Genomic DNA, 72089 nt, shown 5'->3' with positions numbered 1-72089 from the left:
GGTAACGTAAATCAGGGAAATTTGGTGAACTTATTCAGGGAAATCAGGGAAAAGTCAGGGAACTTTTTTTCACAGTTCCTGTCGCCACCCTGTGGTTCCTGAAATAAACGATTCAATTACAATTTAGGTATATGTTAAGCGGTTTAAAAATAAAAGCAACTTCCCAAAGCAATCTTAATTTCAGATCATTCAGATTCATAATTTTAATCATTTTAGGGCGTATTTTTATACCTACGTAATTTGATTTTCCCATGAATGTTTTTTGGTGTCCACAAGTTTTATGAGATTCTAACAATTTTTATTTTGACAGATGCTTTCATGATATAAGGCCTAATGATGGCACCTAAGTCGGCAAAGATGTCACAAAGAAGAATCAAGTTTGTAATATAAAAATGTTGACCTTGAAAAAATTAGCATTCGGTTTTAAATGAATTTCTGCAATTTCACTGTAAAAACAACTAATCGATATTTATAGCTTATGTATACGAAATAAAATAATTTAGCAATTTTTAATGGTGTGAATGTTTCATTTTTTCTCATGAAAACAGTATAACATAATATAAAGTTATATAATTTTTGGAGTAGTAAAACCAATTTTTAACTTTAATACTAGTACTCATAAACCTGCAGATTTTATTATACCGAGTAAAAAATTGTTTCTGTTTAGTAGCTCTGGAATTTTAAACCGTCACATATTTATAGTTTTCATCTATGTAAACTTTAAAAGGTTAATAGGATAAAGTATTATCTAATCTATAGTAATCAGTTTAGAATAAAAACCATTCTGTGCAGTCTAAATGCTGTATACTGCACATATGGTGTGAAATAAAATTAGTTTGTTACTAATATTTCTCAAATAAAGTAGATCCAAATGCAACTTATAACATTAAAAAAAGAAGAAAACCATGAAAATATTCTGTTTTACCAAAAAAAAAAAAAAAAAATGCACATAATTGCATGCATAAAGTTAAAATAAACTTAAAGGTTTAATGGATTGCATATTGCAAAACATTTCCCACGTTATGATGCACATTTTAGCATTACAATAATGAAAAAAGTACTTTTAGTGAAGATACGATGTAGTATTTTCAGTTATATATAAAAAACTTTCTCATTTTTACTACCTTCATGGATCAAAAAGTTTTGTATTATGAAAAAGCTATAACAGTTCTTAAAATCAAGTTTCAGACCATATTTTGCAATTTCCTTCTATTTGTAAATTTTTAAGTCTGCAATAGAGCTAAAAGTTTTTTGTAGAAATGAAAATGCACCACTTTTTCTTCTTTAACAGGTGTTTATAAAATATTGAGATGGGGCATTGATTTATTTTGTGTACAAGGAAATTAATATCAATAAAACATATATTTAGCAGTAGTTAACTATTTTTATGTAAAAGTGTTTTATATTTCTTTATTTGTCGCTTTTCATAGCCTGAAACATTATTTTTGTTGTTGAAAAACTTTAGAAAACGAACAGATTATGTATGTAGGCTGATTTCTACAACGTACATACAGAATCAAATGCTTTACTTTTCTATATTGTTCTTCAGCTGTAAAAGCAGTGATTTCGACTATGAAAAGAGACAACCATAGGGTGAAAAACCCTTTTGCATAAAAATTGTTAACTTTATTTTATGGTTTACTGCTGTTAATTTTACTGTACAAATCATTTATAAAACCGTATACTACTGCTGCTTTTATGGCGCAATTCAGTTGATTCCGCAGCATAATACTGCTAACTTTACAGTTTGATACTGTTAATTTTGCAGGGCAATTCCGTTACAAAACAGTATATTACTGTTAATTTTACATATTATCTCTGTTAAATTTACAGGTCAAGTCATTCCTAAAACAGTATACTACTGCTAATTTTACAGTTTGATACTGTAAGTTTTACAGGGCAGTTCTATTAAAAAGCCGTATATTACTGCTAATTTTACAGTTTGATACTGTAAGTTTTACAGGGCAGTTCTATTGAAAAGCAGTATATTACTGCTAATTTTACAGTTAATCATTGTTAATTTCACAGGGCAACTCCATTAAAAGACAGTATATTACTGCTAATTTTACAGTTTATCGCTGTAAATTTCACAGTAAAAGTCTGTTATAAAACAGTATAGTACTGCAAATTTTACAGTTTAGAATTGTAATTTTTGCAGTTTTTCTTTGGAATGTGAGCTGCCAGTATTTTACTGTAAAAACAACAGCTTTTTTTTTGCAGTGTACGATACCTAAAAACAGAAAAAGGAGTAAAAATCTTGAAATACGCCCAGCAAGCAGGCAACTACTTTTGTCTCAAAATGAATGAAATATAAGAAAATAAAGATTATAAAATGCACGCATCAAACTGAATTCGCATCTTTGGCAGAGGATTTTTTTTTATATTTGTTTAATAGCGTAGGGACATTTTACGAACTGCTCAAAGACTGGCAAAAACCAGGTTTAAACTCTACTTGCAGTTGAACCGGTGCTTCCCAATATACTAACTAAAACAACTGTCTTGGTTTTATATGAGATTTTACAACTTTTTGCGGTGTAAGCAAGACTTGTATTTTTGTAGATTTTGTGTTTTTGGTGTTATAATTTTTACTATTAAATTGAGATGATTAAATTATTTACAAATTCTACTTTTCCGCACTCTCTTATATTCTCAACATTAATGAGTGAAAATAAAATAAAATTCTCAGAATAATTTAAGAAACATTCTACGAAAAGCTAAACTAGATCTAGCATAATAAATACAAACTAATTAAAAAGCTGGAAGTGATGAACATGGAGAAAACTTTCAAAGGAACTTTTGACAAATGAAAACATTAACTGGAATATTTCTATGACAGGTATTTGACAGATGATAGCAAAAATGTTAACAACTTGGCAGCTTTAGATGTATAAAAAATGCCTTCAACTTCAAAGAAATGGTGCCCCGAAATCAAGACTTAAAGAATCATCTAATCAGTTTTTAATGTATCTTTTGGTTATATTATGTTGGAAAGTACTATTGTATTGTGACTAAAAATGAAGCACACGTTCTCCAAACTAGTGATTTTGTTATAAATGCCTTATAAATTTTTCTTTCTGCAAAGTTCAGTGAGAGTACTCGCTACTAATCTTTATATATATATATATATATATATATATATATATACTAAGAAATTGTTCCTGTAATTAACGTGAAATTTGAGTTAGATTTCCATTCTAAAATAATTGAAAACAGTTATATGGTTCATTGACGACAACCTTCCTCTATATAATAGCCAATTCAGTGGTCGAGTAACGCTACTGACGTCATAAATAATGAAACTCACGCATATCATGATAATTTGATAAACTTTTTTGGTAACGCTTGACATGCAGGGAAACGCTTTATTTTGAAAAGGCTGAACTGGATCCGGTAATTTAACTGTTTTACTGTTAAGATTGTAATTCTTAGAACGATAGAAATAAGAATAAAGAAACGATAAAGTGGTCAACAATTAAAGCTTTCTACTGAGGTTTAGTGTTAAAAGGAGTTGGGGTTGAAATTTCAACTATCAAAATATCACCAAATAGGCAATGGCTTCGTTCAAATGTAGAAACAATTTTCACCCGTCGGCATACTTAGGCGGGAGATTTTCTAGTCCTCATATAAATAATAACCAAAATCACTGATGGAGTAACACTCTGATGTCGCCAACAATGAAACTCGCGATAAAATGGATGTACTTATGTCCGTCAATCCCTCCCTAGTGCGAAACTATAGGTTATGAAAGATTAGCATTATTTCATTGTTGGAGCACCTAAAACTCGGTATTCATTTTAAAAAGGTAGTATCCCTGAAAGCTAATAGATGCCTCCATTTCTGCCTGGAAACCGGATGTCAGCATTTCATTGCTGGTCAGATTGTATGAATAAATTCCTATTTCGCATTAAGCCATAGCAACGTACTTTTGGAGAAAAAAAAACAGTTTATTAAAGAGAGGGAGTCCCATTCTTCGGATGAAGTAAACGAACAATTTTACGCTCTCTTAAAAAGTAGTGAAAATTTGACTTACGTTAGTCTGGCTTTAAGGAACAGATGTTTATTGGAATACGTCAAATTAGAAGGCCAATGTCTCTGATAAAAAGGCAATTTCTCCCGTCATACCATGACGGGTTTTTTTAGAGTTTAGAATAAATCCCATGAAGTATGATTTTTACAAATGTAATTAAATTTAATTGCAAACCTTTTTCGTTGGATGTTCTACAATGCCAGAATCGTATTACGAAATGTAGGATGTCAAACCAAGTAGCTCAAAAAATTTCCTTCATACGTCGGGATTAAGTGGTAATTAGGTAAGATCTAGTTTTTTGAAAACGCTACATATCTGAATCACCATATCGTTGGAGAAAAATCATTCATAAATAGTCGGAAAACTTACCAATTGCATGTCAGCACACTGTATCAATAATACCATGGAACCATCAGCAATGTAGGGAATATTTATCAAAAATGTCATCGCATTTCCGTATTTTAGTCAATGATGAGAGATCAAGACAAAAACTTATACTATAAATATTAATCCTTAAAATACGGTACCTTATTACTTGTTTGGGCAGCAACCCACCATTCACATCCTATGACTTTTTACTTCCTTTTACAAAAAAAGGAAGTATTGTATTCGCGAAAAAAATGTTCACTCAAAAATCGACATTTCCATTTTGCTCACCCCCGAATGAATGGTGAGTTTTTTTTTTTTTTTTGACTCGACCACACGTGGATAAGTGCCTAAAAACGTATAGACACGCGAAATATGCATTTTGACGATTCCCGAGTTAGTTACAACGAGTTTTCTCATGACGTCTGTATGTACGTATGTATGTGCGTATATGCGGATGTGCGTATGTATGTCGTATAACTCAAGAACGGGATGTCCTACAAAGTTGAAATTTAATACGTAGACTCCTAGTCGGGTCTAGTTGTGCACCTCCCCTTTTGGTTGCATTCGGGTGTTTTTAAGGGGGTCTTTTGCCCCTTTTTGGGGGGAAATCACTGTTAATTTCGATGTAAACTCAAGTGGTGTTACAATTTGGTGGACACATGGCGATATATCGCCAGTCTTTTGTTCACCAAGTTTTGTCGCCAACTTGGCGACAAATTTGGCAGTTTTCTTTTAAATCTGGTTTCAATTTGGCCACTGTTGATGATATTTAGAGAGTAAACTATTGAATCACATTAAAATTACCAATAATGGGAAAATGACATTAAATTGGAGTAAAAGGAAGTCATGTGAGGCACACATCAGCTCGTTTAAAGATACTTGAAAGTGTTAATTTGTTTAAGAGAATCTAAAAGCAGAAAAGGTTTTGTAATATTTCAAGGTTTAATAAATTATTTTGCATGCTTAGCGACGATATAATATAAACCATGCATTATTATAAACCCAGTAAGTTTTGATTACAGTTTAATAGCATTCATGTGCACTAGTTTTGTTCAAAAAAATCTTCAGCAACGCTAAAATATTCGTCCAAGTTAAAAGTTTTACTTCATTTCTTTTATCATAGTAAATGTAAGTAATAACACAATATTATAGATATTATAATGCATTTCTGAAGGTACAACTTCTGATTAGCATTGACAAACGTAAATAATTTATTTCAAAAATATTATTTTTCTCCAACCTAATTTCGGCTCATCAGTTTCGCATTCAAAATGCACAAACACTCTTTTAAACATGAGTAACTAGGAAAATTTAAAGTGACTCAAAAACAAAAAATATTTTTGAATATACATCTTTTGAACTTGTAACAAACATATAGATACATTAATTGCAAAATAATCGAAAAATGCTTTTTCCTTAAATATAATTGAAATGAAAAAATAGCTTAACTAAAGTTCGAATCGTTAAGAAAACGCTGCAAATTGCTATTTCAAGGTTACAATGGCCATTCATCAGCTTTAAAAGTGCTTAGTGTACAACAAAAATTGTTCATTCACGAAACACGCTCTTTTATTTCTGTGAAAAAGATCCAAGATAAGAAGGACTTCGTATTGTACCCTAAAATAAACTTACCAACTTAAACTTTTTACTTTTAATTAGTGCTTCGCCTGAGGTAAGTCAGCGAGCCATACAGTAGAATACCTTTATAACGCCGACCTATATAACGCAATCCTCTATAAACCGCACAACATTTTGGAAGTAAGCAATAAGTTTTGTAGTTGAAAAAAAACCTCTGTTCACCTTGTAAACATAAAAATTGTTGAGCAAGTTGAATTTTAATTCAGTTTTTCATCTCCCCGTCTAAATTCAATGCACTGTAAAAAAAATCCGGAAACGTTTCTGAGTATATCGTGCAGCTGTGGTTCATAAAAGTTTCAAAAACGTTTCTGAGTATTTCGGAATCCTCTTTCTGTAATGTCCAGAAACGTGTCTGAGTGTTTCGGAATCCTCTTTCTGTAATTTTCAGAAACGTTTCTGAGTATTTCGGAATCATCTTTCTGTAATGTCCAGAAACGTGTCTGAGTATTTCGGAATCCTCTTTCTGTAATTTTCAGAAACGTTTCTGAGTATTTCGGAATCCTCTTTCCGTAATTTCCAGAAATGTTTCTGAGTATTCTGTGCAGCTGTGGTTCATGAAAGTTTCGAAAACGTTTCCGAGTATTTTGGAATTCTCCAAACAATTTTCAAAAACGTTTCCGAGAGTTTCGGAATCCTTTTTCCGTGATTTTTTCTAAAATATAATTCTTTATTATAGTATTGCATACCATATCAGTTTCAATTCTTTCATATCTAAGAGCAATAATACAAGCAATTTTAGAATCATTCGTGGATTTTTTTTTTTTTTTTTTTTGAATTTATAATGACAAATAGCATGGTTAACAGCATAACATATGCACAGTTATAAATTTTTGAAAAATTGTGAAATAATCTAGTAGTTTCATTCCTAATCACAAAATCGTCGGGGAATTGGAGTGGGGGTACCTTCTGAAAAGTGGGGATTGTTTGTTAAACAATCTCAAACTTCAGTTTTTCTCTCAATATTTTCAAGACAAAACTATCAACATGTTGTATTTTTAATGCAGAACTTAAAAACATATCTTGTATCAAACTTGATAGCTTTTATCTACGGATAAAATTTGACAGGACTTACCTACCCTTCAAGTTCCGGAATTCGTTCACCTCAAGTCAATTTCTCTGACGAACAAAGTGTACCGAAAAGTACCAACAGAGAAATTGATGAATTTAAATATGACACCAAGTCCCCCTGCTGGAACCATTCGGGTTGATTCTTCTGTTCTTGCCCTTTTCCAGCTCATCACAAATATAAATACTTATTCAAAATAGGTTACTGATTTTATTTTTACAGTGTGCGCAAAATGCATTATATATTTTATTTATTAAAACATTGAACTCTATTACATGATTATTCCATTTCATATATACGAGAATCCCCCCCCCCCACCATAAGAGTTATGGTGCACCCATAAAATGCTATGAAGCGCCCACCCCCCCTTGAAAAAGCAACATTATATACATTATAAATCAAAGTATCATATACATTATAAATCAAAGTATCATATAAATTATAAGTCAAATACTTTAATATGGTGTAAAAATACAAAATTATTTTATTAATTTTTTTTTTTTTTTTTTTTTTTGCTTTGGTAAAATTGAGGCTCGTAAAACGAAAAAAATGAAAACACTTTTAAATACATATATGTATCTATTTGTTAAAGAAATTAATACACATTTAACTAATTTAAAGCGTTTCGCTAATGCAAATATTTAAAGAGATATCGTCATTTAGATAATACTGAAGCACTATGTTCCTAATTACAAGAGATAGTTTTTTTTTTACTTCGTACAATCTAGCTACACTGTTTACAAGAGAATGAAAACATGCAACCTTAAAGACGAACTATCAAACCTGACAATTTGCATATTATAACATTTAATTCATAATGCTTGATACATAAATGTTCAGCCAAATATTAACTGAAATTGACACATAAAAACAAAGTACACAATAACACTTATTTAAAGTTTTTTATAATCTTCAATTCATAAATTTTACAGAATAAAACTAGACACACTTGCACTTTAAATATGTGTTCTATGTAATGTAAAATATTTTCAAATTGCAATAGTTCACAACGAAAAAATGATACTGAAGAAAATAGTTTTTTTTAACGAGATTTATATGAACTAAATCTCTTTAAAGTAATAGAGTTGCAAAGCGACTTACCTATTCGTCGGTGGTGGTCTTTTACAGGCTTTGGTCACCAAAAAGGTGATTTTTATGACAGAATAAAATTCTGCCAACGAAAATTACCCATTTGGTAGAAAGAAAAAAAGTATCCAAGAAAAAAGTAAATTACCTACACAAGTTATGCGACGCAATGAATTTACATGGCGCCCTATCGGCAGTTATTTGGTTTTTAATTTCAGTTTGTATTCCTTCCGCGAGCATGCGTCGAGAATTTGCACTTCGTACTTAAAAATAAGTGACATAGCTTCAAATTCAATCTCATGACGATACATAAGCAAGAAAATATAAGACTTTAAAATTATCTTCAGTGAATTCATGCGAGGAACAAAACTTCTACTAATCCCCTTGATGAGTGTTACTTCGCATACATGAGTCAGCACTTGTTTTCATTGCGTGCTTTCGAAAGTTTCAGTTTGGTTTTGCTGCTGGACTATAAAATTGCCGTGTGAGCTGCGCATGCGTCGACTCTTACTTTCTTGCTAAACGGGAAAGGTTTTTGATTATAGCAGAAAACTGCGGAGGGCGTACGAATCTGTGTATTACGGAAAACTTTTTTGTATGTTCAGAGAGTTTTCCGAGATTTTTTACAGTGTGCTTTAAAATAAAACATTTTATTCACAGTGAAAAAAAAATACTGTATTGCTCTTGAAAATGCAGCTGTTACGCAAACCATGAAGCTAGCAGAAGTGCTGGATAATTCACTTTTTTTTATTGTGATTGGTATTTATTTCTGAATGTCAATATACAGATTATATTGTATAATTAGTGCTTTAATAATCATTGCAGTAAAACTTATTCTAAAGTGCAAATATACAGATATATTCTGAACTAGCCGCCTTCGGCGACCAGCTGGTCCACCTTTTTACGCCATTCGCCTTTTTGCGCCAGGGTTGCCGCCTACGGCGGCTGCTTAGACAATTTAGCGACGGTATTAATCAATGTTTTTCTTTATATACTAACATTATCATTTGCCTTTTTACGCCAATGTTGCCGCCTTCGGCAGCTGCTTAAATAAATTTCGTGGCGATATCAATCAATCTATATCTATCTATATCATTGGTAGTTTGAATAAAATATTTTCTAGACCTATCTTCAGTTCCGTCGTTTGGAATACTTTTAAAGGAGGGGAGGGGAGACACAAACGGTGTACTCTTCATGCAAATTCTGTCGAAAAATAACAAAAAGCACTCTCACTTTTATGTGAAAGCATTGTTTTTTCAAAGTCATGATGTGTGTGTGGGGGGGGGGGATTGACACCCCGGGTTGAAGTTTTTTAAATGACGGGCATGTCTCTTTCTTGCTGTCCATATACTATATCGACCTCTATATTTGTCTATCTGTCTGTCTGTCTATACGATCTATGCCTACCTACCTCTGACAGTAATTAACAATCTTTTTTATTTATGTAAGTATTAATTCGAAAAAAAACATTTTTTCCACTCAATCTCTATCTCTGTATCAACCTAACCTAACCGCCAATCCGTAACAAAAACACAGATCATGCAAAAAATCGCTTGCTTTATTTATTTAATCAAAATAGTCCGCAAAAAAAAAAAAAAAAAAAAAGGTGAAGAGAAGGCAAACGATTTCAGTTGGATCACGTGATGAGGTAAGTTAGGAACTCAGCCGGCAAGCGAACAGCTCGTGTTGTGTCCTGCATTAAAAAAATTGTAAAAAAAAACTATTGCGTATTTTTCAAAACTTTTTTCTTCTGAAGGGGGCGGAATGTTTTTACTATTACCAACTAAAATTTTAGAATTGAGGGTTCAATACTTGCCGCAGCATCACTCTGGTCCCGAGGTGTGCGTCGTAGTGATCTTTTACTGCATTAAACAATAATTATTTGTCAACCAGTTAAATAAGCTGATACGTTACTTATAATCACTTTATTACCTAGGAACACAAAATAGTTTTGTCATAAACTTCTACTTAAAAGCGTGTAGTTGCTGCATAGTTATACAGGTCTTTAAATACATGTAGTAACAATAATTTACTATAATGCGCCTAAAACAATTTAGATATTGTTTTATTATTTTCCTCGTTATGAATAAATGATACGAATACACTTATAATCCGACGGTAAAAGCCGAATAAAAAACAATAAATCTGTTTAAAATGAAGCCTGAATGGTACGCACATAAACTTAAAATTTTGAAACTTAACTTCATACGTAGAGGGTCGAATGCATAAAGTGTTGAGGTACTATCAGGTACTATTTCGGAAACGAAGCATTTTTTTTTTTTTAATCACCGTGTTAGAAGGTTAACGGTCATCACTGGTTGAAAAGTATTTTGAGCCTATGAAGGAAACTATAGTTGTGAAGTCATTCTCCGCTTACATGCGACGCACTATTAAAGTGAAATGGAACTATAATGTTTTTTAGAATATTTTTAGAAAGTGGTGGAAGTTCGTTGAGGCAGAAATTGTATTCTTTTCTGTTTTCAGGGCAAGTGAAATGATGATTGTTGCTTTTGGTGTAAATTTCATTTTGAATGTGTAGGTTTCTCCATTACCAAAATGCAAAAGAATGGCGGGTGAAGTAGGGTGACCTAGAAAAGACTTAACTTGAATTTCGGAACCTTGAGGACATTTTGAGATTGTGTTGAGAAGTTTTACATTAAACATCTCTGATGTTCATGAACGTGAGTGTTATTTATGTGTACCACATTATTCTCAGAGGTGAGATCAGTGTCATGCTGAAACTGATGAGAAATAGAAAGAGAAGAATAATATTGTGTTTTAAAGTTAAAAATACTTTAAGCTGCGTTTGTGCAATCTTTCCGCTAAAATTTGCGTTAAGGAAGAATAAGGTTTAAGTGAACCACACGTACATTACAAATTGTGAATATTTAGGTAAAAGCACTCACTATGATGATATTTTCAAATATGGGATACCAAGCTGATTATTCACTGCGGGCTCATTCGTGTACCGTATTTATAAATTTAAATAATAATTATGAGGAGAGGAGATATTTATTTCGAGATAGCACTCGCAGCACGATCTTTGGAAAAATATCAGCTTCTGTAGATTTTTACGGGCTTTACAATGATGTAAAAAGTGAGATGATTGAAATATTTCTTCAAGCCATCCTTGAAAATCTATGAAAAAATTGTTTTCCATACTGCGATGAAAAATATTATTATGTTTATCTGTAATAGATTCAGATTAAACTTCAGTTAACATTTAAAAGTTCAGTAATTCACATAATAATAAACTTAGAGGGATAAAAAGAGGCATTTATGATTGAAACAGCATTTTTTTTTTAACTTGCAAGTTCAAAAAAAAAATGGCAAATCTATTTTTCTTATTTTCGTCTTAATATTTTTGTTATTTTTATTTATTTATTTACTAGCCGCCTGCGGCGACCAGCTGGTCCGCCTTTTTACGCCATTCGCCTTTTTGCGCCAGAGTTGCCGCCTTCGGCGGCTGCTTAGACAATTTAGCGACGGTATTAATCAATGTTTTTCTCTTTTTTCTCAATATTATCATTCGCCTTTTTACACCGATGTTGCCGCCTTCGGCGGCTGCTTAAACAAATTTCGTGGCGGTATCAATCAATCTATATCTATGTATATCATTAGTAGTTTGAATAAAATATTTTCTAGATCTATCTCCAGTTCCGTCGTTTGGAATATTTTTAAAGGAGGGGGTACGACGTACTCTTCATGCAAATTTTGTCGAAAAATAACAAAAAGCACTTCCACTTTTATGTGAAAGCATTGTTTTTTCAAAGTCATGGTGTGTGTGGGGAGGGGGGCACTGACACCCCGTTGAAATTCCTTAAATGCCGGGCATGCCTCTTTCTTGCTGTCCATCTGCTATATCGAACTCTATATTTGTCTATCTATCAATCTATACGATCTGCGCATATCTACCTCCTGACAGTACAATCTTTTTTTATTTATAAAGTATTAATTCGAAAACAAAAACATTTTTTATCCACTCAACCTCTATCTATCTCTGTATCTACCTAACCTAACCGCCAATTCGTAACAGAAACGATGATCATGCAAAAAATCGCGGACTTTATTTATTTAATCAAAATAGTCCTCAAAAATAAAAGCTCTATGTTCCCCGTAGTGTTCAAAAAGTAGCGCTTGCAAAAAAAAAAAAAAAAAAAAAGGTGAAGAGAAGGCAAACGATTTCAGTTGGATCACGTGATGAGGTAAACTCGGAACTCAGCCGGCAAGCGAACAGCGCGCGTTGTGTTCTGCCATTAAAAAAATTGTAAAAAAAAAAACTATTGCGTATTTTTCAAAACTTTTTTCTTCTGAAGGGGGCGGAATGTTTTTACTATTACCAACTAAAATTTTAAAATTGAGGGTTCAATACTTGTCGCAGGATGGGTTTCGAAAAAAACTAAACCCAGAAAAAAATGTAAAATAAAGGTTTTTTCAAAAATCTATAAAAAATACAAAAATTACTCTATCTTCAAAATTTTTCATTCATCATATTTAAAATTAAATTTCCTACACAATAGTACAAAAAATATCCGTCTGGCGCAATTGGTTCGGGATCTGTGAGGTCAAAAGTACTAAAAAGTGCTAAAAATAACATAAAACATTAAATAACTTTTTTTCTAATTAAAATATCAAAAATCGAAGCCCGAGGTGCACATTTTCTGCAAAAACTGCACCTGTGTACCAAATTTCATCTTTCTAGGCCTTACCGTTTTCCCAGGATGCACGCCACAAACACACACACACACACACAAACATCTTGTTTTATTATATGTATAGATTTTTCAATTTTTACAATTCCGTTGAAAAGTATTATAAAATTTTTCAATACAAAATTGTTTTTTATGACAAAAATATCTGAGATTATACCATTTTCAATAATATCTAGAAAAAATAAAAACTACAGAGGGACGAGGAAAGATCACTTCTACGGAATAGCATCGACTCTTAGAGCAGAACTGTAATTAATTAATTACCTCCACAGATTTAATTGAATTACAAATAAGGATTTAATTAGTGATGAAAGACACCGTACGATAGCAATTTTTCAACATTCACTCAGCTAGCCTGAAATATTTCTCACTACTGTAATGTCCATTGGGAGGGAGGTATAGGTAATATTATTAATGAATGATGACCGGATATGTTGAACAACTAATTGCTAGAACATTTTCTAGCAATTGCTTGAATGCTAACTTTGTACAGATATTAGAAATTGCTAAGCACCAAGATTCGTTATAATAATGACTGAAAATATGTAAAGCACAATGCAAAAAAAAATTAACATTTTCTTTGATGCTTAAATGCTAATTTTGTGCATATATTAGAAATTGCTAAGCTCCAAGATTCTTTATAATAATAACTGTAAATATGTAAATCACAATACAAAAAAAATGATACAGCACTCATTATCAGTCACATTAAAAATAATCAGTTTTAGATATGACGTTAAAAAAGTTATTCCAAAGCAAAAAAAAAACGAAGTCTATAACATTTTAAGTTTATATAATAAGTTTTTTTTTAAATTTGTTTTGCTTTTCATGGTTTTAATTTACAATAATAAATGAACTCAAAAACAGGTTACTTATTTTAAGCAGCACACTTTGAGGAAGAAATGAGAAAAATTAAGCGTACGCAGTGCATTCTTATTCTGACATAATAATAAATATGTAGCTGTTGGAAACTCATAAAAAAACTAAAACACTTATCAACTCCCACACGGTTCAAAAACAATTACAAGATTTTTTTTTTTCTAGTGCAGCACATCGCTCAAACACTTCAGTAAAAGTGAAAGTACCAAATATGACTTTCCGATGCAACATGACAAATTGACCTGTCACAATAGCGAGGAAGACAAGAAAAAAAAAAATCATTAAGCACATCATCTGGATAGTCCCGTGAACTAACAATATATAGGATTACTTTTTTCCCAATGCTCCCACTCTTCAGATATTTGTCTATTGTGTACAATACTAGACGTCAAGAGGACGTCTTTTTCTGACCTACATCTGGAAAAGCAGTTGGAATCGTTGACATTTCACACGGCTATTGAAAGCTCTACTTTCACCGCAATCGGTTGTTTAACCCCGAGTAATTTGCAAACATTATTTACTACCAATACTATCAATGGTGGTGAAACGAACACTTCCTGATCGCAGATATGTAGTTTTGTTCTTCTCTTTTTATTCGGTTTTGACCGGAATGGTCACCTTTAACATCATATCAACAGGCTGAACTTTTGTTGGACTAACTGAGTACGATCTTCATGCGACAGGGATTGTGATGATAGTTTGCCACTGATGGATCATTTACACAAATTTCTAAATGTTCACGTTTATGAGATAAGCTAAAGTTGTTTTTAAAAACGTTCAAAATGCACTAATATCATTTCTGTCAGGCACTAGGTTCATTTCTTACACATCAGAAAAGAAAACTACATTAAATCAAATAAGTAAGCGACGATGTTTTGCCTGATGTCCACTCTAAAAAGGTGAATTGTTTCACTGAAAATATTTCTATGCGTCATTTTTTCCCGATTACGTGTATATTAGTTCATGCACTTTCAAACAATGAGAACAAGAATTGCTAACGAACTACACCTTACCCCTCAAAACGACATTTTATGAAATCACTCAAACAGAAGCATTTCGTAAAATCTTGCTTTCTTCCAAAAAAAAAAGGAAGTGCGAGAAATTTTTAATCTTCAAAATTTATTTTCATGCTTAAATGCTCAACATCACCCTATATGAAAAAATTCCACAAAGTTTGCAAAGAAAATGCACGAATAGCATTTCTGTCAAGCTGTAGTTTCATTTCTTACGCTTCAGAAAAATCAGCAACATGAAATCCTATCGATAATATCCTATCAAACCGTCATTTTTCTCCAATTACGCGTGACTACCGCATATTAGTGTCTACACTTTCAAACAATAGAAATAGGAATTGTGCTAACGAAGTACACATTTCTTACCCTTCAAAGAGATATTTTATGTGATAGATCAGATACAAGTTGAGCTGGATTTTATTCGCTCTTTCCAATGATGCATTGAATGAGAATTTTTTTCATGTGACACATTTATAAGTGAGGAATGATTAATGATTTCTGTTTCATTTGTGTGTGTAAAGAAGCATATCAACACCTGAAGCGGTCCTTGGACCATTAACGAAAAGGCATCGGTGAGCGCGTTAGATTTCTTAAGAAACTTGTTATTGTGGTTTTAAGGAAGTTCGATGAATTTGCACGATTTGAAAAAGTATGCTACAAGATGTAAGTCATTGTTGCGAAACCTCATTCAATACGATTACAGGGATGTCCAGTTCTGTGACGATTAAAACACGATACATGATCTTTGCTTCCTACATTTTTGTCCGTGTCTTCATTTTCAAACAAAAACATAAGAAAGTCAAGCAGCAAAAAGATATTTCTTCGAATGGGTTGTGAATTGTATGAGAGCAGTTTTACGGGTAACTGACTGACATTTTTCAAACAAAGCAATACGTATTTTATAATATTCTATACGCAAAATATACATCGTAAAAACAATCTCGTGGAATATTTTATTTCCTATTCTGAACTAAAAGGTATAAATTCCCAAAATGCATTTTGGACGATTTAAAAAAAACTGTTAAAAGCATGGTAACTGACTGACATACTTCTTTTTAAAATGTCCATCAGTTGCCATGTTTTAAATAACTTTTTAAAAATCATCCAAAATGTGTTTCGGGAATTCAACTACCATTCAGTTCTGCTGAAAAAGTACAATATTCCAGGGCAAAAGATCGTTTGCACAACATATATTTTGCGGTGAATTTTACAAAATACGTCTTGTTTTGCTTTAAAAATATCAATCAGTTACACGTGGAATTGCCAATGAAAAAATCTCAAAGAAAACGTAAAACTTAATATCAGAAAATATATCATGCACTATTGATTGTATATACACTGCATACATGAACAATTCTACGCTGATTAAAACATAATGTATAAGTTACTGCCTATACTTTTGTTCGTTTCTTCATTTAAAAATTAAAGGGTAAAGAAATATGCTACATTAGATATTTCTACAACCCGGATGCATTTTAGTGAAAACTGAATGAACTGCAAATCCTGATCTCAAACAGAATCATATAACCGTAACTCAAATCGACTACTTTCTCAATAGTAGTGGTTGAAATTAGTAGCCAAAATTTTTAAATGTAGTTCTCGTTTGAATTTACAATCATCTGAGGCACACTAACGTTTCGGATTGTTATAATCTTGAGTGGATATTATTGTTTTTAAACACATATGGGAAAGGTAGGCACATATGTTCATTTTATGTTTTATTATGATAACTTAAAGCAAAAAATTCTCCGCTGATGGTAATACCACCCTTGGCAAAAATTTAAGAGCAATCGCCCATTTTGTGTTTCTGTTGTGATAATTTCTTTGCTTTAGCAGCTGTTGTATGTAATTTCATTAGTGCTTTCTTCACTTGAAAACACATTCTAAACGAACAGATTAATGATTGAAATCTAACTATTGCAAGCCATTGTGTGAACATTCGGGTAAAATTTGGACAATGTTTAAATTTTTTATTGAGTTAAAAATTCTTCAATTTTGCAACTTTGTTCTAAGAGGCACTTGTGAACAGTTCCTATATCCTTTCCATAATATTAATAATATTGTAGGATAATATATGTTTTAGAAAAAGTTGTAAACGATTATAACTGTTATTTTTCTACAGGTAAATCATAAAATTCGACCTTTTTAAAATTATTTATATCTTATTTATCACATTTATTTATTTATTAATCGTTATTAAATAGTTGGTCGATAAATTAATGTTATATAGCAGCAACAGGAAATAAAAAGACATAAAATATTTTAATTTAAACAAAAATTTGAGTTTAAAATCACTTTAAATACATTATCATATACCCTGTGTGAAGCTTCAAAGCTTTAAATAATAAGAATAATCTTTACATAATAAAATATTATTTGTGCTATGTAGCCTTATAAGATTTTTCTCATTTATCCAGTGATAAAAACATGCTACAAAACTTTAAAATTTGACAGTGAGCAGAATTAAATTTTTGGAAAAAATATTTTTTTATTTAGACATTACTGTAAATTTAAACTGACACAGTATAATTTAGAAACTCTTTATTGTAATTGGTATGTACGCATGAGTGATTCTCCAAAAACATGCAATTTTCCAATCGCATTTTTAAAAAAAATAAAAATGCTGAAAATAATCTGAAAAAATAATACTTACTCTTTGTTTGGAACTTATTAAGAGAAAAATTGAGGGAACTCACTTTAACTATGTTACATCCTCAAAAGAGGGGGTCAAATTTTCATACAGCAAGAGACTGACAAACAGCACTAGGAGAGCTACAAAATGAATTTCTTCATGGGTTATCTAAAATATAACTATAGTATTAAAGAAATAACTGAAACCTAAATAAAAAAGTATGGTTTTTAAATGACCAAACAAAAATTTATGTAAAGCCTCCTTTAACGGTCACTCCCAATTTCTTCGCGTACAAGTCCCATACAGGTTTTCCATATTATTCACTCTGAATTGCTTACACTCCGAATAACGGACATTGATTTGAACGAAAAGAAAATCAATTGCTACATTAATAAGTTAGCCATGCACAGCATGATAAAATTTACAAAAAGAAAAGTTACCTCCTCATTACCTGCGAATTGTTTTATGGTTCAGGAAATACAAACATAAAACAAAAAGAGAATCAGCAATATTAATAACATATATTTTACTTTTAATTTAAAACAATTACGAAATTTAAAGCTGCTTCACTTACCTACTCGAGCAACATTTAGATAAACAGATGTCTAACGAACAAATCTCTTTTGGAACGCTTCGACTGAACAACAACAAAAAAATATTAAATAGCTGGAATTATTCCACTGATATATTTTTTACTTATCATTTGCCAAATTTAACTTTCTTTTTTTCAATCAATCTTATTTCCCAACTAATGTATTGTAAATTAATCCTTCTATTCTACGGGATACATTACCAGTTCTTGAAAAATAATGCTAGGAGAGTGATTTTTTTATGGCAGGAGTATGACACATTTTTAGGACAGGAGTATGACACTTTTTTAGGACAGGAGTATGACAATTTCCATACAATTTGCCTGTTACCTAGGCCCAGGATTATATTTAATGTAAATAATGTTATTTTTCTATTCTAACCTCTTAATTCAACCACACACTATGATTAGAGTTAAAATTTTTCGTTTATTTAAAACAGAAATATTGTCCAGGAGAATGACAGCGAAAATGTTTCATACCCTATTCTTGAACTTCGAAATGTTAATGAAAACAGAAGACAAATCATATTAACAAAATACTCGAGGAATCCAACAAAATGGTAATGATAAACAGCTTTATAGTACAGCAGATTAAAAATTCCTTTTTTTATCTATAATAATTGAACTCATTCCTAGGATAGGAGAATGACATGAAAACCTGGGGACAAAGTTTAAAACGATGTACCTTGATGATTTAAATAATTAAATTTACTTAAAGAATGCTATTTTTAACCTTGGAGTACGCTTAATTTTATACTACAAATTGAATTTGTGGAAATTTGATATAAAATTTTTAAATAACTTCAAGTCCATTTGAAAAACGGATGGGGACACGCCAAAAGTGTGACTTTATGGTTATTCAAAAAAAAGATGTAGATAAAACTAAATGAGTTATTGTTTTAATAAGAGTATAATAACATCAAATAAGTTATTTCTAACTATTAAAAAAATGAAAGCACTTTCTGGGTTAAACAATTTTTGTGTTAGGCTACTGGGACATAATATTGTTAGGATTTTGGAGAATCACCCGTATGTGTTTTACATTAGAAAGTTATACTTTGAAATATATTCGTATGTGCCCAATGCCTGTAGGATTAAAGACTTTTTTTTTAATTTCTGTAATGTAAAGAGATGATTTTAAAATATATATATTCTCAAAAATTGCACGACACAAAGAAGAGACTATTCAATCATCAAGACAATTTTGCTCTGAAATATTGGTATGTATTATTTTTTGAAAATAAATAAATGAAACAAATTGTTCACATGTGCCCCGCTTTCCCCTATACAATTTTGTACAAAATCTGATAGTTCAATTCCGTCTAATATATGAGTTATTCTCGATTTAATTATAAATAAACTCACTAAAGACATGACTTTAGCATACAAATAAGAACTCAGTAAAACACACTTAGTTCTGAATTTACTCTGCCATTTTTATTTTATTCTTTTACTTACTTTTTTTTAATTCTTGAGTTAAAGGTTTTTTTGCCCTGAAGATGAGATATTTTATTCAAAACAAATATACAACAAAACTGAAGCAAAAGTTTTTCTTCGCCGATTAAAGAGTAATGTATATTATTATCCTTCCTATATTTTTTCGTGTCTTACTTTTGAAATTAAACGGAAAAAAATAATTTTAAAAAAATGCTGCAGATCAACAGTTCTCAAAATCGGATGTATATTATAGCTCTTATACCGAAATCTTTCTTTGTAGTAAATTACAGCCAGCTATGCAGACCTTCAAACTGATGTTTCTTACTGATGTTTATTAGTAGACACATAATCTTAGTTTTTCAATACAAATATATAATAGCGTTTAGTTTCTTTATTTTTCACGTTTTTCAATACGCGGGAAGTTCATAGAATGTAGAAATCATTACTGAATAACGAAAAGCGATCATCTTGTCCCCAAAGACAGCAAGTAAATAAATAAAACTAAGTTAATTCATGTAAAGCTTACATCAGGGATTTTCAATATTTTCGTATCTATGACCTTGTTTTCAATCAGGAACTTAATCACTCTCTGTCCCTTGTTGCACTCTTCAGAAAACAACAACACAAATAATAAGGAAGGTTTTTTTTTTTTGCTCAACTCTTTAGCTAAATGCCTGAACATATATCTATTCACAAAGCCTCAATTATCCAAACGTTTTATCGTAAGCAGTTTTAGTGTTAAGTTTAAATATACGAGTAATTTTACGATGAACAAAAATGGGCATTTATTTTAGCTCAACAAACCTTTTTTTTTTTTTTCGTAATTGAGTTTTTCATTTCTTTTCACTAAGCGATACAGCAACTAAGGTTACAAATAATTTTTTAAACAAAACAAAAAGTGAACAAATTATGTTTCTGTCAATAAAAGGCAGCCAAAAGTTAAATTTAGAAAGTTATTTTTATAGTGTCTATGCTTTTCATTGACGGGTAGTTCACTCGTGCAATATTTAGGGAGTCTATCAGACACATCAAGTCCATACCGGGAAATCAATCATAAAGAATTATTCCACCAGAATCATCCAGCAGAACTCTTTCCAACTGGGGTGGTGTTCGCGAGTGCGATAGGAGAACAACATGCTCCGAACATGTTGCTTATTGGGTTTGGAATGGGAGAACAAATTGGTCCGACCTATTTTAATTTTTTTTCACGTATTTTTAAATGATAATTTTTCTCTCTTGATGTTTAATATTTTCTGTTCGTCATGACGAGAAATTCTCTTTCTTTTTAATGACACAGGGGAGGGTGGCCCAAAGCGGGTAAGTCGCCCAAAGCGGGTAGGCCTGCGTATGAACCCGCATGGTGTGTAAGCGGCGATGCATACGTATGTCGTGTTTACCCGAACACTCCCGAGTTTTAATCAGTCCCAGCGAAGCAGCAGTGAAGCGGCATGGCGCAACCAGGCTTCAAAGAAAAAAATGATACATTTCTTATTAAAAAAATGTTGTAACTTGTGATAAATCGAAGACCAGCTTATTATTTTTATTGTCAATAATATTACGTTCTTCTGACACCATCTACCTATAAACTACGATGGTCATTCCGGTTTTTTTTAAATTATTAATTTAAGGTTATAATTATTGAAATAAAAAACGTGCTTTTGGGCTAAGCTGGTCGGGCAAAGCGGGTATAGTATTTAATCTTGTATTTATTTATAATTTCTTGACACATGTGCTGACTTAGGTTTTCTATTTCAACAGTATAAGTATAACTTTAAAAAGTTATTTTTTATGATGGCAATTAATTAATCTATCAATTTAATCAGTTACTTCTTTATGTTTCATAAACAAATGTACTGACTTTAAATTGAATAAGTATAACTATTTTATATATATATATTTTTTTATAATGGCAGGTATCTAGTCAACTAATTTAATCATTTATAACTTAACGTATTTGATTGGCAAGTGTACCAAATCGCAATTAGTTTAGCTTACCCGCTTTGAGCCCCCTGGTAGGGCAAAGCGGGATTTTCAAGTGTTTGTAATGTTTGATAATAAATAAATATTGGGTTTCAAATAATGTAAAAATCACTTTTTATTTTGAAGTTCAAGAGCCCTGTTTGGAAATAAAATCGAAATTATTGCGATAAAAATCCAAAAACTGCAATTTTCGAGCTTTCTTCTTTAACCTACCCGCTTTGGGCCACCCTCCCCTATTTTTCATATTTCAAAAAGAGATAACCAGAGGTTTTTTTTTTTTTTTAATAACACGTTGACTGCCAACTACGAGATAACTCGTAGGGTGCGTTTTTTTTAGGACGCCAACTACGAGTTCTCTCGTACTTGCCATTTTTGTGCAACTCCGATTAACTCGGAATATATCAGTGCTAATATCGATAAATGCCTTCTGGAAAAAGAACGAAAAATCAGTGCTCTTTTGCACGAACAGAAAATTGATTCAAAAACGAACAAAAAAAAAAAAAAACAATTGTAAAAATTAATTCATATTCAAAAAAGAAAATAATATTTTATTTTTCGTGGACCTTCTTAAAACAATCTTCCACCTAAAGGGGTGGCTTTTCTTCACAGGCTGGAAAGAAATACCGCGTTTCTCGCCGTTTTTCTCTGCTTACATATACAACGTGGCTTTATCGGACGATTTTTTTTTTTTTTTTTTGGAAGATGGTTTCATTTTTTATGCTTTTTTTGATGATAACTCTTCACTAGAATTACAGTTTTTAGTAATATAATGTGATTAAATCAAATTGTCATTTTAGGCCAGATTTCTGAAAGAAGTCATGAATTTAAATTTCAAACCTTCAATTCACATCCTAAGGCGAGGGAAAGAAACTGAAACTTAAGTTCGTCAAATTACCTCACGTTCCTCTAAAAGGTTCTTTACATTTGTCACTCACTCAATTCGCTTTTCAATGCTAAATAAAATTATAAAATGCATGAAAGTTGAATATAATCACATGCTACTTCTTTTTTTAAGAATATTTATATATGAATAAACTCAGAGATCAATTAGCTCTGGCTTCATATTTTAACAAATTTGACATTCCCTCACTAATTCATAAAGTGAGAGAATGACACTAAAGTGTTAAGTGAGGGAATGATTTTAAGGCATTACTTGGATTATGTCTTAATTTTAAACTTATTTCTTTTCTTATTTGAAACTAGTTATTTCTCATTTTTTTCTTAATTTCATAACTATTCTAAGTAATATTTGCTGCATGGTTTCAGTGGTCCCTTAGCTTGTTTCATGCGATAGCAGTGCCAGCCAATGTTTCCCCTGGTTTATAAATACAGTGAAACCTGTGTATAACAATACTGCCTATAACGATAAACCTGTCTATAACGATATTTTCCATGGTCCCAGCAAAATGTCAGCTTAAATAATGAAACTGTCCAGAACGATAACCTGTCTATAACAATATTTTTTTAGGTCCCCACAGAAACGTTGTAGACAGATTTTACTGTATCATTGTTGTCATTGTGACTGTGAATTTTTTTAGCTGTAATTTGTAACGTGATATATTTTCCATTCTGATTATATATCACTCCCTCCCCCACCCCTCTTGTGTCATTTCCTATATTTTTAGGTTTCGAAATCAATTAATTTCTTAAAATATTGTGATTACTTTTCAGTACATAAATAAAAGTGTCTCATACATCTATCCATATAAAATGTTTAACCGTTTTCCATCCACTTTCATTTTTCCGAGCTTCTTGAGTTGAAAAGGAATGTTTATCTGAGAAAGACCCTAATATTCCTAACTTTGTGATAGAATTTGCCACTATGAAGTTAATTCAAAAGATATTTTAATAAAGTTTAATGTTACATACATGTAGTTAAGGTATTGTTACGTATTGCAGCTGTCCCGATCTTTCTTCAAATATATATAACTAGTGGTACCCGCACGGCTTTGCCCGTAATAAAAAAATTAAAATTTCTTTTGGTTCGCCTGTATATTTACAAAAATGTATGGTGAATTTTCTCGCCAATTGGCTTGTTTCCATGTTACGGTTCCACGTTATGATAATTTCGTATCTCGCCAATTGGCTTGTGCTCATGTTACGGTTCCACGTTATGTTGACTTCGTAATTTACTCGTCCATCTTATGATAATTTTGTTCTTAAAATTGGAATAGAAAAAGAACCACATCGAATTTTTGAAAAATCGCTTCGAGGTGCACACCCCCTTGCTACAAACTAACTTTGTGTCAAATTTCATGAAAATCGGTCGAACGGTCTAGGTGCTATGCGCATCACAGAGATCCGGACAGAGAGACTTTCAGCTTTATTATTAGTAAAGATAAAGATAATCTAAATTAGTTTTGGATTTTTACTAATATCAAATAATACATATTTGGTTTTCATAGGAGAACAATGCAAGACTTGTGGTTAAAATAAACATTACCTACTAATGAATGTAAAATAAAAACCTAACGTTTGTCTTTGCTTTCTCCAGAAACAGACTCAAGGGCTCCCCGAACTCAAATTTTTAGGAGGTCATAAGTTCTCAATTTTGCTGAATGGAACTCCTGATTTTGTGAAATTATGACAATTTTGCAGAATAAATCTCCACATTTCGCCGAATGATGATAATGTTGCTGAATAGAACTCCAAATTTTGCCGAATCTTCAGAGAAAATTTAACGATTTTTTGGAAGTCACAGTGACCTCCCGTGACCTCCCGTTGGAGCATCCCTGTAGAATTCACCACAGAAAATTATTTTAAAAAAAAACGGTTCAAAATGTAATTGCAACGTAAATTTAAAATGAAGTAATTTTTAAGCTGTTTTAGGATTGTATTTGGCAATACCTCCTCCCTATTTAAAAAAAGCTCTGGTTAGAGGTAAATACCAAGACCAAAGAGAATGAATTCGATTTGTCGAAAAATTTTCGATCTTAAACTGAGTCAGTGCAAAACTCTAAAGTTTTGTAACTTGCATAGAAAACTGTTTGTAGTCTCATTGCTCTAACTAGATAGCAGCACTGTTGCTATTTGGGTGAGCTACAGAGCTTGATGGATGTTACTTTTTCAAAACTTACTCGCTTGTTCTTCAAAATGGAAAGTTTTGCAACTGGTGACATTGAAAAAACATTTAAATTTGCTCAGCTAATGTTCAAGGGGGAAAAAAGCAAATTTTAACAAAATGAGAGTGAAAATAAAAGTCTATGCATGTTATTGTAAATTGTTTGCCTTTTCAATTGACGATTTTTCATCTTAAATTGCTCATAGTAATTCAATACACATTATGGTGTTCGCAGGTTATTGATGGAAATGATATATGAGTTATTAGCTGTTCTTGATTACTGAATAGGTCAACTAGGCCGTGGCTTAGGGCCCCTGCTTCGTAGGAGTCCCCAAATGGCGAAAATTGTTTCACCCAATGGCGAAAAATTGTAATGATCACCTACAAAGAACCCCCGGAAACGTGTTGGTAGTAGGGCCTACCGATATTTTAATCGGGCCCTGAGTATTAGGTACAAGCTCGGATGTGGGGGTAATGACCGCCTCTCCCCTTTAGGCGAACAAAGTTAGCTTAAAATTGCGTTCTATGGCTGACATAGTATTGAAAGGGGAGGGGGAATAACATGAAAGATATATAAATGATAATATTTCTATTACTTAAACATTTTGACAAGGAAAAAAATATATGATGGTGCTAGGAAAAAGAATAATGACATTATGGGCTCTGTTTGCAATTTACATTTGAATGACATGAAAAGCATTCTTTGTATGTCGGGGTTTTTTTTTTATTTATTTATCTATACCGATAAAATCTGTTTGCGTCTGTCTGCGTGTGTGTTTGTAACCCTATCCCACTCAGACTGTCATTGTTTACCTAGTCAAAACTGGCACCGTCGGATACAGGACATCCATGGAAAACCTTTCCTTACCTCTCCAAACCTTAAGGGGTCGGAGATATGAATTGCTATAAATAGCATTAAAACCATCAATTGTCACCCTCCGCAGGTGGTGAATAGAGATTGGCGAGCGAAACGAGCGGGGGGTGAAGCTCCTTAGTGATGTTTTAAAAGAGGCAGAAATTGAAAAAAAAAAATAGTAATGCAAGAATTGTTTTAAAAAACAGTTAAAAATAACTTTTTCGAAGAAGGTGCGGGGGATTTAAGTTTGCTTTCATAAAAAAATATTGCTAGTACATAAGTTTTTTTGTTTTTGAATTCATAGTATTTAAAACTTGAGAAATAAAAGAGCAAACGCGACAAATAGGATATATTTCTAAAAATAGTGAAAATACCTTGCTTGTAGTAAATTTTAGTAAACCTAAGGCTAAGAGGTGGGGTGTGTGTAGAGAAAAATAAATTTTAGTATCTACTTTCTTCAAAGATATAAATTGTACCTAAGGAGTTTCTTAGTATAAAACTTTTCTTCCCTTTTACAAGTTTATCCTTCTTCTGTTTTTTTTTTTTTTTTAAATTAGAACTTGATACAGAAATTTGAAGAAAGACATATGGACGTTAATTATTAGTCAAAATATGCAAATTGCTCTTGAGGGGCGGCACATTAGGCGACAGCCTAGGATCGGCCCTGACCATTGGGGAAAATTCCTGAATCTTATCCTTTCCCTTCAAGGCACCAAAGATGGCAAACAATTCGAAAATATAAACTTAAGTTCTCAAATTTTTCTAGAGAGGGACCTCCAAAAACCCCCTTTTCTCCTATTAACCACCAAAGAGCGTCTAAGAATGCGTTCCTAACAAAAAAATTTAGGGGAGAGCCCGGAAACACCTACTTGTGCGCGAATATTAAACAGCTCAATCAACAAACAAATCCATAACTGCCTTGAAATTTTATTTACAAATGCAATTTCAGTATTTCATTATGTTCGGTACGAAAACTGGTAAAAAGAGATACCGTCTTAATAAGGAAAATGTACAATTGAGGACTTAAATGACTACTGAAAATACCTAACGATTCCTCAAACGAATCAAAAGTTGAAGGATTTAATTTGGATAATGGATCCAAAGTACTAATAGAAATACTTACCTTTTTTGAGCAATCACGATTGCTTATTGTTCTTATTTGACCGTTTTTGATGTCCATGCCTTTTTCAGCTTGGACCAGGAGCCTTCGCAGCACCACCGCTCACCGTCCTCAGCAGGCGCGGCTCCGAGCACTGCTTCCTGGAATCCGTTTCTCCTGGTCGGTGGCGTCCATGTCCTACACACACGCACGCTCATGCACACACACACACGCTCATACACACACACACGCTCATACACACACACACGCTCATACACACACACGCTCATACACATACACGTGTTCATACACACAAGTCTTTACACACATAAACACACGCCTACGTGCATACACACACCTAAGTGCACACACACAAGCCTACACATGCACTCACGCACGCCTACACACACACACACACACACAAAACTATACACACGTAACCTCCCAGGAGGAGAGGCAGGCTTGGGGGGACAGAAGCCGTTTTTAGGAACAGTAGCCCCCAATGAGCAGGGTCCTGTCGCAACTCGTGATTGCGAAAACCATAATTTGAATTCAAAATTTCAGAATTCAAATTAATTTTTTTTTTTTTTTTCAAATTTCAATGTTTTATTCTTGGTACTTGAAACACTTTTAACTGTCATTCAAACCCTTTGAATCAAACACATTATTTGAAAAAAAAATCTTGTTTCAGTTCTTAAACTTTCTAAAAAAATTATTTATTCCCCCCCCCCTTAATGAATAAATGATTTCCCCCCCCCCCCCCCCCCAAGAGGATCGTCTGGATTCGCCACGGTGTAGGTGTTATTTCCAATCTACACACACACGAAACTAGCAAGAATAAAAAGAGGAGAATAAAATAGTGGCGCCATCTAGAGTGCACAAAAAGAACATGTGCTTTTTCGTCATTCTCGTTTTTTAGAGCCACGTTTATTAATCTCTTTTTTTGACTAAATTTTTAGGGGGAAATGATAGTGAATTATCAACTTGTGGAATAGTATACACAGAAGATTTCTACTTAAAACCAGCTCGGAAAAAAAAATAAAACTTACGAAATGGCCGAAATTAAATTTAAAAAAAAAATTAATTTGAATTTTGACATCTTGAGTTCAAATTATGTTTTTCGCAATCACGAGTGCCTGTATGTAGGCGTGTGTGTTTGTGTGTGGGGGGGGGGTGTTTGTGTGTAGAGGGTATGTGTATGTGTGTGTAGGCATGTGTGTTTGTGTCTGTGTGCTGGCATAAGTGTGTGAGTAGTTGTGTGTATGAATGTGTGTGTGGGGGGGTATGTGTGTGTAGGCATATGTGTTTGTGTCTGTGTTCAGGCATGAATGTGTGGGTAGTTGTGTGTATGAATGTGTGTGGGGGGGGTATGTGTGTGTTGGCATATGTGTTTGTGTCTGTGTGCAGGCATGGATGTGTGGGTAGTTGTGTGTATGTGCGTGTGTATGTGTAGGTGTCTGTATGTATGCGTGTGTGTATGTGTATGTGTGTGCGTGTGTGTGTGTGTAGTTGTGTATGTATGCGCGTGTGTGTAGGACATGAATGCAACCTGGAGACGGCTTTCGCTATTGGAGCAGCATCGTGAGGACCCGGTCGACGGTGTTGCTGCAAAGGGTGGCGGTGGGAAAATAAAATCAAAGGACATCAAAACAGTCAAGTGAGAACAATAAGCAATCGTGATTGCTCAAAAAAAAATAATAATTTGAATTTTGACATTTTGAATTTAAACTATGTTTTCGCAATCACGAGTGTGTGTATGTAGGAGTGTGTGTTTATGTGTGGGGGGGGGGGTGTTTGTGTGTAGGGGGTATGTGCATGTGTGTGTAGGCATATGTGTTTGTGTCTGTGTGCAGGCATGAATGTGTGGGTAGTTGTGTGTATGTGCGTGTGTATGTTTTTGTGTGTGTATGTGTAGGTGTCTGTATGTATGCGTGTGTGTATGTGTTTGTGTATGTGTGTGTAGGTGTATGTGTGTGTTTGTGTATGTGTGTGTTTGTGTATGTGTGTGTTTGTGTGTGTATGTGTGCGTGTGTGTGTGTGTAGTTGTGTATGTGTGCGTGTGTGTGTGTGTGTAGTTGTGTATGTATGCGCGAGTGTGTAGGACATGAATGCAACCTGGAGACGGCTTTCGCTATAGGAGCAGCATCGTGAGGACCCGGTCGACGGTGATGGTGCGGAGGGTGCTGGTGGGAAAATAAAATGATAGGACGCCAAAAGCAGTCGAATGAAAGCAATAAGCAATCGTGATTGCTCAAAAAAATTCCCAATGCATGAACCACGCTATAGTTTAAACCATGTGTTTTCAAATAGCCTACTCTTAGTGTGAGGGCGTTAAGTAAATACAGGAGTAGATAAAAACTAAATTGCTTTTCGTAAGAAACATCCTATCGTAACTGCTGTTGAAAAGAATCTCATGAAAACGTTTATCACACCAGAATGTCTGATCATCTCGAAAAAATTCAAACTCATACAAATAAAAAAATAAATCCTAATATTTCTTAACTTGAAACACCTCTTCCTCCTAAAATTATTACAGAAAACTGAATAGTACCCCATAAAAATTGGAAGAAAAAACAGCTGGAACCACGTTTTAGCATTGCCAACAAACAAGCGAATCCCTTACGTTTCGAAAATATTTGGAACTTCTTGTAATTTCTGTGCTTTTATTACGTTGTTGTTTTATGGATAATTTGCTCACTACCGAAGATATGTAGGCGGACTTAGAAGGGAGCAATATTATGAGAGCCGACTGCTACTTGAATGCAGTACGATACTACTCATCTTTCTCAACTCTTCAATAGGCCACAAATAGTCATCTTGAATAGAGACTGGATTCATGCTGTCATGACAACATTTTGATATTTTCCTGTCATATCAATACATACGCAGGATTACAAAAGCAAGATCATCTTGCCTAGAGACTGAATTCATGCTGCCATGACAACATCTTGATAGTATGCGGTCATATCAATATGTATGCAGCATTACAAACGCAGCCTACCTTGATATTTTCTTGATATTATGCTGCTTACGCCTTGTCAGTAAATATTATGGCAGCCTGCTGACAGCATAAATGGAGTAACGTAACAATACTGAGGCAGCATTAATGCAAGATGATTTTTCCTGAATGTCAACCTTTATGCAATACGGAGGCAAGATATTTTGCTTACTGGGATAGTGTCTCAGATTACAAGCCTGCAGCTTTGATGCTTTTTCAAATGTTACATGCATTCATACGAACAACAAGCCAATAATCTATCTCTAAGGAGACCTTACAAGTCATTTACAATTTTGCATAAACTATCACTATCATCAATCAATGTAATTGTGGTTATGCTGCTATAGTATTAGTATTAGAGTCCAAATATTTGATTAGTGTGATACAAAGTGTAAGATTTACCGAAGTTTTTAAATTTGTATTTGTGAAAGCACTGTATTGCTTTTCTAAGTAAGAAAATCCGATTTCAAAAAGAAACTTACGAATTTGTTTTCATGTTATTATTTCGTATCTTTTAAGTTTTTTTCTGAAAAAGAATTTCAGGAGAAACTTCTTGACAATACTTTCTAAATAAGGAAGACAGTAAAATAAATAAATCAAAAACTAAATTCTGCTCCTGCAATATTTTTTCCAATGAAGGAGTAGAATGTCGCATTTCAATGCAAATTTCTTCCCTACGCATATATTATCACAGATCTTGATTATCACAGATGTCATAAATATCAAATATTAGTGCTGCCATCTGTTACTGCTTAAATGATACAAAATTTTTAGCCTTTTTTCTTTCTTTTTTTTTTTTTTTTTTTTTTTTTTTTGCGTTTTTACAAATTTTATTCAGTCGATACGTTTAATTACGTATGCTGCATATTTATTTCTACATTATTTACAGATTCCATTGACTGGCATCCATTCTTTCATTTTATGTGACACACTACTGGCGGAAAATGGGTGTTAATGTCCAGTATCCCACCAGATAGAGACACCTGGACTTTCACAATGCGAGTCCACAGATTTCTTTGAATGTGAGTTGATCAATTTTAATGCTGATGTTTTAACTAGTGATGTTCCGGATATCCGTATCCGCGGATATCCGGAGGAAAATAAAGATCTGTATCCGTATCCGTTACTTTTTTGACGGATCTTAAACGAATCTTTTCTATTCTAAAAATTCTTCAATATTTGAATAAAAGACTATTAAATTCCGTTTCAGTTAGGTTTTATTCCCTATTTAAATTATAAGGTATAATTTCCAAGGCCAATTTGTACCCCCCGTCACAAAAAGGAAGGGATAATAAGTTTTAAAAATGTGTATATGTGTGTCTATTTGTGGCATCGTAGCTCCTAAACAAATAAACCGATTTTGATAGTTCATTTTTTCGTTCAAAAAGTGACTTGATTGAAAGTGTGCTTTGATTAGCCTCGTTTTTGTAGAACTTTAATTATCGGAGAGCCGGAGACAATTAAAAGCCGACTTAATGTTTTTCAGAATTATGGGAGTAAAAACTTACCCGTACATTAAAAATATTGGAGCTAATTGAAAGAACAAAGTTTTCTGCGTTTTACATTTATTTGGAACTTCCAAGTTATATACAATAGGAGCTATAATCTTGTAAAGCAAATTCTAAATGCAATTCTAAGCCTTTATACGCGTGATTGGTAGCGATTTCATAGTCGGAAAACAAGACGAAAAAGCTCAATGATTTAAAATTTCTATATTCTGTCAGTTCATACTTGTTAAAATGTGTGTCTGACCAACGAAATTCATCTTCATATGAGGTAAACCCTCGGAGACATGTTTTTTTTTTTTTATTATTTAAGACTTTTTCTGTACTTGCTTTCTCCGTCATAATTTTCACACTTTGCTTCCTGTTGCCGGGTTAAATTTAGCCCGGTGAAACTTAACACACTTCCGCTTTTCAATTGTTGCCAGAAGCAATGAAATAATAGTAATCATAAAACTAAAGTTTTGTTAATAAATTTCGCATATAAGTTTCAAGGTTGAACCTAAGCAAGCATACATTTGTGGGTTTTGGCATTTAAATTATATAAGCTAAATATAAGCCTTTAAAATAAATATTTTTACTTATGTGAGATTCCTCGTGTGCTAACGGCACAATGCGTCCGGCCGCTCCGCTGTAAAGCCGTTTAGAACAGACTTTTGGAAGGGACGTGTGGTAATAACAGGGTAAGGAACGAAGATATTGAGGGTGGTCAGCGGAAGAAAGGGGAGTGTGTTGTGGATTTTGGCCATTAAATTATTATATAAGCTAAAAATAAGCCTTTAATACAAATGTATGCTTTTTCTCTTTAACTTTTTCGTACAAAAGTTTTTTCGTTTTAAGTAATAAAACGAAAAAACTTTGAAATAAAATATTTAAAAAAATTTAAAGTCTAAAAACTTTTTCATCAGCTTGATTCGCACTAAAAAGTAAAAAATAAAATAAGTATTAAATTTCTTGATTATAATGCTCAAAAATTACGGTTCATCTTAATATACTTATATTTACGTTAATGCTAAAGCAGCCAAGCAAATAAGTAATTGATATCTTGATTATAATGCTCAAAAATTTCAATTCATCTTAATATATTTATATTTACGTTAATGCTAAAGCAGCCAGTCAAGTTTAAATTAAAAATTTGATAGAAGAAATAGGCGGTATAGTAAAAGCTGTTCGTACTAAACAGTATACTGTCAGTTTCTTCTATCAAATTTTTAATTTAAACTTGACTGGCTGCTTTAGCATTAACTTAAATATAAATATATTAAGATGAACAGAAATTTTTGAGCATTATAATCAAGATATCAATTACTTATTTTCTTGGCTGCTTTAGCATTAACATATATACAAGTATATTAAGATAAACTGTAATTTTTGAGCATTATAATCAAGAAATTAAATACTTATTTTCTATCATACTTTTTAGTACGAATCAAGCTGATAAAAATGTCTTTAGATTTAAATATTTTTTTTAAATATTTTTTTGATTTTTAATTTAATATTGGTTTTTGTTATGTATTTTGGGGTTTATGTTATCCTTCCTTTTGGTTTTTCTCGGCATCCTTCAAAAAAAGTGATTCTAAATTCTCTATTTACTGATTGTAAAGGTGTTCCCGGCTCTTATTTTGTCGGTCGGGGTAAGTTGTTTTGAATGGGCCAGCGCTGCATTTATGCTGAAATAAAATGCTGAAATAAAATTTCTAGCATGTCCAGAAGCAGCTTTACACTCTTGATGCTGTATCCTACATCTAACGAGCAAGCTAAAAATAATTTTTCACATTCTATCTAAGCATTAATGCAAAACTGACCCATTCCTTCCAACTCTCCCTCAATTTTGACGGAGATTTCTTTAAAGAGTAAATCAGTCTTGTTTATATTTTCGTCGTAGATGACATTTTTTGAAGAAACAGTGCCATTATCCTGACGAGAATACCTTCCCTAGCAAATTTTACACTTGAGTAGTTGATTTGGGTAAAAAAAAATTTGAGGTCCGTATCCGTATCCGCGGATCTTGACATTAATGATCCGGATCCGCGGATCTACTTTTTTTATAGATCCGGCACATCACTAGTTTTAACTAATCTTACTAGTTACTAACTGCGATAAAATATTGCGGAAGGGGAGAAAAGGGGGGAATGAGACAGTTGTATTTATGTCGAGCAGGTAGAGTGAACTCTTGCTGTTATCTCTATTGGAAAAGGTGGAAAAAAAAAATTCTTTGCACTTTGTCATATACTTGAGGCAATCTCATGCCTTCGGATTTTCACCTACGTATTAAAAAAGATATATTCATGTTATACTAGCTGCGCCGCTTGGCGTTGCAAGAGTTACCTTAAAAATGAAAGTATGCCAACGGACGCATATTTAACACTCAAGCCTAAATGAAAGGGGGAAATTTTTCCCATTAGAATAACGACAACAACCGCTAAAAATCTGCTCCCATCATTGCACGGATTACCTCAAATGTTGCGTCCTTTTCCGGGGAAGTGGAAAAAACCTAATGCCACAAGACAAATGTTCAACACTCGAAATAAAAGGATTAAATATTTTTGAATAATGACAGAAGTCTGAGAAAATCCCCATACATTTCATAGGTTTTTCTTAAAAATTTCTATATGAATGAGGTCAACAGTAAAAATCCTGATCCCAGAGTGTGATCGGCTCTGCAGGAGGGGAGGGGGTTGACGGGCTCTTAGCATGGCTTCCTGGCGGAGAAGGGAACGGAGGTCAAGGACCAACGTCCTTCTTGATAAGTTAGGAGAAAATTAGCTACAATTTTAATTTAAAAACAATAGTACTCTATGAGTACAACAATTCCCCAAAAATTCTTTATAATCAATCATTTGCACTGGAAAAGCTCATCAAAATGAGGACTACAGTTCCTAATAATTTCTACCTGAAGGAAGACACATTTTCTGAAAAACATCGACTGTCCCTTTAAAAATACCCTTCGGTGTAAGGACACTTGTTCCTAAAATTTCCCGTTTGAATAAGGACAGTAGTGGTTGAAACTACCGCGATGACATCATTTTCCCCGAAACATTCTGATTGGATTGAAGACAACAGTACCTCATAATTCCATCAGAATTAGAACACACATTTCCTAAAAATCATTGATGACTACCTTAAAAATAATTATCAGAGTAAGGACAATCGTCCCCAAAAATTATCTACTGAACGTGGATAATAGTTCTCACAACAACACATTTGAAAAGGAAAAAATTTCGTAAAATGCCCCACTGCAATTAAAGACATTGGTTACTAAAACGTCCCGAAAAGATATCATTAGATTGAGGAGAATGCTCCTGAAACATTTCTGTGTTAAAGGGGGGGGGGCCTTTAAAATCCTCCTTAGAAAATAAGGACATCAGTCCCTAAAAGAACTCCGTTAGAATAAGGAAGACATTTTTCAAATAACGTTAAGGGTTAATTTTTAAACTATCCATCAAAATACGGAAATTAGTCCCCGAAAAACAATTTTTTAGGCTAAAGAAAACGTCTGAAATCATGTCAACAGATCTTCTTCAAAACAGGGGTCTCCAACAATTTTTACTCAAGAGCCAGATTATAAACTTTTGAAGGCGAGGCGGGCCAACCATTAACTTTGTTTTGTTTTTAAATGAATAATTAATAATCGTATTAAACAGGTCGCAATAATAAAGGTTTGACTCTTATTTAAAATACTTTTTACCCAGGAAAGCGCCTCTTGCAGAGCGGTATCAATTCTCCTTGTATAAAGAAGACTTTGTTCTTTTTCCTAACTTTGGTTTCTCTTAAAAATATTTCATAATAATAAATACATTTTAAAAAGAGCTTATCATTTTGATGGGAAAAAAATATGTAAATACGTAACTAAGGGGATCGTTTAATTTCATTGATTCAAACAAGCTCCAACAAAAAATGGGATCAATTGTCCCCAGTCTCCCTTTTGTGATAATATTATAATTTATTTTAAAAAGTTGTCGTTAGAACGTAACAGTGTCACATATATTTTGTATCTGATAAGATAATGTGAGCTGAGTAAAATTTTAAACTTATAAAATGCTAGCATGTAGAAGTTGCAATTGCCGCTGCTCTAAAAATTTGTGTCGTTGGGTAGAGCTCATAATGGAAACCTGTTTAGTTACTCCAGATTCAATCAGACAATGTGAAAATATTTCACTTGTCATCAAAGTAACTTTTATTTTTTATTTATTTATTATTATTTTTTTAGTATTTTGCTGATTTTTTTAAAATTATTTTTAGCTGAATATAGTGGAACAGTGAAAAATCACAATTTTATGGCTTCTCCTAGAAAGTTTTCTAGGGCTATTTTGTTCAAATAACTACATTTACTATCTAGTTCATTGAAATATATGTAACTCATATGAAATGTATGAATGAGGGAATTATTTTCCCTCAAAAATGTGTCGTCACATTGAATTGTGAACAATCTGGATTAATTTAAGGTCCCACATTCACAGCTATGCACAATCTAAAATTGAAAGATAATTTTGTTCATATTAGTATATGTAAAGAATATTAAAAACTTATGAATGATTGGCCATTATGTTTAAGAAGAATTATAAATATAAATTCAAGATTATTTTGTAAATTTTTCTGTTACTAATTGATATATATACAAGTCACTGTAAAAATGATTTAAACTTTTAATAAGAAACTCAAGTTATAAAAACAAATTTTATTTCAGTAGTGTGTAAATATATACAGATAGCAAGAAACATTCATATGTTTCAAGAACATGGAATAGGTGACCATCACAAACGAAATGTGTCAGATTTGCCACAACATAAAATAAAACAAGAAATGAGCTGGAATGTGTGGTATGGAGCATTGACAGAAATAAGGACGGACAAAATGCAAAATTTAAATCACCATTCTCAAATGTACAAAAATAATTTACATATTCTTTCATTGTAACTCCCTGACCAAAATGGGTACAAAATACTCATCAAGGACCATAAAAATGTTCTTTTAACTAAATGAATAAAAGACTAAAGGTATAGCATTCTCAAAAATATTTATAAGAGAAAACATTTCACCAAAATATTTGTAAGAGAAAACAAGTATTTTGACAATTTATTTTTATCAACAAAAGTGCTGCGAATATCAGTTCCAAAATTTTACAAAAGGAAAATAAAGTGTGTAAAATCTGTCAGATAGTTTGCAAACATCATAATATCCTATATTTTTTTGTGTTAAAATTTACAAAAACCCCATACATGCATTTAATTGGATAAAAAATCTAAATTTCAACATCATTCATCAATCTATCTGATAAGAGTTTGATTAGCACAATGTTTGAATGCATTCTCAGTTATAAAGAAATTGCCTTTTTCAGCAATAAAAAGTAAAAATTATGAAAATTATTTTCGATATGTTTTATTTTTGTGCATTTTAGAAGGCGTTCTTTATAATCTCAAACCTGTTCCTTTAATTGTTTTTCTCAAATTTGCTTGCAAATACGTGTTAATATCGTAATATTTAGCTCTAGAAGGTTTTATATTTTATAATAAAAATATTTTGTAAAAAAATATGTTTAAATGTGTTTGGTTGTGAAGGTTTTAAAACATATGTTAAAAAATATGTTTTAAAACCTTCACAGCCGAATTTCTTTATTTGGCCTGAAATCCATTGCTAAATGTTAGCTGGCTTAGAAATAAAGACTAAAACACTTTTGTTAACAAAAAATAAATTACATAAAATAGACCAATCTAGATATCACATTTTTCAGGAAAAAAAACTGCATAACATATACAATTATGAAGCAGTTACAAACAAATATTTAACTGTTTGCATTTATACAAGATAAAATTTTACATTTTAATTTATATTTATGCTAGGATAAGAGTTTACCAATCACTTTAGCAAAACTTTTTTGAAGAAAAAAACAGTTTTACAAAATAAACTAATCAATATGTGATTAGTTCTTTAAGCATTAATTTTTTAATTATGCATTTATTTTTACAAATATGTTTTGATTTTTCATATTGCATTCTTTTATTCAAAGTTTTGTTATTTTGATTTCATAAGCAATAATTTGCAGTTACATTCTCAAACCTTTTTTAGTCATGAAATGGATGTTCTCACACATCATTCAGTAGAATGTTATAGGTACAGAAAAATTACACAATAACAAACTGACTAATCCTCATACCATTTTCACAATAACTTTTCTGAAAATCTCAAAATAAATAAACAGCTCATCTAGATAATTTATCACACTGTAGAAGTTCAAGAAGCTGTAACTGAAAAACATTTCTTTTCTTTTATCATTCTTTTTGATTTTGGCAACTAATAGCAATTTTTTCAACGTTTACACTGTAAAACCTTCACACTGCTTCAAATGCAAAAAATCACATAGTGATGAAAAATCAACACGCTTCATTTTGTACTGATATATAATCATTTAAAATTTAGACAATTACAAATATACTTTATCAAAAATAAAACAATTCTTTATAAATACATATACATTTTTAAACACTGTAAGCTTTAACTTTAAAAATAATCACAGTGAGAAAATTAATAAATATTTATTTTTATTCCACCAAAATATATATATGATCTATACTCTAAAAGCACTATTAATCTCTATATGAAAATACATATAAATATAATTCTCTCATTTAGATTATGGACTCAAGTCCAGAAATTAATGAAGTTTAAAAAAGTTCTAAAGGCAGTGATACAGCTTCACACCACTCAGTAAAAAGGACACATCCAAAAGAAATTCCTCCACAGAATAGTATCAAATAGATAAATATGTTTATATAAGTATTACCGACAAACTTATATAAATCCCATTATAAATATTATTCTAATCAACAAATCTGAAAAAAAAAAAAAAACATAAAATCCAAAACCTCACAACACCTATAAAAAGTAAGGCACAAAGACTCAAAACCTTTAACAAAGAAGGTTTTTCCTCTTCCCATCGGTACAAGAAAAGACTCATCTAAAATTATTATTATAAAAAATATACAACTGTGTCAATGTGTTGTCAATGTAGACCATCCTAAAGCATTAGAGTAGCTATCATAATATCAAAAACACTTTAAATATTGCATATATTTATACAAAATATATTCTCTCTCCTCTAAGATTTCCATGAAGTGTTAAAATAAAGAAAAAGTTGTAATGATTCTTTCTTCATCAAAAGTAAATGACATTTTCAACTGACATATAATAAGTTTTAATCATCACAAAGTATGCATAGATTTTACACTTATAACAATGTATAAATTTTGATTTACGTTTTCTGGAATTGACAATTCAAGATTTGCATTTGATTGTATATCACATGTTAAAAAAATTAAGTGTGAAATAACTTTCTCATCCACAAGGTAAATTTCGCACAAGTAAATTATTATTGCATGTTGCATGAAATGAATTAAATAACATTACAGAAATACACGGGCACAAGTGAAAGCACGCTAGTTTGTACTAATCAAAACAACTGTACAATATTTACAACTCACACATAGAGTGAAATATGAATTGACCACTTGAGCATTAAAAACAAGAAAATATGGAAGACTAAAAGATAGAAAGGCATAAATGCCCTTTGTTTTACATGAATGTGTTGTGTAGTGCTTTCAATAAAAATTACAGAGTAGTAGTTAAGAACAAAACAAAGTCAAATTTATTATTTTTGTTAGACTTCTTACTAAAAGAATGAGCATTTGTGTATATAGATGAATATATATGTATTTTTTCTCTGGTGTTTAAATTTTGATTTATTTATTTTTGATTTTTTGGCTCAGCGGTTTGAATTACCATATGAACGACTAGATTTCAATCAAAATAATTCCAATTTAGAAAATAGGTTCATTTTTAAATAAATCAAATAAATTCTCTACATAATAATTTGAGATAATTTTATAAACAAAATTTATAAATAGAAACAGTATAATTTAACTCGTGATTATGATACATTACTACAGTTCAATTTGATAATAAATTGGTTGTTGCTTGTTTAGTATATGGATATTCTAGAACTTATTTTGAATTGAAGTATTTATAAAAATATAATCAAAGTATTTTAAAATAAGAGACTATTTTAACATTTAATTTTAAAATAATTCTGATTGTGCATTAAAGGATTGCAAAACTTATCTTTGAATAATTAAAATGTATGAAAGGATATTTCAAATTAAGTCTACATTTATGAAATAATTAAAGTACTGCAGAAAATATCACAATTCATAGAGCATTACATTCATCTTCCAATGCACAGAAAGTGGTTGTTCATGAATGTACTCTTAATAAACCCAGTGGAAATGAACCATCTGAAAATTTAAAATGACGCTTGTCATAGAATTTAAGTAAAGCTGGACTGTAAGGATGATTCTGTTTCAAATGTAAATAATGCACCTCGGGGTCAGTAGTAGTGTGGCCACATTCTTCACAGACATACACTTTAGCTCTTCTTTCTTTGTATGCATATTGATGTTGAATACCATGGACTTTCAAAGTATGTGATTCTAAGGAACATCTCTGAGTGAATGATTTTTCACACATATTACACTTATACGGTCGAACACCTAAAACAAAAGAAATACAATTTTGAGTTTAATTCTACAATGAGGGAAAAATCACATTAAATAGTTAATACATTTCAAGACTGAAAGAGTCATTTCAGTCCCGAATCTGCATACCGCAAATCCCGCAGTGCGGGAGGCACAAGTCCTTGGGGGGTGGGGGCAAGAAGTTGGAAAAAAATTTAAAAACTAGCACTAAGACTTTTAACGTTACAAATACATATTTGTCAACCTTCAAAGAAAAAAAAAAACAGGATATTCCACTAGAGATACATAGATAGGTGATTTACCAGCACCATGTCTTCCCAACAGAATAATCAAATTATGCTTTTAAATAACATAAATAATAAATTTAAAGTAAAATGGGGATTTTTCGCAGATGTAAGCCGATTGGTAGCAGCAAGAAAAATATACTGGAAAGGAAAAACCATATAATAAGGTGTGACTTTGCTTAAAGTTTCGCACATTTCCCAATCTCTACCAAAAAAGTAGCTACAAAAAATTTAATTACTAAAATCCGAAAAAAATCAATATAAAATGAAAATAAAATATAAAATAAGTAGGTATAGGGTATCACATGTTGCAATAACTTCAAACTTTCAAAATCATTGAAATATTTTCAAGATGCAAAAGGATTGAAATTTGCTGCAATTTTCGGCAAAGCACGTGCTCCGTTGAACATGCAATGTGGAAAGCTTCCAAATAATTAATTTTTACTAAATGAGTTATTAGATGGAAAAATTCTGACATTGGTAGACTAGAAAAGGGCGCCATCTATTGAGACGAAAGTTGAAAAGAACTTTTTGATTGATTGACTGAAAAGCTCCAAAAACGGGAGAAAATCGTAAAAAACGGGAAATCGGGAGATGGAAGCAAGAAACGGGAGTCTCCCGTTAAAAACAATAGAGTTGGCAAGTATGCAAATATAAATATATATATACTGCTGACCTCTTTGGAGAGGCCCTACAGATTTTGTTGCTGGTGGGGCAGCAAAATTTATAGATCGGGGGTCTGAGACATTTCAAGACTTTTTTCATTTATGCATCAAAATACAAAGTTAAAAGAAAATATGGGTTTGTTACCTCATTTTTTGTTAGACGAAATATAAAAGGTGTGCTTATGCATTGAATAAAAATTGTGTAAAAGATTTTAAAAAAAGAAAAGGGAGAGACTATAAACTAACCTGTGTGAGTTCTTGTGTGCCTCTTAAGATCAAATGTGTCATTGAAACCTTTACAACAGAATGTACACAGGTATCTCTTCATATCACTGTGGCACTTCATGTGTCTGTTCAATAACCTTTGTAATCCAAAAGTCTTACCGCAAACTCGACAGCTTAGCCTAGAAAGAGGAGAACCAATTTTCAATCTTATGCTTTTTCTCAGAAAAAAAGGGTAAAATTATTAACTGCACATAAAAATGCAATGTGGCAAAAATTTATAACTGACTGTATAGTCTTTAAACTAAAAATTGCAGCTTAAAACAGCTTCACCTACTTTTAACACAGATGTTCAATTAAGTGTTTCATCGTAGGATTATTTTATAGGCATATTCAAGGCCATATTGCCTAAACGAAACATAAAGAAAATTTAATCTTGGTAAGTTTTGCTCTTTTCTTGATTCCATTTTTTAAACTTCAAGTTTAATTTTGTTCAAAAAAATCAATTTTCAGTAAATCATTTACTGATTCATTTATCTCCTGTCATTCTTATAAATTTTTCTTTTTTTTTTTTAATTTTTACTCCTTTTTTTTAATAATTAAGCCATATGCTGTGCTCACTTATCCTTAAGTCAAATTATTTTCTTGGGAGCTATCCCAATTTTATACCAGCAAAAGAAGTGCAGCACAAATTCTTGGGAAAGTAAAGGTTCACCCTCATCCAGTTTTTCACCTACCTTTTTGATGGAGTTAAGGTTCCAAAATAAAGGAGAATCGAAAAATAAAGTGATTTTATAAATTTGCTTACTTCATAAAACTTCAGGGATTTTCCTTCATATGTGCTTTCTGTATAACTCAAAATATTTAAATACAGTAAATTATGCAATATTTTTTAGATGACCGAAGCTGCACAGGTTTTATTTTTAAACTCAAATAAAAAAAACATAAAAAAAATCTTTAAAATTTCATAAATGCCACACCATTTATGGTACAGTTTAAACTTACCTTGATGTTATTTATACAAATGCAATGTTAAATTAATAAGGAATGCAGCACAGCAAGCCTATCATTTGGGCAATCAGCGCGAGTCAATGCCCCCCTCCCCCCAGATTTTAAAAACGAAATGTAATTATGCATTTTTGATTGTCTTTTGGTGACACAGCAGCTTGCTTAATTACTCACATATTTTGGTATTTCATGCGGTTTCAGAAAAAAAAGGGAAACTTGAAAAGAACAGAAGCAGGGCAAATGACATTTTTTACTTTTTTGTTTTTTCCCTCATAAAATGCATTGAATACAAACGATTTGCACTCCCCCTCAATCCTAGAAATTATTGAAATGACAGGCCTGGTTCAGTACTACTTTTCTATGAAAATAAATTTTTCATTCTTATAAAATCGTTTGAATTTAGTTTTTACCTTCTGTTTTTATATTAGTATCAAGTATTCAATGTTTTATTATTATATTATTTTCTGACAATAACAAGAACAAGACAACTTGATGAACTGTCTGTTGAGCGGGAGAAGCATGTTTCTGCAAGCATCGAAAATAAATATAAAATTTCATAATATTGTCGTGCCTGCCCATAAATACATAACTGCTTATTTGAAATAAATACAAAACAGTTTTTTTTTTTAAACTCATAAAGTTTTGATTTTTTTTTAAACAGATCAAATTCTTGAATCTTGAAAGGAAAAAAAAAATCGCTAACCATTATACTATTCATCAAAAAATTAAATAATGTCATAAATCTTCTGATATTTTATTATTTAATAACAAGAGAGACGTTAATGTTCCATCCTCCTAATTATATTTTTAAAATATCTTTAAAAAAATCACAAAACTTACCGTCCAGCTTCCATCTCCCCAACGGAGAGAATATCTGGAGTGGGAGAAGATAGTGGCGCCATCTCTTGGCTAGACGAGTGTCTATGGCTTCTAGGTAAAAGAGGATTTTTGATTCCATGTCCACCATTCACAAACTCGAGAGGAACATCGGTAGGAAGACCAAGCTTTGAAAAAAAAAAGAAAATCATCAGAATCTTCCACAAAGAACTGAAACTATTAACGCTATTTTACGTTTTTTTTTTCTAGCATACAAATTATCACAACAATTGGAAATGAATTTCTAATTCATTTAAAAAATCCTCAAAATATTTTACAACGAATAACACTTGTTTTCCAAATAAAAATCGCAGGCATGTAATTTACAGGTCTATTTTAGCATTTTGCATGTAGTTTACAGGTGCGATTTTTATTTTAGAAGAGCAATATGAGCATTGAGAGAGAGATTAATTAGTAATCGTGGATTCGTAATTATTATGTATTAACTTATTGGAAGTAAGATCTTGCTGATAAAAATTAAATTTTGTGTTTGTATTCTGTTCTTGTTTTATAACGCATAGAGTTCGCAAATGCATTTTAAATGTTTTCATTTTAAGCGCGAATTGTCGTCAATGAAATTGCTTATTTTCAGGTGGAGTCTCTTTAAACGTGATTGCAGAGTGAGGATCAATTTTACTGATAAACGTACAATCAATTGATGCCTCTTAAATTTAATAGACTCTTGTATTTCGTATATTTGCATCAATCATAATAGAAATCTAGTGATTTAGTAACTTTGGCATGGAAGTTTATTTAAAGATAATTTAAGGACTCAGCAATTTTTAGATTCTTACCTTTTGTAAAAGCAGAGCCAAACGGACTGGCAAAGATGGGACCATAGCCATTTTTTCTCCTCGTTCGTCCAAGCTATCTGGTGATTTCGATGAATTGCTATCACTGTCAGCTGGAGACATAGGACGCATGTCAAAATGATAAGAATCTGAGTGCGAATCTTCCTGGGAGTCTGGCAATGGTGTGCATGCTTGAGAAAGATGGTGTTGAACTCTCATATTATACCAGTCATGGCTCATCTGCTCTTCATCATGGTGGCTCTTCGAGTCATCTGAATCATGTTCATGAATTTCCGATGACCTTATTCGCGGTACATGACAGTCCAAGGGTTGATCTTGAGTTGCCAAGCTCTGAATGACTGAAACAGGCATATATGCTGGTCGCATGGGGGGTGGTGTAGAACTGGATGATGACGATGGTTCTTCAAGAGAGGCTTCATCTGCCGATGTTCTTATGCTTGTAGGAGTGTGTGGCAGATATCTCTCTGAAATCATTACAGGAGGGGATGGTAGATTGCAAGGTGATATTGGTGGAGTTGTACCAGCTTCCCCTCGACCTCCTTCTGCTCGAATCCTCTGTTTTTGGCACGTTTCTGTCCATGATGTTATTAGTGGATCTAAAATCAAGTAAAAAAGCAACTGTATACATTACGCAATTTGGATAAAACAAGAAGAACCAATAAGAAAACTACTCTTTTTATAGACAACAAAACGAATATTTCTTCGAATTTAAACCTTGAAGTGGCCACTACTGAAGCACCATTAACCACTGGTCACTACTTGTTTACCTTATTTTATACCTCTTTTTTTTTTTTGGAACTTTTCTCTCTATCTTAGCGAGAAGTTCCGGGGATCCGATGCATTACTATAAGTGCAAGCATATATATATTTTAAAGAAATACTGTCTTATCAATTCTGTGCGCATTTATTGCAGTTAATTGAGCTTCCAGATCCCAAGTAAAAGAAAATCGCGTAAGATTTGAAAACATATATATATATATATATATATATATATATATATATATTACTGTTTAACCAAATGTAGATACAAGAATACTTCAAATCATACTGCAATTAATTAAACTCCCGGACACCAAGTAAAAAAATATGCACTCAAGAAATGAGTTCAAAAAATTTATTAATCTTCAGCCGAATGTAGATCATATATCATTCAAGCAAAGAAATTAAGATTTTCCCCACTGACCCACCAACCCACTGCAATTCACACAAATCCGTCTTTTCTGCAGAAAAATGCTCATTTATAATTACATGACCATACATCAAGTCTAAATTTCATCGAAATGAAAGCGAAACAGATCCATGTTGGGTATTACCTGAGGATACAACAACACCTGCTGCTAAAAGCGTCATTTAGCTATTCACCTGCTTCTACCCTGGGACGTGCCTCTGAGCAGGAGGGAGGATTTAGAACTGGGGGAGGTTTGATAAGTATTGATATCCATTCACCCGCGACTTTCTCATCTGTTTGCTAAAAGTTACCCCTCTAAGACATACTTTAAAAAGCTAGATTACTTTACCTATTCAGTAATAGGATCTAATGAAGAAACGAAGTGGATAGTAAATTAGCATCAAAAAATTTATTTTGTTGCTTTTTCTGCAAAAATTAATTTTTAAGTTCTGTTTGTTTACATGTCTATTATAGCACAATATTGGCAAAAGAAAAATAAATAAATAAATAAACTACAACAAAATCTAAAACTAGTTTTTCACAGTATCATAGCTAATATTTTCAAAATATAGGATGTATATAAATGTTCACTGACAATCAATTATAATTAAAGTTTCACAGAAATGGATGAGTTGACAAAAAAAAAAAAAAAATGTGTATGCATGTAAAATGTCTGTAACTAAAACTGCATTATAACGTCTCTCCGAAAGTTATACAACTCAAAAAAAAAAAAAAAAAAAATTGCGTTGTTTCCACAGATCAGATAATAAAGAAAATTTTACGTAATTAAATGATGTTTATTTTTGTATATATATATATATATATATATATATATATATATATATATATATATATATATATATATATATATATATATATATATATATATTAGGGTGTCCCAAGATATAATGGCGAAAAAAAAAATTTGAAATCGAATACGCATACCCTAAAAATTTTTTCCATTTCACCTCAGAACATGAGAAAAAAGTTTCATTGCAATAAAATAACGGGAACCCGTGCCGACTTGAGGTCAAAGTTGGACCTGAAATCCTGTACGGCGACCACAGTGGAAAGATAGCTAACTGTATAATTCCTTACTACACGCGGCATCAATTTATTTAAAGCAGATATTTACAACAATATTAGACTACAAGAAACATTACTGTACATATTTTTAATTAAATGTTTGCTTTTTTGCAGTCAGGATGGAGCTTCCCGCTGCTCTTGAACGCAACGTAACACAGATTGTTTTTGTTCCTCATCAGCTGTTAGCAAACCATGAAAGTCCTGCATCATTTTTACCGCTCTTTCAGCTGCATCGTTTACTGCTTTAAGCAGTGAGACAGTCTTTTTTACATCAAGGAATGAAATATTATTGACAATACCATAAAAGCTGGATGAATTTTTGTAGAGCAGCTTTTGAGATAATTGGGTCCACATTTTCGTACACTTTTATCAAAAAGCACAAATCTTTGTTAGGTGCTTTGACTGCCAAAATGCATTGAAGCCATGGTTTCACGTATATTGTCGCTACAAACAAGCAAACATCAAACAATGCTTCATTTTCCTTCGTATCTAATTTTAGTTGTGAACTAAATAGTAATAGTTTATGGAGTAAATCGCTTGAGCTATCCATCGAGCTTCGTGCATGGGTCCCGGTGGTCTTATTTTAAATTCATTTTCTGTATCTCCACCTAAAAATATGATAGGTAGTTCTATCAACTCTTGATAGTCATCCCTGACCGTAATATTAGTAAGTTCAACACGGTAAAAGTCAAGTAAATTTTTCAAGTTAGGGTACAGTTCGGAACAACTCCGCAGCTCCTCTATAGCACTGTATTTTAGTGGGATAGATCAGTTCATATATATATGATGGCGGCAAGCAAAGGAAAGCATTTCTCTATCAAATTTTTGCTCAAGAATAGCGCAAGAACCACTTAAAGGAGCTGTAGTATCACAACAGAGAGTTTTAAATTTGTCTTCGAGATTCCAAGTTAAAACTGCCTTTCAAACAGCCTTTGTTTGTTCTTTTCCTGTGGAATTATCCAGTTTAGACTCAGCAATGAATTGTTCGTCACATCCATATAAAATAACTATAGATAAGCGATCTTCTTTTGATTTTTGAGCACTCAAAGCAGGCAACAGTTTCATATCCCAAGGTAAATTCACTACAGATGGTACCTCGTACTAAAACCAATTTTTATTCTTTCCTCGTGCTCCTTCCACTTTTCAGTTCGAATTCTTTGAGTTGAAGATTTACTTATTGGAAATTCATCAATGTTACACCCAAGTGCATCAATAGTAGCTTCAAGAATAAACACATAATCTCGTATCTTGGACACCTGTTCAATGCAGCAACTGTTTTTGGAGTAATAAAATCACTCCTCATTACATATTTACTTGTTCCAGGTTCTGATAATACTTGTTCCCGGTTCTGGAATACTTGTTCCAGGTTCTGGAATACTTGTTCCAGGTTCTGGAATACTTGTTCCATGTTCTGGAATACTTGTTCCAGGTTCTGATAATACTTGTTCCAGGTTCTGGAATACTTGTTCCAGGTTCTGGAATACTTGTTCCAGGGTCTGATAAACTTGTTCTAGGTACTGATTTATATGTTTCAGGGAAATTTTCTGAATTAATATTTTCACTAGAGCTCGAAGAGGAATCTTCTTGTACAGGTTCATACAATTCCGAGGATGTTGAAGCGGAATCGTATTTAATGCGCCTGTTTTCCTCTTGGACAGCTCAAAGTCGAGCCCTTTCCTCTTTGTCGGCCAGTTTTTTATCCACTCCCCCTAAAGTGACCACGTCGGCCGGGCTCTCTTTGGAGTTGCAAGAAAATCTCAACTTCCTCTATTTTGATTAAGCGAAGTGCATCAGCATGTGCAATATTGAATAAATTGTTTTAATTACTCTCAAAGTCTTGTTGGCGCTGCCTGAATACTTCTTGCAGTTTCTTCGCATTTTTTTTGTTAGTCTCTCCAAATTTGATTCAGGTTTTTAAGTTTATTCCCACAATTTGGCAACGATTTGGTGGGAATGCGTGCCTTTTCCCAAAAGATGATGCATTCCCGAATAGCGAGATTTGCACTTTCACTGATGGTTAAATTTATTTCTCGAATGTTATAAAACAAAACAGACAGAACTTGTCCGTTTGAGGGAAATTTCAAGCCCGTAGTTTGGTGTATGACTCCTATTAAAAATATCTTTTTTTTTTCAAACTTTGCAATTCCACTGCCATGTTTCGTTCCCTATGAAAGGACTATACTGCGCTCACTGACCAGAATGTATTCGTACTGACATGTTTTACGGTTTAAAAATTGCCACGGATAGCCCCCCCCCCCCCCAACATATGTTTTTCTGTTTTCATTTGTTTTCTGTGCGCTATTTACAGCTGTATTGAGCTTCGCAAAGTATCGCGTCGCCAGCGTTCGCTTGCTTATGAATACACGTGCTATTTACACGTTTAGGCCTTTAGGCGCAAGTCGGCACGGGTTACCGTGATTCAAATTGCATGAAACTTTTTTTACAACGGTTTTGATATAAAAGGAAAAAAATAAGAGGGTATGCGTTTAAAAAAACGACTTTCATTTTTTTGGGACACCCTAATATATATATATATACATATATATATATATATATATATATATATATATATATATATATATATATATATATATATATATATATATATATATATATATAGATTCTCTCATAAACTGTACTTAACTATTTACAATATCAAGCATATTGAAAAACATCGCTTTTAGGAGTTTTCATTATTATTATTATTATTTATTTAAATTTTTTCAATGGATGGAGCTCAATGGCTCAGTTTCACCAAGTACATACACGAACATACAAGCACTCAAATTGGTATGTAAGTAATTGGAAAAAAAAAAAAGAAGAATGACAGTAATTAGCTTTCAATCAAACTTTCAGTAACTCAATAACTAAAATTGCACTTTTTGTGACTAGTCATAAAAGTCCTAAAACATAGGCTATCTAATCAGAACGTATAACAGCCAAACAGTCACAGTAAATGTTTGTAATTTCCAAAACGTTATTGACATTCTTAGATATAAAAAGGACATTGAATTGAAAAACGCAGAAAAAACTCAAGACGTTGAAATCATTAGCTACACCGAAAATGATAATGAAGCTGTTACGAAATTATGTGTAAAAGCGAATTTTCAACATGCAGCTTGGATAAGGAAAAAGAAAAAAAAAAAAAAAAAAACCGCTGGGGCAAAACCATCTGTGTGCCTAAATAATGACATACATCTAAACTAAGGCACATGTTTATTATCACACACGACTTTAACTCTTTCGTTCCTTAACATTATGTATAAATGACATGCACAACTGTCTGTACATGTGAACAGTAATTATCCGCAAGGTGCAATGAGTTTAGTTCACCTGCTGTAGCTGTAATTGCTACTTTTATAGGAAAAAATTAATAACAAGAAATAAATAAACGATTTCCTCCTCTCCTCAACATGTCCAAGCAACTTAAGTAACTTACAATTCAGTATTAAAAAAAAAAAAACATTTTATCTCCACCCTTTACTCATCAAAAACAAATCCTGCAATGCTTTGAGCGTGGAAGCAGTTATAAGTGCGTGTCGGGTGAAAATATACACGATTTGCACTGGGAGCGACTTTTTGCACCTGCGTAGTAAGTTTCCGACAACTCTTTTGCGCAAAAAGTGAAGACTTGTTTTACTGAAAGTCGCCCACACCTGTCTTTAACTGTCCTTGGCCGTGACTAGTCCGTATAATCAGGGCCATTTGACATAATCATTGTTGCTAAACATATTTAGCGTTTTTATCTGATTTATATCATTATTTATGCTTTTTTAGAGAAAGTGACCTCTCTTTCGCTTGTAGTTAATCAGAATGAATTAACTAATCCAGATTTAGGACTGTTTAACTGGGTGTTAGCATTAAGATTTATTAACTTCCATGAAATAATCACATTTGAATGAGTCTCTACTTTTCTTTCATTAAAGCTGAACTAAAAATTTTAGAAAGTTGTAATTTGCTGCAAATGAACTTCGGTGAATACGAGCTGTTAATAAACGATACGATACGATAATAGATCAGTTCTTAATTGTCACGAAAAGTTAGGAAGACAAGGGTGCCCACGAGGAAAAGAGGGGGATGCCCAAGGCACAAATTTTTTGTCAGCTGTAATTTAGCGAGGGGTTTGATCTCATTCTGAGGGTGACTTCGTAAAATTTGAGGAGGTGTAATTTATCCAATAATTGGAATATTTATGCCCTTTTTCATATAAATATTTCATTAAAATTCGTACGTCGTCATTCTTCAAAAAAGTTGCTGGAGAATCCCTTTTCTTTGTGATAGGCAATACAGTGGTTGGTTAAATTATTAAAAGTAGTCCCATACAAATAACTGCGTTGAAAATCTTATAAAAGACTAGTAACTGCATTTTCTAATTAAATTCCAGCGTAGTACTGTGAGTGATTGCGCTGAAACATTATAATACAGTTTAAGAACTGTTTACACTCAATTGTGATGTTGACAGCATGACAGCGACTTACAGGCGAAAAAAAAAAGCCGAAACATCCTGTTTTTTTTTTTTTTTTTACTTGTTTCCTTGTTCAAAAGTTTTGCTGATAGCACCCCACACAGAAAAACAGATCTTATTGCAGAAAAAGATGACACATTTTTTTCCCGTAAATAGTAAATTTTTAACAAGTGAAACCTTATTAAAACATTTTTTTGACAATACATAAGTAATTTTTCGTACAGATCTAATTATATGACACACAACTGCAAGTGAAGTGAAATGCAGCTCAGATAAGTGTTTCGCAAACATTATTATAAATGTAATTTTCAACTAACAAAACCACTCAATTGACCTTGGTAACAGTACTACCGCAAAAGTACGTGTGTTGCGTTAGTTGTCCAATCTTTAGCAGTAAATATCGTTGCTACTTAATAAAATATAATTTAAACTGAAGTAAACATTCAAATGCCGCCCTCAAGAACTGAACCTATAACGCATTCGTATTGCTTCCAACTTGTTTTCGATCGGAATATTTTTTTTTTCAACGGATATAATTCAGAAATTCAGAAATATGAGTTTGAGTCAAAATTACTGTAAACATCCTACAAGGAATGGCCCAAGGCAAATTGCTAGAGGGCCTACGCCTTAACTGAAGCAACTTGATGAACCAGCACGTGGCTTTTCTATTGAAGTTGACGTCAAAAAATCCTTGTCCTTCCAGGTGAACAGCGCATTAAAGAAGCGTGATGAAATCGACCTTGCTCTTGAGGTTCCCTTCGCGCAGTGAAAGTATGTGGAACTTCTGTTTCTTCTTTAATTAAAACGGGTTCCCAGTTAATTCCGTTTTGCTTTATTTCGCAAACACGAGAGGGATGATTAGGGGAGTTTGGGGATGCTCTAGGGAATTTTTCGAGTTGTGTTTCGTAATTGTGAGAATTGCAACATAATACATATTATAAGAAAGATGCTACATCTTTTCTCTGCCAACATCTGTATACCTATATAAATGCATAGAGAGAAATTTTCAATATTTCACGCATTGAAAATCGGAAATACGCATCAAAAATTTAGTCAGGCGTATTTTTAAGCTTTGTATTTTGAATAAATGTCTAAAAACGTGAAAGTGAAAAAAAAATCAATTAAAATTTTTAAAATGTGACATTTAAATGTTTTGTGAACTTATTATACACTATTCTCAAACATTCTAACTAGTAAAAATTTTTAAAATGCACACACACACACACGTCTTCTTTCCCTGCCATCTTCATTTCCAGCCGTAATAAGTTTTCTTTACTGTTTTCGCATATTTCATTCCTCCCAAATGAATTTCAATGTCCAAATGAATGTCAAGGTTTCACACATTTGAACAAAATTCGGAGCACCATTAAGTTCTCTTGCGAACCCCCAGCCAATATTTGTATATTGTAATTATTTTATTTTAATTCAGCGTCCTCTTTGGTAAAATTTATCTCAGACCTCGAGGTACTGCGAAATTACTATAACACAAATTACACAAGCACGATAGCAGTTTTAATTAGGGCCATTTATTATCTTCGAAATTGAAGGAATAAATGAATAAGGCAAAATTATATATAGAGCTACTCTGAAGTCGCAAGTAAACATTCAGGGTGCCCCGTTGGACGACCACGGAAAATCACTGTGACCTCCCAAAAACTTCCTTACTCTGCAAATTCTGTCTGACGATTCGGCAAAAATATGATTATTTGGACAAAGTTTTTACCATTCTGCAAAGCTATCCTCATTCGGCGAAATTTATTCCAATCGGCATATTGAGAATTTCCGCCCTCCCCAAATTTTAAGTTCGGGGCGTCCCTGTAAACATTGCTCAGTATTTAAAGGAATAGATATTTCTTTTCGTTGGTACTTATTTCGGTAAGCTATCAAGGCTGTTCTAATAACTTAACTCAATCCACGTAATGAAATACGTGTTTGAAAAATAAAAAGATTTTTAATTTATCATAAGGAAGAGCGAAGTCAAAAGAGAAACACGTCCTTTGAGGAAAAAAAAGGTCTTTTATGATTATATAAATGATAGCACAACTGACAGCACATTCCGTTAGAAAGCCTGTAGGACTGTAATGCATTTATTCAAGAACCGTTGATTACCAACCAAGGTCTAAAAAGGTGATCTTTGCCAAGGCCATACTGACTTTCACTAGCGTACAAAGAAGAGAAAGTTATTTTTTTCATTAGCACGCTTCAAGGATCTCTGAAACTGGCGTTAAATCTTAAACCATTTTCATTAGAAACACCTGCACGGTAATTTTTTAATGTAATTGGCAGTTAATCCAAACGAAACTTGCACAAAGATGGAAATCAGTTCTGCAGCAGTTTTAAAGATTGTTATTCAATGACTTTCTGCAACTTCAAATTTAATTAGACGCATTTTTAACGAACGTGAACGTGAAGGGATGTTACAGACAGGGGCGCCTCGGGGAAGACGGAAAGTCACAACTTGCCGATCCAGAACTTGTAATTTCGCCAAATGACGATAATTTTCCCGAATGGTGTTCCAAATTTTTGCCTAATGATAATAGTTTTCCCGAATATAACTCCAAATTTTACCAAATGATGATAATTTTACAGAGTCGTATGACAAAATTTACCGAATAGGGAAAGTTTTGGGAGGTCACAATGACTTCCCGTGACCTCCCATCCGCCCCTGGTTGTTGATAAATTCTTTGACATATTGAGTGTTTATGTAAAGTAATCATCTTTCTTCGTAGGCGTCATTTCTTGTAAGGTTGATATTATCTTACGATGTAAAAGAGATTTAACAAAAATTATTAAATCTTTAACAGACACCAGGGACCATTTGTTAGCATTTCCTCTACCAATAGACCAATCAATGTGTAAACCACTTTTTCTAGAATTGCATATTTGTTTGCGTAATGAACGAAAGGGGATCTGTGCATTAATTTGTCTGCTTCTAGAGATTCCAGCGCAGGGCCCCAGAACTGATTATCGCATGGCGAAACAATGTAGTGTGTTTCAATAAACCATCTGATAAACAGAGTCATATATATTTTATCTAAAACTTTATCAGATAATTTCTTAAAAAAACAAGTTTAAAGAATATTAATATTGTAACTGGTTTTTTAACAGATATTTAAAGGGTTCGTTATTGTATCATGATACATCGGAATTTTTATCTATCGTTATTCACATCTATCAACCATTCCTCTGGCCTTCAACTGAAACTCTTATGCGTCATCGTGCGCTAATCGCCTTATTCTGAAGTACATCAGAAGTAAATTTTTTTCTACGTGATCTATAAGAGCCGCCTATAAAATCTATCCGTCCCTCCTATTGTCTTTAAAAAGAAGTAGCAACTTTACTTTGCATATGAAAATGCAACTAAATCCTCTCTAAAAACAGTTCTCGTAAAATTAAAAAAAAAAAAAAAATTAAGAGAGCTTGCCAAAATGCTGTAATTATTTATCGTGATAGTAGGGGTAAATACTGGTGCAGGATTCCATTCAGTGATAGATCTAAGGAAATTTGAAAATACATTTCATTTTCAAGACGGATGAAAATAAATATTGTTTCTTACAAGAAAATACCTCGTAAAAGAAAAAAAATATTATGATCGTTTGTTCTTTAAAATGTACAAAAATTTTTAAAAATTCTCCCTACAAACTATCTGGTTCTGCACACCACCCAAAATAAGGACGACATAACTTGTTTGAAAAATAATGATTGAAGTTTACCCAGATCATAGTTGTGTCATCAGTAAGTCTATAAGTGAATCAGTCCCTGCTCTTTTTGCGCAGTGATAGTAAGAAATTAACAAGGTCTTTTACAAATAGGTATAAAAACTTTCTTCATAACTTGGGGAAAGAAAATGTGTATTCATTCTAACGGTTTCAAATGGAACAAAAAGGAGAACAATATCTGTCGCGTGGCCCAAGGCCATTAAATCTCGAAATTCTCAACATATTCATCGATTTAATCCTTTGTCTACTTTAACGCCAACTTCCTGATGAAGTTAGTGTCACGGTTTTGGCAGAGTTCCAACGTTTCCTCGCGTTTTTTTTTTTTTTTTACAAGAAGGAAAAGATTTCCCAACAAGTGAATCTCCCGTTATGTGATGTGTCAGAACGTTATTCAAAAACTTTCCGCTAGTTTGTTCCACTTGCCTGAGGGTTACTTCTTCCTCCCTTTACGTGGGTCATCTTTTCAAAAAAAGTTCCCCCTTTAATATAAGTTCCTCCCTTCGCCAGTCGAAGTAAATAGGGTATGAGACATACTCTGCTTATTGTTAGTTTTAGGTACGGTAATACTAGCAATTACGGGTTGATAAAAAACAAGTCGAAGATTGTGTAAAATCATCTGGATTTCATGTAACTTGCTCTCATAATTATGCGCGTTTTTTTAATGGAAAAAAGGTACTTTAAATAAATATTTATGTACTTAAAAAATTCCAATGATTAAAATTGCGTTTTTAAATACACTTCATATATTTATTACAATTTTGACAAAGACAAACTTTTAAGCATTAATTAAAGCAATTAAAAATTCGGATTCCAAAGAGTTTCTCCCTGGGTGTTTAATCATATCGTCGGCACCATGCTAAACTAACGAATGTGAAAAATCGCGTTTTTCAAGTTCGATATTTCCGTAGTACTCATAAAGGCGACTGGTTTTTTTTTTTTTTTTTAGTTATCTATAAAAATAAAACATTGAAGCTAACTAAAAGCGTCAAGTGGGGGGGGGGGGAATATATTCGGTGTTTTTGTTCTCCTGAAAAGTGCCCGTTTTCGCAATCGTTAGTTTAGCATGGCGCCGACGATATAATAGGGGAAATTAAGAGATCACCCATGTCGGCACCACGCTAAACTAATGAATGTGAAAATTGGCACTTTTCAGGAGAGCTAAAACAATATTTTTTTCCCCCACCAGACCCCTTTAGTTATTTTCAATGTTTTAATTTTTATTGATAACTTTAAGTGAAAAACTATCTTTTGAAGTAGTTATAACCAGCATAGTGGCAATTTTTGAGTACTTCGGCAAACCAACACGTTTGAAAAAAGCTCTTCGCGCTTTTTCACATTCATTAGTTTAGCTTGCTGCAAACGATGCATTCAATTTTAACCAAACTAAACAACTTTTATCTTGAAGATAAACAACACGATAGTCTGAGACAGTACAAACGTTGTGAAGCGTTTATGATCCACCAACCTCGCTCGCTTGACTAACCAAGGATGTTTTTGGGCATTTCACTTGTCTTAACAAGCGTGGGGAAGGATTTAGACACAGTTGAAAGCCGTCGACTAAACTGTTTCACTTCTCATTTATTTGAGTTGATACTCTTGTTGGTACTACAAATGCGGAAAGCAATTTGAAAATAAAAATATTTGGTGAATTTATTCGATTCTCTTTCTCTTTCCTTTTTTTTTTTTTTAAATTCAATGGCGTGAAGTTCTTGCACTTTTTTTTGGGGGGGGGGGGGGGGGAATTAGTTTTAGTTTGTGATTTCGTAAATTCGATTACAACGGTTTTTGCATGTCTAACTACCGTGAAAGCATTTGTTATCAAAACAAAAACATTTGGCGAACACAACTATGTGTTATTCAATGATGCAAATAAATTGCGGGTTTTTTTTTGTTTGTTTCCTGGAAAAGGGGGGGGGGATAGTTCGTGACTTTGCAAATTGGTACGCAACGGTTTTTGTGTGTCTTATTATCTTGAGGAATTTAACAAACATATTTGGTGTACTGAACTATGTTTTATTCAATGATGCAAAGAATTTGCACCTTCTTTTTGGGGAATAAAATTGTGACTCGCAAAATTCATACGCACCGGATATTGTACGCCTTGTTAACTAGAAAGCAGTTATTGTTCTGGCAAGCAGTCTTTCAAGGAGCAAAGCAAGAGGAAGCATTATGAGCTGGAGGAGAGACACCTCTTACCTTTAATCCTGATAAATTCTTCAGATATCTTATAACTTACCTTGCAATTGCACCCAAGCTGATAAAATACTAAAATGAAAGTAAAGATGACAGTACTAACTGTTAATAATTCAACATACCTTTGTTTTTGTTTTATTCTATAGAATGAATGGATTATAAAGGAACGTTGCCTTTGAAGAGCTGAATGTCGTAAATACTGACGGAAATAGTAGAAAGCAAAATTATATTCTACAAATCAGTAACTTGCGCCGTAAAATAAATAAATACAGGAATTTGTAATTTAAAAGCGATTTTCTGCAAATACTTATAACGTCATGGACCGTTAACTGGCTTTCATTTCACAAGGACAAAGTCTTATTTAATTTTGGGTACGGCCCCTAGAAAGATGTATCGTAGCGAGCAATGAAAGTGAATAGAGTTAGGGTCATGGGTCAGTAGCAGGAATAACGGGTTGGGGACATAATTCTGCAACAGCCGTTGGAGAAGTTTAGTAATGTAAGGCGCTAGGCCGCCTACGTAGCTGGGGGGCTAACGTTTTTCCCTTGCGAAACTCTCAATGAACAGCCGTTAAGACGTTCTCGTTTGAGTTTTCAATGCACCATCTGTTGGCTTAGCTGGGGAACATTCCTCAGGTATTGTGTGGAGGACAGAAAACTAGCCAATGATCGATGCAACTTCTTGGGTTTCGAATGGAAACATAATAGGCAGCATTTCTTCAAATTCTTCTGCTCTTGGGATTTACTTTTACTTTCATGTGTCACAGTTGGACACTAATTCCTGACGGGGCAGATTACTGAATAGGCCAACTAGGCCGCGGCCTAAGGCAGGTCCTTAGGGGGATGTTTGGCCTAGAGCCCCCCTCCTCCCAATATTTTAATTGTGCGCCAATTAAAACATCGAGTTCAAATAGTAAGCTTTCTTTCCCTTTGTAGAGGCAGAAAAAATTAGTTAACGTTCACGATCAGTGAAAGAATATGAAAAATGAATTTTTACGTGAAACATAAAACTTTCAAAGAGCGTAATCATTTTTTATTGCATTTCTAAGCACGTTTTAGTCATTTAAAAAAAAAAAAAATGTTTCATCAAAAGAGTCATTGCAATCCAAAAACGACACATAAAAAAATTTTCTGCGTAAAAACAATTTCCTCAAATGCTTTTTTTTTTTTTTTTTTTAATTTTTATCTCGTCATGTTCATAGTACGATTACAGGTTTAATTGCTTTTATAAAAATTACGTAGAACATGAAAAGGATATTAAATGTTTGTAACCTACTAAAAACCTTTATTAGAACCCATTTCTTTGTTTTCTATTTACAAATCAGCTTAATGCGGTACAACCTAAGTCTACATGCTAAGAAACAGGTCCTGAATTTTGCGGAAAAGTTTGGAAATATTTCTAATTTTAAATGATTTCGCTACCGCTCAAATTATTTCGATCATTATTATCGTCAAAGTATGATTCTATGATTTGTCTTTGATTCATAAATCTGGATGAAACATATCTTATATTTGAGCAGTTTTCTACTGCCTCTGAGGGTAAATTAAATACAATGAAATTCCGTTGCAACAAGTACCTATACAAAGAAATTTCCGTTTCAACGAAATACATTTTCAGTCCCTTTATAACTGCCGTTACATTATTTGAATTCCATTACAACGAAATTCCCGTTACAACGAACAAAATTTGCGGTCCCTTGAAGTTCGTTGTAACGGGATTTAACTGTACAGTAAAAATAATAGTTATAATAATAATAATACTAACATAATAAATAAATAAAATAAACTATACGATAAATAAATGATCGAAAAACTGATTAGCAAAATAAAGAGCAAAAATTTCGCAAATTTTGAGCTTTTCTTCAGGGTGTTTGAGAATCCAAAGAACTTTAGCAACTCTCTATAGTTTCCTTCGAGTAAAAACGTTGAACATTTAAAAAGGAAAAAAAAAGCCAGTTATTTGGGTTTGACAAATCCTGGGCTCTAGGTTACCCATGCGACTGGAGAAAGAAAAAAAAACATTGGAGACTAGTTGTTTCAAAATAACCATCTTTCTAAAGTCATATTAAGCATTGAATTTTTCTATAACCTTTGAGAAAAAAAATTTGTCTTTCTCCTAAACATTTTTTCGCATTTCCTCGGTCGTTTTTGTCGGTTTTCCGTATTTTGATCAACAAATCTTTGATGATGAATTCGAACATTACGATTTGTAGTATCATACAAAACTCATATGGTTGGGGAGAGAGATAGATTAGCAGCTTAGAGGGGTTCTTTTTTTTTCTTCTTTTTCGCAATGCATTCCACAGCAGGTTCGAAAAATATCATTCCATCCTAAAATTCAAGATTTTTCTTGCTTACCTGGAGAAACGGGATAAGAGCCGTTGTAAACTCATAAACATGTCTCATGCTCAACACACAACATTCAACATTTCACATTATTTACCAACCATTAAAAAACAACAAAATGCACCTTCTTCCCATAAGGTATTTATTTCTTTCCGAGTTCACATAACAAAAGTTGGATCCCGTTCACCCTCCAAGAAACCCGTTTTTAAGGCACAACACAACAATTCTATTTTTCTTCACCTTTTCTTAAATCCCTTCCACAAAATATTCCCAAGCTCTCTTCACTTTTAAAAGGAGGTTACATAGACCCACGGTGGGAGTCAGGCATTACCCCCACCCTACTAGTTTTTGAGCGGATTGTTTGGGGCGAAACCTGGCCAGTGAGCGAGGGGTGATATCAGTGTTCCCCTTACCTTGACCTTGGGGAACAAAGACGGGAATCCACCAAAGTGTACCTTCTCTCACCCATTTTTGGATGAAAGGTAGATTCAGATTCATCCGAAGTTGCGTATGACTTTGGTGGACATTAGGCATCGACATTTCCGTTTCTTGCCCTTTTTCAACTATTTCCTGTACCACATTACTTTCTATACCTTTTCAATTTCTGTAGATAAATGAATGTATAATGTCTACTGAAGCGGTCAGAATGCTTGAAAGCGAAAAGCAGTGGTCAGTCCGGATATAGAAACAATGCTATTTCGTAACAGAAGGGGTTGGTGGGAGTTTGAGTCTTTGTGACAAAAGATTGCGAGGGAATGCGAGAAACCTCAAGGACATTGATGGGATTTCTATGCCGATGAAATCAAAAGTTGTACCATCTGTTCTTCAACTGCTTCGATAATGGTGTGACCGGTGAAGCGTATATCCAAATTTTGAGTTCAAAGTTCTGGTAGTTGTTGAAGAAGAGAAACAAATAAAGGAATAATTCCAGGCCTCTGCGAAAAGTATTGTGAGATGATATTGGGTCAAACTTCAAACACAAAATATTTTCTTGCGAGGTGTAAGAAATGTAGACATGTTTTCAGGATGCGTAGTAGGGTGATTCGAAAAAAACGTTTTTTCGAATTTGGTATCCGATTACCCCTCAAAAGTTGCAGTTTTGTACCCTGAATTCGGGAAAAATAATTAAAAAATTCTAAATTATCATCTATAGTTCGCGCATGTCGCCTAAAGTTACGAAAAAATCAATTTTTTTCAAAAATTTTCATAATGTTGAAAAAAAATTCTAATTATGTTTTTTTTATCCAACACCAAAAAAAACAACAGTATGTAACATATATTTGATTTTAAAAATGGTTTTATTGCTGTTTTAAAATAATTTTGGTTCGCAAAAAAAGTTATAAAATGGTAATAAATCGGTGAATTCGGACATTTTTGACTATATTTAAATCACATCGTTGTACCAAAATTAATAGTTAAAAGGTTTTAACTACACTTAAAAATGAAAGTGTGATCGATGCATGTATGTTTCTATAAAAGTCAAAAATAAACTAAATTATTCGCTAAGGCCGTGATCCACGCACTAAGCCACCGCGGCACGGCGCCTACTTGTCGCGACATGCAGCACACTGGCCGAGCTTGTGCTGACATGAAACCATACCGCACCCGTTCCTACCTCACAGTCGGTCAGTCAGTCCTAAACAATCAACATGACGTCTACCAAAACTTCTAAGCGTTTGAGTCTTTGTCCAATTCTTGGTAAGTCAAAACCTTTTAGTGAAAATGTTTTACCCACACATAAAGATGTTTTGTTAGCATGCATTGAGGAAACATCAAATTCTGCGAAAAATGTACCTTTTTCCGAGATATCTCATTGTGATGGTAATCAAATAGAAAAAATTTACAGTAAAGCTTATATACCAACTGTAAGTCATCAACGTGTAGTAAAATTAATTAAAGATTTGCATGACAAGTATTTTACTTTGAAAAAATCATTCAATCGTGATAAACAAAAACCTAACTTTAAGAAAAAGCTTAACGAGTTTGTCAGTGAAGCCAATAACAAACTTTTCGACATTGCTTTCTGCAAATGTGTTATGCATTTTACGTGTTCATGTGGTAAGAGGCCAAACTCTTGTAATTGTAAAATAGTTATGGATTGTAGGTGTGATAAGGAAAAGAAAATCCCTATTATTGAGAGAGAATTTATCTATGACCAACGAAATATGAGGTTAAGGTATATTGGTTCCTTGGACAGAGTAGAGACAAATAAGTTAATTAAAAGAGATCAACGATTACAAATCTGTAAGAAACCTAAAATTGATGAACCTGATGTTAATGCCAGTAAAACAGGTATTACAATTGAACCTTTACATGACATTCTAATCGAGAATTGCGGAGATGACAGTGACAGTTTACCATCGACCTCTCAAATGCGAATTAAACTTCCTGCGACTGCATTGATGAGTGATAGATACGGGATATCAGATAGAGCCACTGCCGCTATCGCTTCAAGTGTTTTACAAGACATCGGCTTAATCAATGAAGGAGATTTATCGCTTGTAATAGACAAGAGCAAGATCAGACGTAAAAAACATAAAGTTCGAGAGTCCTTACAAACCGAAAATAACAGTGCTAAGATATATGGGGTATATTTTGATGGGAGGAAGGACAATGTTTATTTCCAAGAAAAAATTGGTAATAAAATGTATCGGAGACTGAAGAAGGAAGAGCACATAAGTTTAGTACAAGAGCCTGGTGGAAAGTACATAGGCCATTTGACACCAGCAAGTGGCACAGGAAGCGAAATTGCATCAACCATTTTGAGTTTTTTAGAAAGTAAGGAATTTGACCACAATGAGCTTGTTGCTGTTGGATGTGACGGCACAGCAACAAATACAGGTTGGAAAAACGGTGCAATACGTAATCTTGAGATTAAACTTGCCCGCCCAGTGCAATGGTTCATATGCTTGCTTCATTTCAATGAACTGCCGCTGAGACATTTGTTTGAAAGTGTAGATGGTGAGACTTGAGGGCCAACAAGTTTCTCGGGAACAATTGGCAGACTTTTATTGAACTGTGAAAAACGCCCGGTTGTTAATTTTGAAACAATCACTGGTGAAGATATAAACATAACAAAAACTGACTTGAGCAAGGACCAAAAGTACTTATTTGACATATATCAAGCAGTGAAGACAGGAGAGTGTCCTTCAGATCTTGCTGTGAAAGATCCTGGTCCTCTTAGTCATTCTAGGTGGTTGACATGTGCAAATAGGACACTAAGGCTATACATATCTGAAGTGACACCCTCTGAAGGACTTAAGATGCTTGTAGACTACATTATGAAAGTATACGCCCCAGTTTGGTTTGAAATCAAAAGGCATCCATCAGTGAAGTTTGGACCCAAGCACATCTTCAAAGCTATTCAGTCGTCACGTCAGCTACCCGATAGTGTAAAGCATATCATTGATCCTGTGATGCAGAGGAATGCTTTCTTTTGTCATCCGGAAAATATGTTAATATCAATGGCAGTAGACGAAAGAATCCATGTTCGGCAGTTAGCTTTTCGAAGGTTGCTAAAAGCTAGAAATCAAGAGCCCAAAGGGAAATCCGTGCGTACATTTCAACCTCCGACCATCAATTTTGCTGCTTCAGATTACATTGAACTGATTGACTGGTCTCAGTGTAAACTTTCACCTCCTCCAGCAATGAGCCATGTGTCAAATGAGAGCTTAGAACAACTGATTGGTAGTAATGTTTTGCCGGAGTTTGACCCGATGAAATTTCCTTGCCATACTCAAAGTGTGGAAAGAATAGTAAAACTGGTAACTGAGTCTTGTACAAAAGTTTGCGGAGAAGAAAATAGAGATGGTTTCATAAGAGCAACACTGCTCTCAAGATCAGTCTTGCCATCGTTTAACTTTAAAAGTGAATTCAAGACAATGTCCAAAGATGATAAGTAAACTTAAATTCACTATCATGCTAGCCAAGAATTGGTGAATGTAAATATGTAAATATTGTAAAAAACATCCCTACATTTGGATGGATGGTTGGGTAGGGAGTGGGTGGAACTCGAAGTGCAGCCACCTCCCCGTGGTGAGTTCTGGGTAGTTTCAATGTCTTTGAGACGAGCTAAGAGCTGCACACATACATGCATCGATCACACTTTCATTTTTAAGTGTAGTTAAAACCTTTTAACTATTAATTTTGGTACAACGATGTGATTTAAATATAGTCGAAAATGTCCGAATTCACCGATTTATTACCATTTTATAACTTTTTTTGCGAACCAAAATTATTTTAAAACAGCAATAAAACCATTTTTAAAATCAAATGTATGTTACATACTGTTGTTTTTTTGGTGTTGGATAAAAAAAAACATAATTAGAATTTTTTTTCAACATTATGAAAATTTTTGAAAAAAATTGATTTTTTCGTAACTTTAGGCGACATGCGCGAACTATAGATGATAATTTAGAATTTTTTTATTATTTTTCCCGAATTCAGGGTACAAAACTGCAACTTTTGAGGGGTAATCGGATACCAAATTCGAAAAAACGTTTTTTTCGAACCACCCTAATGCGTAGCACTATTAAGACGAAATTAAAATTCAAAAACGAAACTCATTAATCTTTTGCAGTTAGAGCTGTTTTAGAGAGTTTTTTTTTTCAAAAAAGATCATATTTGTTGTGACTTTAGATGAGTTCATTGAAATGATATTAAAATTTAAAAACTGAATCTCATTAATCTTTTGCAGTTAGAGCCGTGTTTAAATTAAATATATTATTTTTCACAACCGCTTAAGAGTCAAAGTATGCATTTGCGTCATGGAACTTCAATAGACGACTAATTAGTGGATAATTACTGAATGAAAAGTGAGTTCTGTCGTTGTCGCATTTCAGTTTTATCACTTAGCTTTCCGCGTATTCTCGCTTTTCGCGGAATTCAACATTTTTTGAACAAAACCAAGATTTATGCTTTTTGAAAGTTCGAGACACATTTTGATCGTAAGATTAAACTATACACAGGTTTGACACAGAGAAGTCCATAATATTTTGAAAATGTCAGACAGTGAAAGTATGTAGACGAAAAATAAACCAATTATTATTTAATTCTTTGTCTACTACATTTTACTCACAAAAAATTTATTAATATAGATTCATTTAAAAAAGCTACTCGTTTACTTTATACTAAACAAATAATTTTCGGGTAGCACTTAATCCTTAGATGTAAAATTGTTTACGATGGTAAAGAAAAAAATTCGCACAATGGAAAAACAAAGTAATTATTATAGTGGTTGTTGTTGTTACAACTTTCTAAATTGGCTCGCCTATTTTCCAAACCCTAACTCTTTCCCTGTCAGCTTGACTCGCATATTGTTAAGTCTAGATCTCTCACTACGTTACCCCTTCGCCACGAGAACAGCTCAATTCTAAGTTTAATCCAATAGTACATTTCTAAAAGTGCAGGAAATGAAGCAAAATGCTTCAACTTTTTTATTTCACTACTTTTACGCAAGGCGCCACAATCACTATACCCTCGATTTACTCTTTAAAAAAATGCTTATCTTTAAGTGATGCACAATGCACGCATTATTATTTTAATGATCAAGTTACTTATGCAAGTGTGCGTTTTCAAATGCTTAGCTTAATATTGGAGAGCATGAGAAAGCACACAACTCTTTTTGCTTTGAAAATACGTCCATCAAATGTAACAAACTAAAACTTTTTAAAGTAACTGAAAAATTTTTAAATCACTTTGTAAAGTAGAATTATAAATTACAAATTTGATCATGTCATTCTATATAATTTTCAGTCACATTAAGAACACGTCTAGAATTGAAAAATTATAGAATGATTAATTAAATTCGAACTCTCATCTAAATGCTCAGTAGGAGATTTCCCTCTGTTTTTCAATTATCAATACGTAAATGATTGAAAACTCGACATAGAACTTATGCAGGAAGATTGACTCACCAAACCGAAGGCATTGGAAAATGAAAGGAAAGCAGTAGTTAAGAAAATTAACATCCGCCAAAAATATATATTAAGGCTATTTTTGAGAACGCAAAATAATTGAAATTAACAAAAAAAAAAAAAAAAAAAGGAGAAAAATATCGCATCCGCGAAGCATAATTTGTCGATGGAATATATAAAATTTAAATACAAAAAAACGGAAAATCGTGCATTCGTCAAGCAATATGTAGTGTAGTTAAAATTTAAAGCGGAAAATTGCGTCCCGGCGAAGTAAAAGTATTTGCGAAAATCTTAAGTTCTCGGTGCTAGGAACTTATTTTTTATACCTTCTTTAGTCCTGTTAATTTTATCACCCAAAAACTCCAAATTATACCCTTAATGTAAAGAAGCAACAGCTTAAAGTTGCCGAAAGAAAAACCGCAACTTTTATGTTCAATCAGAAAGAAAATTATAGTGCAACATTTACCACAACTAAAAAACCCGCAAGATTATAAAACATCGAAAAAGACATCCATCAAAAACATTTAATCATACAGATTAAACTCAAAACATATCAAGCTATTGTGTACAAGCCAAGTCACGTGCTCTACAGACGGTAGAAGAAACGACGGAACTGGTATAATTCGACACTTACTGAGGATTCTACTATTTATTAAAAAGAAGACAATTTTTCTCCGAAAAAGACCTTGAGGCTGAACTTGACCGCTTTCGCAAACTGTCTTGGCCAAGGGCCATACAAAAACAACGTAAAAGAATCAACAATTAGTGGATTTGTTTGGCATTACAAAGCTGTTTGGTCGGTATATCCTATTTCACCATCGCACAAGATTTTCTTTTCCTGCTTGTTATCGTCACAAGACTTAACGTCATAATTATATTCTGTTTAAAAGTTTTGTCGGTTTCGTCTAACAAAATAAGTTACGCAATAAATGCATGCCTAAAAGGAAGTATAATTCCCGCCTGGATAGCGGAGGGGGAAAATTTCCCGTTAAATATTTGTTCAAAATCTCGCTGAAGATATCGATCTGGCGAAAAAGCAAAACAATTTGATTGATGCAAATTCGAATGATTTTAAACAATTTTTCAACAAACTAAAATTTTACCAAAATTCTGGAAATTCAAATTTTATCTATTTCTAAACTAACTAAAAGTTTACTAAAATTCAGGAAATTCGAATTTGATCGATTTTTCTCATTTAACTAAATTTTTCCCAAATTCGGCATAAGTTATCTCGGAGACTGAGAATGTGCTACCACTACAGCTCACAAAGCTATAAGTATACAAAAAATTTAAAATTATAAACAATGATTGTTACGAATACGAATTTTAACAACGAAAACAATTTCTCAACTGACGAAGAGTTTACTAAAATTGCAGAAATTCGAATTCGATCGATTTCTTAACAAACTAAAATTTTTACCAAATTCGACATAAGTTACCTCGAGACTGAGAATGTGTTACCAGCAAAACTAAAAGTAAGTACACAAAATGGAAAACTTAAAAAATCATAAACCGCAATACAACAGAAAAAATTCTAAAATGCGATTTAGCTCTGCATTTAGATTAAAAATAAGTTGTCCGTAATCCTCGCAAAACTACTACATAAAACTGAACATTATGAAGAGTCGTAAACCGCAAATATGACAGAAAAATGAAAACAGACTTAAATTCTAAGTGCTTATGACCAAAAGTGCGCAGCAGAAGTTATAACACAAAACCTTATGATAAATTTTAAATTTAAGAAATATTTGAATAAAGGCATGAAATGAAAATGTATCAAATAAAGTGTAATGACTTTACAATGCAATACAGTATGTGAAATCATTCATGTAAAACTCAATAATGCAAAAATAAAAATCGATTCAACAACATAAAATATAAAAAAAGTGGTTACTATATAATTCGAGGAATGTTGCAAAAATAAATACATTCCTTAAAAAAAAAAATTATAGCCTTCAGAAAAGAAATAAGCAAAGTGAAATTAAAATCCCATCCGAAAAATGAAAGGAACTTATAAAAAAAAAATGATATATTTACGAAGTCCGACGATCAAAAGGAGAAATAAACGATTTTAAAGTCCAGCTGATAGGACATAATAGAACTTCCTGCAATTTCTTTTTTACAAAATGAAACTGAAAAAATTAAATAATTGACATGAAAAAATTTGGAAAAGTTGGTGAAACGCATCTAAACTCGTTCTATGTCTTTCGCTTTAACTAAGCAACCAAAAGATGTTGATTCAGCTGAGAGTCAAGTTTGAGGTACCGTACGTAAATGTTTGACATAAACCTTTAAAAAAAGAAAGAAAACATGAGCGAGACAGAAAGAAATTTTAAAAAATCAAAAATCCGATCAAAGTAATATTAACTAAGTCCTATTTTTCCAAATAAATAACATGCACGAAAAAATTCATTCCGGCGAAAATAGAACTTCTCTTAACTTGAACAAAATTACGAAAATGAAATTTAAATTTAAGGAAAAAAGAAAAAAAAACTTATCTACAAACCATAGAGATATGCATTTGTTCTAATTAGAATATTGGATAAAACTTGTCGTTATTTTTTTAAAAATAATACTTACTATCTTTTCAATTCATTGTCGATACATTAAGTTATGAAAATAAAATTTATGTGTTGAACTTCACCCAACGAGAGATTTATTGCACTAAGTTTTTATCCCGAAAAACTGACACGATATCGTTAAAAACTTCTAGTAAAAATTTAAAACACTGCACTTATTTCTCTCTTTCGGCTTTTTTCTTCGCGTGACAGTCACATAAACATTTAAATAAAGAAGTTCGACTTACTGCTGTAAATAATAGTGTGCTCTTCTGTTTTCGTTTGTGGAACAATTGTAAGTTGCTCTGGACTAGGTGGTGGAGTTACAAGTCCACAAGCACCCGTCTTCAAATGTTTTCGAGTTTTCCGGACTAAAAATGATCTTGGCATCTTGGATCTCCAAAGCTAAGAGGAAAGAAGCGCAAGAGAAATCGGCAAGATTTCTTCCTAATCCCGTCGCCGGGCTCTCAAATCAAGATGTAAACAACTGTCAGTTGAGTCCTGTGCAGTTCTGAAGTTAGCGCCGCAATGTTGCCGGTAGCAGTTGTGGACAAGCACCCTAGTGCCTAACGTTCCAAGAGGTACCCTCCTAATACTCCCTCTTCTCTCAGAAGGCTGGACATAAATGTGTGCTAGTAAACCACTGAGAAGTCAGGCGGGCCCGCGCTCACTGCTCAAACGAAAGTGAGTGGACGAGAAGGGCATGTGACGTCAGAGCTAGGTGGCCGGACCTTTCTGCTACAGGAGGGGAAAGTAAGGGAACTTTTTCAGGTGGCCGTGAAAAAAGAAGGATCGTAGGATGGGTTACCAGGTTGAAGGGCGAAAGTTTGGGATCTCGCCAAACTTGCCTGGATGGTTGCGATGAGTTCGCCAATTCAAGCGGTATTTCGCACTACTGCTTTCATTCAACTTTAGCCAGTTATTATTATGAATCTTCAACTTCAATACCGCGGAAAGGAGGGAACGAGAGCAAAAGCGATTTGAACTTCTCCACGTTGCTCCATTCTTTTCCAATGGGTTAATTTCGAAAGTTATTATTATTTTTTAACCTATCATTTCTTTGAAGATGTGAAGGCAATTTTTGACTTTTCAGACATTTCGCATTTAATGCTGTACTAGTTTAATGTCCTAGTTCATACTTATTTTGAATCTTCTAATTAAATACCGTGGAAAGTGGGAACGAGAGCAAAATAAAAGGAGCGATTTGAGCTTCTCCACGCTGCTCCATTCTTTTCCAATGAGCTAATTTCGAAAGTTACCTTTTTTTTTTTAAATTCTATCATTCCTTTGAAGATGTGTAGGCAATTTTTGACTTTTAGGACATTTCGCATCTTATGCTGTACTAGTTTAATGTTCTAGATCACACTTATTTTGAATCTTCTAATTAAATACCGCGGAAAGAGGGAACGAGAGCAAAATCAAAGGAACGATTTGAGCTTTTCCACGTTGCCCCATTCTTTTCTAATTAGCTAATTGCTTGCTTCTAAATTGTCGAATGAAAATATTTTTAATGCATCATTTCTTTGAAAATGAGAGGGCAATTTTTGAGTTTCCGGACATTTCGCATTTCATTCTGTACTAGTTTAATATTGTAGATTTTAGTTATTTTGAATTTTCAAATTTATACCGTGAAAGGTGGGAACGAGAGCAAAATCAACGCAGAGATTTGAGTTTTTCCACGTTGCTCCATTCCTTTCTATTAAGCTAAATGCTATTAAATTGTCGAAAGTTGTTCAGTTTTTTTTTTTTTTTTAATCCATCATTTCTTTAAAAATGTGAAGGCAATATTTGACTTTCAAGACATTCCGCATCTTATGCTGTGCTAGTCAGGTTTTCCCATCCCCCCCTCCCCAAGTTAAATGACGCAAATCTCTCTCTCCCCCCCCCCCCAATATTTTTTCTCAACCCTCTTTCCCTTTTCTACTTATTATTTTTTTTGCTCTTTTTTATTTTTTTAAAATAATTTTTATTTTATTTATTTCTTAAAAATATTTTTTATTTACTTATTTTAATTATTATTATTTTATTGGAAAAGTTCTGTGCTGCTCCAATGACATACGCACATACTGAATATATAAATGAAATTAAATATAAACAGAATTTCTGTGAAATAAAATAAGATAAATTATTTCAAATTAAAAAAAAACAGTAAATAAATTTAAATAAAGAAATTACCCCCCCCCCCCATTTCGATGGCGCAACTTGCGCCGTAGTTCCCCCCTCTTGACACCCCTGGTGCTAGTTCAATATTGTAGATCTCAATCATTTTGAATCTTCTACTTCAATACTGCAGAAAGGAGGTATAATGAGAGAAAAATCAAAGAAACGATCTGAGCTTCTGTATGTCGCTGTATCCTTTTCTGATGAGCTAATTGCAACTAAATTGTCAAAAGTTATAATCATATAAAAGTCCATCATTGTTTTTTTTTCCCCATAGTGTGAAAGCAATATTTTAACTTTTCTGACACTTCGCAATTTATGCTACATTTGTTTGATATTGTAGATATGAAAGCATAAAAAAGTTTCCGGCTTTACATGAAGTTGAAGTTTTCAACGTGCTTAATACTCCCTTGACATACATTAAAACAACTACAAAGTTTCCCAACTGTGCAATATTAAGAGCGAAATAATAGCAGTTCTTATTTTTTACTAATTATTTCGCTGAAATTAACTATGTTTGAATTCAATTAGTTCATTAACAATAACATTCAGAAGTTCATAAAAATTCGGTTTATTTTATTTTGAAACAAAAAAAAAACACTTTTTTTTCATTATGGTTTCTGTTATTGATAATAATAATTTTAAAAAAAAACAAGGTAGGCTATTGAAAAACATTTTTTTCAATTTTTGCAACATTTTGAAAGTGAAATACATAGGGGGAAATTTAAGGAATGTTCTAAAAGTTTCGTCAAGTTGTTCAGTCTACTATTTCATTATGAAACACATTTTAGGTTAATGCATTTATTCCGATTATTATTTTTTGGATTATAATCATGAAAATAGCAATTACTGTTCATATTTCTAATTGCATAACTATTTATTTGTTTTAATTTCTTTAGTTATATTTTTAAAAGATAACATCCATAAGGTAATTTTAAAATCATATTTTTTAAAACAAAAAATGATGCATAAAACGTTTTATAATATTATTGTATGCACATTATTGAACATAAAAAGATATGTATTTGTAAAAAGAATTTTTACAACAAATATTATTTGTTTTATGAAAAAGAGAATAAGTAGCGGTAAAATTTAGATTTGTTTTTAAAATATTAGGGAGCTTGCGAAAGTGATTTAGATTGGGAGGGGATTTCATTTCTTTAAAAAATAAAATTAAATCATGTTTCTTAAAATATAGTTAGGAAATAATGCATTAATTTATTTACATTTACCGGCTTATTGCGAGTATCACGTAGTTACTGATTAAAACATTTTTAAAAGTAATAATAACAATAATTAAGCACACGCGTACAGTGTGTAAGCACAGTTACATATTTTCATTTATTCATGTCTTTTTTTTTTTTTTTTTGATCAATCAAACTTCATATTTTTACTAAAAGATTTACAATGCACAAGACGCACATTGCACGATTCTCCGCTCAACATTTACAGATATTCACGCACTTTATTGATTGAAACAATAAAAAAAAAATGCACAAATTTGCAAAAAATTTCAGGCACGTGTTTCGGGTTACAAGACTCCTTTCTCAATGCAGAAGATGTGAGCTTGTGGATGAAAAGACATTATATATAAGACTGGTATAAGAAAAATTAGTTTAAAAACCATGCAACTAAAATTAACTTCGAGAAATTATTTACACATATTTTAAGATTACTGCAAACTTTTTTTTTTCGGCTGTTCACAAAAGTGTAGAATCTCTCTACCTCCTTCTTTCTGGCGAGCATTTATTTGGGAAAATAATTGATTATATTTATGAACTGAATAGATCGGCGCGAGTATTGGCCTCGTTTAGAACGCTATCAAAGCATGAACATCAGCAGATATATTGCTGAAAATATTAATGATATTACTATAATACGAGTTCTTTCCTCAATTCTTTATTTTTTAAGGGGTCACAGTACCTCAAAAATGATCAAACGATGGAAAAACTTTTTGTTGCTTATTTAAAAACTAAAAACTGCTCCAAAAACAGGGGAATAGTTTCGTTGCTTTATTTAAAAAGTTATGAGGGGTTTTAGGGCGTGCTCGCTATGTGTTCTTATGCAAAAGAAAAACTTTAAATTGCTTTTTCTTGATAATCGCTTTTTTATGTTTTATGTCATTAGAATCCCTAAGGATTTTTTTGTATTAAAGTTATAGCTTTAAAATAATACTTTTTGCAATTAGCGTAAAATATTTAACAAAACTGTGCATTGGATAAGCATTTTATAAATTACTCAAATGTTTAGAGCACATTAAACATTTAAAAACCAAATTTTTTAAAAAACAATTATGTTTTTTTTACATAATTAATCACTGAAAATTTTCTAATTAACACAAAAGCAAATGAATGCAGATTTTTAGAGATGCTGATTGTGATCGTTTATCAAAAAAATAGTACAAAAACAAAAAAGCCTTAGAGATTTAAAAAAATTGAAAATTTCCTAATTTTTTTGAACTTTTTAAAAAAGTAGGCAATGTTTAAAAATTTTGAAAATAAATTATGGATTACGAAATAAGTATGCATGTTATGGTTTCAAAGAAAAATGAAATTTTCTTAAATTAAAAAGTCTGAAAGGTAATGTGACCCCTTAACGATAGTTGATAACCATCAGCACGTCATGACGGAAGGAAGGGGGAGAACCATCTTGACACTTTAGTTCTGAGTGAAAATGAATCAAACTCAACAATATTTGTGGCAATGAGAAGAAAGGGATGTGAGTGGCAAAATTAAAAATTTGGAGATAACCAGTACAAATGGTAGGTGAACCCCTCCTGTCTTGGAGCACGGCATTGCAGTTAGCAGTAATAGTAGCCAGGGCCCGATTAAGACGTCGAAGGGTCCTAGGCCAAACCCTTTTTCAGGGGCCCTTGTAATCAAACATTACCATTTTTTTCCTTAGATAAAGCAGTTTTAGCCATTTGGGGGCCCCTAAAGAGCGGGTGGCCCTAGGCCAAGGCCTAGTTGGCCTATTCAGTAATCAGGCAATGATAAAAGGCTTGGTAGGTGCTGCTGTACAGCATGATTTAGAAAAAAAAAATCAATGAAAGCCTACCTAGGACGTTATCTTTAAAGTCGTTTTACTCAAACTTGAAAATGTCCACTTGCATACATCCCTTTGCTTCTCATTGCCTCATTT

At 32.7% G+C, this 72089-nt stretch overlaps 1 protein-coding gene across 1 annotated transcript; it reads right to left on the bottom strand.

Moving 5' to 3' along the window:
* Positions 1-39191: 39191 nt before the first annotated feature.
* LOC129218945 (transcriptional regulator ovo-like) lies at positions 39192-67289 on the bottom strand. The gene is made up of 5 exons (XM_054853265.1): positions 67037-67289; positions 43322-43935; positions 42492-42655; positions 40668-40825; positions 39192-39487 (listed from the first exon to the last, which is right to left on the bottom strand). Exons 1-5 carry the CDS (start codon positions 67176-67178, stop codon positions 39192-39194), a joined length of 1374 nt encoding a protein of 457 aa, XP_054709240.1. The 5' UTR covers positions 67179-67289.
* Between the last annotated feature and the right edge of the window lie 4800 nt (positions 67290-72089).

Source organism: Uloborus diversus, chromosome 3 (genome assembly GCF_026930045.1).
Source record: "Uloborus diversus isolate 005 chromosome 3, Udiv.v.3.1, whole genome shotgun sequence".
In the NCBI taxonomy this organism is placed as follows: domain Eukaryota; kingdom Metazoa; phylum Arthropoda; class Arachnida; order Araneae; family Uloboridae; genus Uloborus; species Uloborus diversus.
The sequence above is the reverse complement of the archived record's forward strand: the minus strand, read 5'-3'. Positions and strand labels throughout refer to the sequence as shown.

Bases quoted from the DNA above. Each gene is read 5' to 3' on its own strand.
- LOC129218945 (XM_054853265.1), bottom strand. From the start codon at position 67,178: ATGCCAAGATCATTTTTAGTCCGGAAAACTCGAAAACATTTGAAGACG. The intron at 40,826-42,491 runs GTAAGTTTTGTG...TCCTCTTTCTAG, and splicing joins GGGGAGATGGAAGCTGGACG to GCTAAGCTGTCGAGTTTGCG. The intron at 39,488-40,667 runs GTTAGTTTATAG...CTTTTGTTTTAG, and splicing joins GCACACAAGAACTCACACAG to GTGTTCGACCGTATAAGTGT.